This window comes from Panthera tigris, chromosome B4 (assembly GCF_018350195.1).
Source record: "Panthera tigris isolate Pti1 chromosome B4, P.tigris_Pti1_mat1.1, whole genome shotgun sequence".
NCBI classification, from domain to species: Eukaryota; Metazoa; Chordata; class Mammalia; order Carnivora; family Felidae; genus Panthera; species Panthera tigris.
Window position 1 is genome coordinate 124,533,312 of NC_056666.1, and position 60,948 is coordinate 124,594,259.

General features: G+C 45.5%; 1 long non-coding RNA gene across 3 annotated transcripts; it reads right to left on the reverse strand.

Annotated features, from left to right (window-relative positions):
* Positions 1–31,551: 31,551 nt before the first annotated feature.
* Positions 31,552–58,442, reverse strand: LOC122240145. 3 transcript variants are annotated; one of them, XR_006219502.1, is made up of 5 exons: positions 58,318–58,442; positions 53,439–53,538; positions 35,641–35,725; positions 32,357–32,493; positions 31,552–32,103 (listed from the first exon to the last, which is right to left on the reverse strand). It is a non-coding gene; the product is annotated as an uncharacterized LOC122240145 (long non-coding RNA). The 3 variants fall into 3 exon arrangements; XR_006219501.1 differs by lacking the exons at positions 53,439–53,538; positions 58,318–58,442 and adding an exon at positions 36,108–36,191; XR_006219503.1 differs by lacking the exons at positions 31,552–32,103; positions 32,357–32,493; positions 35,641–35,725 and adding exons at positions 40,187–40,318; positions 40,873–40,998.
* Positions 58,443–60,948: the final 2,506 nt, after the last annotated feature.

Consider the following 60,948-nt stretch of genomic DNA (forward strand, 5'->3'; position numbering starts at 1 on the left):
CCAAAGTTCTCTCATCTAGAAACATTCCTCCACCACCACGCCCATGTCGCCACCTTAATCACCAAAAATGCCATCTCCAGTAATGCTCAGGCTCTTTCCCTGGGGTTTGAGCTGCCGCAGCGTGTCCAGTCGTGAGGAGGGTCCCTGGGGCTTCAGGACCCAGGGGAGCCAGGTGGAGGGCAATGGGGCTTATAGAGAGACTGAGGTCTAGCTAATCAAAAAGCATAAGTAGTAAACACAGGATCAAAAGAGGAGAAACCACTGTGTTTCTCTAGGGCTAATCCTGCTAGAGAAGTTACTAGAACTCTGTTCCCCTATGGAGTCCCTCAACCATTTCTGGAGTCACTAGGGAATCTCGGGTGTGCCCATGAACAAGTCCCCCACCCCCCCCACCCCCACCCCACCCCCCCGCCGCATGCTTCAGCTTCTGCTCTCTCAGGAGTGTCCCCGTGCAAGCCTCAGCTGGTCATAAAGCCCCGTCCCCCTCCGGATACCCTGGCACCAGCGTGGCTGGCCTTGTCCCCCAGCACTGCCAGAGCCTCTTGAAATGACTCCTTCCACCTGTTCTCAGCATGTATTCTCTGAGGACACAATCAGGGGCCTCTTGGTACTGGGTGTGATGACAAGTCTCACATATGGGCTGTACTAAACATCAGCCACTGTCTTATGACGGCCCTGTGGCCTCCCAAACAGGCCTCTGCACCTGTACTCTTTACTGAAGGTGAATTTTCCCCATATGACCCACCCACTCTCCTTGCACATCTGATTGTTTTCCTGACCTAAAACAATCACTGTAGCAACCATCATGGTAGACTTTTCTCAGATTAAGCCATCCCTTGTGTCCCTGGTGTTTCTCCAAGACACAGCAGCCTTGGGGCAAACTGCGGCCGAGTTAATGGGAATAAATCGTATCTCTCTGATTCCAGCCCCGCCCCTGTTATGTAAGATCTCAGGTGTTCCTGAGAGTTCTCTCTTGCAAGGGGCCACCTCCTCGAGGCTCACAAACAAGCTTCGCCCTTTTCCAGTTGCCAATACCAGGGAGCATATGGGCTGATCACTTCTACCTCCAGCGACATCTTTAACTCCTGCTTTCTGCAGCCACGCGAGCTATTAATGCCCGTGATGGCCATCAGAGTTGCCACAAGTCACAATGTCAGCCATCAAGAAATCATGACCAACCTAGGGTTCACCTATAACAGACACCCAAGTCAATGTGAATAAGCACAAGAGGGGATTTGTTAGGTCCCATGACTGGAAAAAATCAAGATGGAACAGTATTCAGGAATCCTAGTGTCCCCTTCCCCCTCTCCTCCACTCACCCATGTGCTAGCTTCATTCCCAGACAGGCCCCCTTCTTGCAGTGGTAAAATTGGTCACTGTGACGCTTAGCTCCAAATTGATGGCCATGCACAGCAGGAAGAAGGAGAATACAAGTTTTTTCACTCAGTTCGTCCAGAGTAAAGGTCCTGGCAAGACCTCTGATTGCCCCAGCTGGGTAACTACTTTCTCTGAACCATGCACTGTGACCAAAGGAATATAAACTTCTGTTGACCAAGGTCATGGGCCCAATCCCGTGTGGGAGAGTATTGGCTTCAACTAAACTTTCCCCAGAGGAAAGAAAGATTTTTATCACCAAAATAAGGAGAAGAGTTCTGGGAAGGCTAAAGCAACAGAAACCCAAATAGACTTTATTCCGAGATCTTAACATCTCTCTTTGCTCTTTTATGTTTGCTCAAGAATGGGAGGGGTGGGGGGGGGTAAAACCAGATCCCCAAGCAGAGGAGTGAAAATCAAGGTGGCATTGAATCACTGGATCTCAGTGTGGAAATCTAGGATCTGGAAAGTCAAGGGCAACAAAGTAGAGACAGCTGTTGATTCCAGCTCAGACTGGCCTTGGCCAAGTCCCTTGCTCTGTGTGGGCTGCATGAGCAGATTGGCCTAAGTCACTGTCCGTAACCCAGGGTCCCTGAGCCCACAGAAGCTTCATTATTGCCCCAGGGTCTAACTTCAGCATAAGACATGAGAACCCTATTTCCATGCTGCTCTTTCCAAGTATGCTCAGATACAAACATTTTAGCAGTTAAAAAGCAGCTCCTTGCAACCACGAAGGTAGGAACAGCTTGGGAATAAAGGCAACACAGAGCTGAGAGATGGAAACAGACTTCTGGCTACGTATCATTTGAGGCCCGATTCCCACCCTGCCTGCAGCCACCGCCTTCCTCTGGACCATTCCCATTACAAAAGCTATCGAGTTCTCCTTTCTGCACACACCATAATGGGTTGAATCTTCTATCACTTACAACCAAAAGAATCCTAAGCAAAGGAAAGAGGGAGTTCCTTTCTGTAGCACTATCTTGAAAAATGTGATGACACATTTGTGGCTTTGTGAGAACCCTCAACAGACTAGCAATGTCTGTCCTTGGCACGAGTCCCTATTGGGACAGGGAAGTTTGGCACCTATGCCACATAGTTGAGGAAATAAATAAATCCAAATCTGTACGACAGTAAATATCCTGTCTTTAGTGCCACAGATTACCGATCATTGACCAGACCCCAATCTCCGTTCACACATCCAACTTTCATTGCCCAGCGAGATATAGTTGGCCAATTTTTTATCCCCCAGGATATCAGGGAAACCAGTGCAGTGAGATTTCATCTGATTTGCAAAGTAGCAGATCCCTGAACATTAATGTGCTGATCAGCTTTCAGAGAGCCAGCCAAGCGTCGAGCCAAAATAAAGAGTCTACCGTGGGCTTCTGTGAACCTGTTATCTTTCTGATTCGTACTCAGTTTCATCTTAAGGATTAATTCTCTCAGTACAAGTTGAGCACCGATAATGCATATGAATTTACATACCCTGTGAGCAGCTTTGTGTTAAACTAAATACCCAGAGCCTTCATGAATTCGTGAAATCCAAATCTCCCAAATGAAAAATTGAGGTCTTACTTGCAGCTTAGAAGATAAAGCACTTCAAAGACTTCCTTGGCGTTTTGAAGGCCTTGGACCTGTTCACCTTTGAGTTTGGGATTTGGCTCACCTTTGAAGTTTGAAGAATCTTAACCAAATTTGTCTAACTACAGAACAGAGCCTCTTCACCAGTGCTCTCTCCTGCCTAACACAATTCTTACAACAAGCTAGAAAGCCACAAAAATATTTTTAGTTTTTTTTCTTCCTCTCTAGAGGAAATCCTAAAGTTAAAAATGGCTATGCCCTGGCACTCAGGCTAATCCCATATAGTGGCCTTCAGAAAACTAAATTGAAGCAATAAAAGGGATTCATTAGTTCATGAAACTGAATGGCCCGGGGATGAGTGCAGCTGCAGGCAAAGCTTGATCCAGCACCCATAGTCTGAGATCAGACTTGGTTTCTTTCTGTCCATTTATTTTAGCTTAATATTTGTCTATTTTCTTTGATACTGGCTCCATTTTCAAGCAGTCTCTCCCCTCATTTTGTCAAGATGACTGGAGATAGCTTTTAGAGGTACGTGATTCTTTATTCACATCCAGCAGAAATAGAGTCTATGTCTTAGCATTTCCAGAAAAAGTCCCAAGGTTCTTCTAATTGTGCGGGCTTAGACTGTATGCCCATTTCTGAGCCAATCACAATGGGAAAAGTAGCTGCAACACACTGAGTGGCCCAAGCCAGAGTCCATCCTTAGAGCTAGGAAAAATGTCTGTCCTACCCAGACCACATGGCTAGAGAACTTGGGGTACAGTAGGTAGGAGAAATGGGGCAATCCCCAAACATCCATTACAGCCCTCATTTTACCCATGAAGCAACAGAAAACCAGAGACATTACTTTTACTCACTCAGAACCACACTGTGAGCTAAGTGGGGGAAGGAGAAACCAGACCTCAAACCTATTGCCCTAAAGAGCCTTATTCTCTTCTATGTTGAACTTGCTCCCAACCAAAACTGCACAAATGCCATTGTGTCTTTTCACACTTCTAAAGTTTCTGGGAAGAAAAATACAGAAACACTCTATAGGTATGTGGGGGAAAGTAAATCACTTGCAGGGGCCCTCCATTCCTCAGGAGCAGGATCACTGATTTTTAAGAACAAACAACAAAGAAAGAAAAGTCCCAAGAGCCCGATGCATAGACTAACTGGGTCATCCCAGCCAGACAGAGCAACCCAGGATTCTGGGCATGGGGAACAAAAGAGAAAGTCTTGGTTGGGCCTGGGGCAGCCTCCAGATTTGAGGGAGGAGGCTGGGGGCCAGGACTGCCTTTTCTCTGTTCCCAATCCTCTGCTAGGCTATTTGCATCTCATTGTGGTCCTGGATGATTTAGGGAGCCCAGTGAAAGCTCTTGGATGTGGTTAGGACGTTCATGCTCCAGTGATAAATAATGTGACCAATGTGTATGGCCTAGAGTCACTGCATTATCAAAGGGCTCCATGGAAACTGGGGACATGCCACGGCTTCTTTCCCTGCTTCTGCTTGCTGCCTTTCTCCATTTATTTCACCTACTTGATGAATCGATTTCTTGTCCCTTTCCAAGAGCTTAACACCAACCTAGGAACTGACACTCTTCCCATCGTTGGCATGCAATCTCTTCAATCCTGCTGTCCCACTAGAGCTTTGATCAGCAGTAGGAGTTGAAAGAAAAAGATGCAGGAGACCAGGCCCCTTGCCCATCCTTTGCCCTCTGCCACCCTCTCCAGATTCCTTTTTTGTGTTTTTCAAAAGAAATCACCCAGTTGACTTCAAAGGAACCCCTGCCTCCAGAGAGATAATACTGGTGGGGAGTAGGGGAGGAAGGGGGAGGGTTGGGAGGAAGCAATGGAGTCTCTAGGCAGGGAGGGATGGGGGGCAGATGGGAACCAGCCCCCTGTTTCAGCGCAGCTTGTCCTGTGTGGCCAGCCCTGGTTGGGAGGGCTAGGGTCTGCACTCAGCGAGGGACGTGACAGTGAGCACTCAAAAGTGTGGGCTTGTCTTTGTTGGCAGAGTGGTCAGGTTTGGAAAAGTCAGAAGGGAATGACGACTGGGTATTTCTGGAACAGCTTACATTTGCCCCTATTTCTGCCATGGGGGTAATAACTAGGGTTTGGAGTCTGGGTTCAGGTTCTAGCTCTGCACATTTCAGGTGTGTTCAGTGGGGCAAGCTTTTCATCTCTCTAAGCCCCTGACTTCCCAACTCGTCCCTGAGATGAGAGCACTTCCCTTTCCCTTCCACTGCAGTCAGGGCAAAGCCAGCAGGATTGGGAAGGGTGAACTGAGTATGCCCCGCCCAAAACCAGGGCCTGCCACCATTGGGACTGAGCACTTCACTCTCCCCTGGGCAGGCAGGGAAATGAGGTTAAGGCATGCCCAAAGGCCTGAAGTTTTCCAACTTCTATGTTGTTGCAGGGGGTGCACAGGAATCGGAAGGAAGCAATTTGCCAAGGGAAAGGAATATCACAAGGTACACTCACAGCTGGATGAGGACAGAGGCAGCCCAGAGATCAGAGCAGTGGCTTTTGGGTGCCACATTTGAATTGTCTCCAACTCTTCTCCATCACTATGAACCAAGATGAAAAGAATGCCCACCCAGCGATAGCGGAGAAATGGGCCACCAGCTCCCCAACTACTACCAGGAATCTGAGACACATCAGTGGAAGGAAGAGACTTCTTTATTGAGAACATATGCCAAGGTCTATTTCTCCGGGTGTCTTCCTGCCCACACCCCCCCCCCCAAAGAGCTAGAGATACTTCTGTGGCCAGAGAGAACATTACTAGCGTCCAGGATACAGAAATCATAATCTCCTTGTCTCTTACAGTTGCTAGGATCCAATAAATTAATGTATGTGTAGGGCTGTTAAACCATGCACAGCAAAGAGTACCTACTCCAGAGTTGGTAGCTGTTGTTAGCATTTCAAAAGCATGCTATTTGCTTCATTTAGATTGTGAGTTTATCAGCACTTCCTCTTTTCAAGGTGGAAAAACCAGAACGCAACTCAGATTTCAAATATTTTCCTCCCTCATTTGTGTGGTGGCTCTTTAGGCACTGAGGCTGATCATGTTTTCTTTTCCACTGTCCCATCATCATAGAACTTGACTTTCTGACATCATATGAGCCCTCTGCGCCAGGACAACCAATTAGGCATCAATGGATGGAGGAGTCTATAACACAAGGGCTCATTTTTTCCATTTGTCTTCCAAGGGCAGCGATGGTTGCTTTCCAGAGCCACACAGACCCCACCTGCATGGTGCCAACAGAATGGTTTACACACATCTCTTTAGGGGCACCTTGTCCACTTTGTGGACCCAGTATTGTCTCCATCATGTTCTGGTTTCTTTCTGCCATTTGTCACATACCTGGAGCCTTTGTGTCCTCCCTCTATGCTGTCATCATGTGGTTACTCAGCAATTGCCAACTGGTTTTTCATAGTAGCCCAAGAAAAACATCATCAGGAATGGGGAGTCTGTGGCCAAATCCATTGCTTAATGGTCTGCTAAGCCAAATAGGAATAAATTGGAGGTAGCTGACCGAAGTCCTCTCTATTAGCAAGGAACATGAAGTTGAGTCTTTCAACATAAAAAAATGGTTGTGCTGCCCTTGCTGCATTGCAGAGTTCTCCCTAAATTATGTCACTTATAGAAATGTATCATTGTCTTTAGGCCTTCCTACAAATATGCTCTAGAAAGGAAGACCATTTTTTCCTACAAGATAAAGTGATCGTATTGTCAGTCTTTACTAAAATGCCTGTCCCCCATAGAATGATTTCTTTGATAATTGGCTCTATTTCTTCTTAATGGGGCTGCAAATTATGGAGAAAGTGGTTCCATGTTCTCTTCCTTAGGGCTTTACTTTTTCCTCATCCTACTGTCCTACCTCTACCTCCCCAACTGACCACCTTCCCATCACCACCCACCCCTACCTCCACTGACCCCCACACATAGCTTTAGTCTCATGCAATCCCATGGATACATAAGCAGAAGAAACAAATTACCTACCAGGGTGAAATTCAGGCTGACATCAAACATCTCAACAGCATAAGACAAAAGATCATAAATGGCAAGGAAATAGTGATCCTAGAATTTTACCTGTGAGGAAGCTATCCTTCAAATTCAAAAGCAACAGCTAAGGAGCGCCTGGGTGGCTCTGTCAGTGGAGCATCCAACTCTGGATTTTGGCTCAGCTCATGATCTCACAGTTGTGGGAATGAGCCCCACATCGGGCTCTGTGCCCAGCGTGGAGCCTGCTTAAGATTCTCTCTCTCTCCCTCTGCCCCTTTCTCCTGCTTACTCTTTCTCTCTAGACAAAAAAAAAAAAAAAAAAAAAAAAAAGCAACAGCAAAGATAAAACATACCAAAAAAAGAAAAAAAACAGAAATAGCCTAATGTGCCCTTGGAAAAAAATTTTTTTTTAATTTGCCTATTAAATTCAGCCAATGAAAAAAATGAATCAAAATAACTCAGAAAAGAAAACATCCCATTTTAAAATGCTTTAAAAAGAGGGGCGCCTGGGTGGCTCAGTCGGTTAAGCGTCTGACTTTGGCTCAGGTCATGATCGTGCAGTTTGTGAGTTAGAGCACTACATCCAGCTCTGTGCTGACAGCTCAGAGCCTGGAACCTGCTTCAGATTCTGTGTCTCCCTCTCTCTCTGCCCCTCCCCTGCTCGCACCCTTTGTGTGTGTCTCTCTCTCAAAAACAAATAAACATTAAAAGAAAATTGTTAATGCTTTAAAAAGAATAGGTGGTGAATATTAACATATTGAAATACAAAGCTAATGCTATCAAGATATAACAATTGCAATTTAAACGCAAAATGTAGGGCACCTGGGTGGCTCAGTGGGTTAGGCGGCCGGCTTCAGCTCAGGTCATGATCTCACGGTCCTTGAGTTCGAGCCCCGCATCGGGCTCCGTGCTGACCGCTCGGAGCCTGGGGCCTGTTTTGGATTCTGTGTCTCCCTCTCTCTCTGCTCCTCCCCTGCTTGCACTCTGTCTCTGTCTCTCAAAAATGAATAAACATTAAAAAAAAAATTAAAAATAAAATAAACACAAAATGTATAAGATATAAAGATGAACAAGACATACAAATTATCAAGTTAACTAATAAAAAATGTGAGATAAGGATAGGTGAAGAATTCAAGTTCTAATTTTGAAGGGTGCCATGTTTGAGGTTTGTAGATTTGTCTACATTTAAAGCACATGTTCAAACAGTATAGCAACCCCAACTTGTTAGGTTTTAGGTGATCTTTATGCTTTTACCTTTGATAGTGTCTTTCAGGAACTTAATCACTAGTTGTAAATAAATGCTTACATGCAATTTTAGTCATTTCCTCAGTTCCCTTACTTGCATGAAATAACAGATCATGGAATTTACTAACTTTTGTTTTTAAAGACACATAGAATGTTTCTATTTTTTCTATTCTTTTATCTATATATGGAGAGAAAGAGAGGAGGAAATGATGGTCACAAACGTTGAAGGTAGTTATTTCCATGTAGTGAGACTGGATGCTATCCTTAGTTTTCTTCTTTGCATTTTCCTGTCTTGAGTGACTTATTTTAATCATTATCATGTATCATTTAAAATTTTATGGTTATTCATTTTTGAGAGAGACAGAGCACAAGCAGGGGTGGGGTAGAGAGAGAGGGGGACACAGAATCTGAAGCAGGCTCCAGGCTCTGAGCTGTCAGCACATAGCCCGATGCAGGCCTCGAACTCACGAACCGTGAGATCACGACCTGAGCCGAAGCCGGACGCTCAACCCACTGAGCCACCCAGGTGCCCCTCATGTATCATTTTATAAAAACAGTGTTGTCCAAGAACACTGAAGGGCTGTATTTGAACAAAAGGAGAATGGCTGGTGCCTTCCCCCAGGCTTCTCAGACCCTGACAGGCTGAAGGGGACACTAGGGAATGACCATGATTGTCAAGGTCCATCTGTGTGCTGTCTCTGGAACTATTTTCTGTCTGTACCAAAGATGGATTTCCTAACAACTCAACTCATCGACTCCCCCTGGAAGTACCAATAAGATCCAGAAAAATGAATGTGTAATGTAAATTGCAGGAATCTGGGATGAACACACACATCTAGTCGAAGATGGAGGAAGTTCAATGACTTCCATTTCCTCACCTGGAATCCCCACTTTCTGAGTCAACCATGCAGGGAACAAAGGAAAAATAGTCACAAATGCTTTTCAACCCTAAGGCCCCAATTCTTCATTCCTGAATCACCTGAGAACTTTAAGATAAAGTTTCTAGAGGAAGTCAACAAAAGTAAAAGAAAACCTGTTCCCACCAAAATCCAGTGACACCAAAGGCCTCACTGTATTGGGGGCTCAGCAGAATGGAGCAAGTGCAGAGGGCTTTGCACCTGCTGGGGGGTGACCACCTGCCTCGTGCCCAGGTGTTCTGGGAAATGGGCAAGACAGAGACTCGGGAGGGGCAATCGGAGCAGCCATCCAAGGAGATATTGCAAGTACCGCCCGCCCCCAGAGCCCCACATAGGAGAACAACTATTTGTATGTGCAGTCACAGAGCACTTTGTGTCATTAAATCCCTCTCTTCTTCACAACACCCTTAGGAGGTCAGCGTTATTATCTTCACTTTATGCACAAGGAAGCTGAAGCTTAGACAGTTTAAGTAACTAGACCAAGGTCACTTAGCTACTATCGGTGACCCCAGGATTTAAAAATAGGCTAGTGGTGAGCTGCTCAAACTTGACAGCATTCCTAAAAGAGTCAGAAGAATGAGCCCAGCAAAATCGGCTGAATCAGAGAGCAGAATAGTATCTCAGGTCCAATCAGGCAAGGGTTGAATCTGGGCAGCTAAGGTCCGGAGTCTGGAGTTCTAAGAGGCAGTCACAGCTGGCAGGGTTAGAGGCCCCATCTTCTCCAGAATATCCACTTACACAGCCTGATGGGCCAGGAGAGATGCCCTATTCTTCAGGATGGCACTGTAACTAAGGAGCGTGTCAGGGCCCAGCTCTGATGAGTCAGAGACCAAGATGCTCAGATGACCTAAAAGGCCTCTTAAATCTTCTGGAGTGGAATTCAAACCATACCTGCCATAAATCAAATTAAGCTTTATTCCAATATCATAAGACTAAGGTGGCTAGATGCTTGCATTAAGACAAGGCTGGGTCATAAATTCAAGGCTGGTGTGCCCAGGCCCCATGGTGAATTGCAGCCCTCAAAGTTATTATCCAAAGACAGTCTTGGGGCACCTGGGGGCTCAGTCAGTTGAGCATCCAACTTCGGCTCAGGTCATGGTCTGGCAGTTCAACTCTTAGGGCCTCACTGAACACAGCAAGGGCCCCACTTTAACACTGCTTTGGCCTAGCTCCTCCAGCTTATAGATGAAGAAATAGAGGGCCAGAGAGGAGAAGAGACTCACTCGGGTCACAGAGCACATGTGCTCCTTCCTTTTTGAATACCCCTCTTAGGAAACTGGCCCAGGAAGCTCAACTTTGATGTGTCTGTGCCCTGATTCCATCTGCCCAGCAATGGGGAAGGGCATGCTCTGATTCACCCACACTTCCCCTTGTGTCTTGGGAAACTTGTTTCTGAAGCATTCCAAAGGGTGGTGAGAATCTTGAATTTCCATTGTTCCCCAACACAAGCCCTGTATTTCATAGGCCTGCCATAACAAATCACCACAAAGCAAAAACAACAGAAGTTTATTCTCTCACAGTTCAGGAAGGTAGATGTCTGGGTCGAGATGTCAAGATGTCTGCAGGTTTGTTTCCTTCTGAAGGCACAGAGGGGAAGCAACCCCATGCCACTCTCCCAGCTTCTGGTGGTTGCCAGCAAAATCCTTGATGTTTGTTGGCTTTACACATATCACCCCGATCTCTGTCTCCATCTTTACCTGGCTCTCTCCGTGTGTCTTTCTGTGTCTGCTCCTTTTCTCACAAGGACACCAACCATCTTGATCCAGGATGATTTCATCTTGAGATCTTTAACAAGTTACATTTATAAATATATTACTTCCAAATAAGGTCACATTCTGAGGTTCTGGGTGGACATGAATTTTGGGGGAACACTATCAAACCCACGGTAAGCCTCAAGGAACTCGAATCCATGACCTCAGTTTCATTCACTAGCACAGGGCTTAGCCCCTCTAGCTGAGCCAGCACAGTCCTTACTAAAATCGTTCTTGACAACACAGGCCCTTCAACTCCTACATGTCCTGTTGACAGTCCCAGCAGGTCCCCACCTCCTGGGCCAGAAGAAATAATCCAGAGAGAAGAGCCTAGTGCTTCCAGATAATATAGGAGATTTTTCTTGGAAGAGCCTGGCCTGAGGTTCTTCCCCCAGTGCTCCCTTGCTCCTCGCTCAGCAACGAACTTGGGAAGGGGCTCTCTTGAGCTCTTCCTGAAGTCAACTCAAAAGTTGACTGTGACTATAAACCAAGAGACAGGGAGCCTATCGGCGACATTCCGAACTCTTGGAATCCTACTATGTTTTCAGATTTGGTTCTGAGAGCCAAAATTGATAGTATCCTGGAATATCCCTAGCTTATATCCAATTCACTTAAAAGAAAATGGAAAGATCACTTTCTCTGCAGAAAAATTTGCTGGCTGTGGTTGAAGAACTATAGTTGGTAGGTGATGCAATGAAGGTTTCAGAGAAGCCCCAAAAGAGGCTTCCAGAAACAAGATCTTGGCAAGAATTGTGCCTTGGAATGAAGCCAGTTGCCATGAGATAGCACCATGGCCCTAGATGGTGACAAGTCTGAACACACTGAAATCGAGATGACTCTTTGGTTTCTGGGTGTCTATTCACTACATTTTGGCTTTTTCACATCCAAGACTGGCTTCTTCTTGACACCAGCTTGGATCAGGAGTACATGTTTTCCCTCTTAGGTAGTCAGGTTTTGGAGAATACAAACCATTCAATCGCAATAAGATCTCAAGTTTTGGCATCAGATACACCTGAGTTTGTGTCCCAGCTCTGCCACTTGAGAACAATGTAACTTAACACAAGTTACACTGAGCTAAAATTAATACTACCTAATGGGATTTTATAAATTAAATAATTAACTCATGTAAGGTATTTAGCACAATGATGGCGCATAGCATGAACTCAATGGATGCTAGCCACCATTATCATTATCATTATTATTGCTATGATTACAATAGCATAAGGAAGAGAAATTTACACCCACCCTCCCCCCCGAAAATACACTCTGCATGTGACAACTGAAGAAGATTTGATAATATCTCTTGTTTCCAATTATTCTCGCCCTACGTTTCTGGTGACTGGATAGATAATAATATAAATTGCTAACACTTTCTGAGGGCTTACTGCATGTCAGGCACTATTCTAAGTTCTTCACTTCAACAAACCTAGGATGTAGGTACTATTATTGTGATCTTCACTTTACAGGGGGAAAAAGTGAGGCATAGAGCAATTACACACTGCCCGAGATCCTGTTTTGTCATGGTAGAACTAGAGCTGGAACCAAGGCCGTCTGGCTCAAGAATCTGCAAGCTTAACATTCCTGATGGAGGCTGGCCAATATAACTCCGTTTAGATGCACTTCTAGCAACTTCAAAGAACTGTCAGCAGGAATTTGTAACTGACAATTTAATGTGACAGATTCACCCCGATTCAAAGCTGATTGATGCGTTTGATTTACGTTCAGAAAGTGTGCATGGGTTGTCTGAAGTCCTACAGTGAGTGTCTGACAGATCTCCAGGCAGCCCAACTGAGACCAGTTTTCCTTGCAAATTCAAAAGAGAGAAGAAGCACAGATTGCAGGAGGCTCTTCCTGAATGCCCATGGTTCTGCCTCTTAATTGATTCCTGGGCTTAGATGCCAGGTCTGGGGTTGTCCTGCTTGCTCACCTTGGGAACTGAGGATTCTGTCTATAGTCCCAGGACAAAGCCCAGTCATAGGTACACGGGCTGAGGATCTGCTATACTCCCAGGAGACAGGATGGGAAGATATGGGGACTAAAGTTAGATCTCAGGACTCCAGGATGGAGATTCTTAGCCATGAAGGAGTGCAAAGACTCTTATTAGCCCCTGTGGGATATCCATGGCAGGCAAGACATTCATTCAAGCCACAGACCAGTTGAGATGGTGGATTCCACTCTGAGTTGGGAGAATGATGTTAAAGAGCACAAGGAGGGGGCACAGTGGTGGCACCACACAAACCTTCTCTAACCTTGGCTCATGAAGAATGTCTTAAAGTTTCCTTAGGAAAAGAGTGTATTATGGGAAGAAGGGGTAGACAACTCTCTTGGGATCTACTGATAGAGCTGAATGCCTGGGACCAGTCAGGGTGGGGACAGAGGACCTTTTCCATTTGGTGCCAGTTGCCAGTTAAACCTCAGAAGAAGAGTCACAGTCACTGAATGTGTCTGAGGCAATGGCAGCCAACAGTGGCAATAGCAAAAAGTTTTAATTCCTGCCAAGAGAAATATGAGCCATCCCACTCCACCCCAGGCCCTGCCAGGAGTAGAGGAAAGAATTGAAAGGCTCAGGACACCAGTGGTTCACCAGTTGTGACAGACAGCCCTAAGGCCCCTGGAAAAAGTCTATATAAAGAAGAATATTATCTCTTGTAATCCTCTCAACAATACCGAAAGACAGTTACCCCAGCTGATAGATGAAGAAACCAGGACAGAAAGATTGAGTGGGAACCCACTTTCTCCTTGGCTTTCTGCCTGTGCCTACTGGGGGAAACGTCAGGCCTCTTGGAAGGATTGGGAAGGAGTTTCTACCTGTATTTCCACCTTTCATTTCCTTCCCTCAAGATGATGTACCTAATTAAGGAGCCTGAGAAAGGCGTAGAGCACACGTCCTTCATTCACTTTCAGGTTCTTGACTTTTTAGGGTAACCTACTCCCACCCCCACTACCCCCACCCCAACACACACACACACACACACACACACACACATTCTCTCTCTCTCTCTTTCTCTCTCTGCCTCTCCATCTAGTAAGTCAACTACTACCATAGGAGGAAACCTGTGCTTCTTTACCTGCTTTGAACACCTGGCTAAGAGTCACCCGCAATGAATCCAGACGTCTAGACTTCAGAAGCCTGATTTTGCTGGCAGGTCCTATCAAGCTTTATTAGTAATAAAGCTGACAAATTAATGCCTACTACTCCATGCATACCAATTCCATGGGGGGAAGCGGGGACTTGGGGCACTTCAGAAACCCAAAGTCTATCTTGCTAATAATAACTTGCCAGGGGCGCCTGGGTGGCTCAGTTGGTTAACTGTCTGACTCGATTTTGGCTTGGGTCAGGATCTCATTGTTTTTGAGTTCAAGCCCTGCATCAGGCTCTGTGCTGTCTCTCTCTCTCAAAAATAAATAAATAAACTTTAAAAAAAAAAAAAACGTGCCAGACAGCTAGGAATTGTGTAGACACAAGATCTGAATCCAGAGGATGAGCTTTTAATTGTCACTCTACATTGGAGGAAACTGAGGTCCAAGGAGGTGAGGCAGGAGTCACATCACTAAGGGCCTTGTGGAATTAGAGGAAATTTGTATCTTACCACAAGGGCTGTAGGAAGCCACACACAGATTTCAAGCAAGGAGAGGAGACACTGCCATTTGCCATAACTCTGTACCAGACCCCCACATTGGAGAATTTGTGTTAGAATTTTCTCCCCAAAGAAAACGTATTTAAGAAAACAATATTGTTAACTGCCTTTGAAAACTATTCGTGACACGTGAGACTGAGGAACGGAAGGGTTTATTGTCGTCGTTGTTTGTTCTGAAAGGAAAAACATATCTGAGCAAGTGGGTTGTTTTGTCTTTGCTTGACTTCCTCATTCTTGAGCAGTCAGGCAGGTTGGTTGGCAACCCAGGGACATCGTATGAGGTCCTCCTTGGCCTCACGAATGAGCCCCACCGAGCCAGACTTGACTGGCACCTGCTAGTCTTCTGCCCACTAAGCTCAGTTTGATGTCCCTCATTGAATTCTTCATCATCATTAACAACTTCCTGTGCCACTTATATCAGCCTCAGGGTGTACTGGCCACTTGACATGGTCAACCTCAAACAATTTCAAAACAAACCTATGAGGTGGGTGCTATTATAATTTCCATCTTGCAGGCAAAGAGATTTAAGCAATTCGGTCAAGGTTAAACAAGTAGGGTTGGCAGAGCAGAAATGTGGACCCAGATATTTTTGATGCCAGCTTGCAAGCTCTTAACCACAAGGCTACCCTTTGCCACATAGCAGGTGCTCATAGTTGGTGGGGAGACTGCCAGAAGCAATCTTTTGTGCAATGTTGGGGTGGAGCTGGGGAGGGGAACAGCTTTGATGGGAGTAAAGATTAAATGCCCTGGAGCACAGGCATGTGGAAGACCAAATGCTCAGTACTACTGATAGACTCACACAGTGATACTTAAGATAGAAAATGTTCTTAATGAACTTCAAGTCCTGGCTCACTCAGAATAATGCGGAAATCTCGCCTCAGTGATCCAATATACAAAACAAATGAGTGAGCAAACAGAAACATTTGCACCTTTATTTTTAAGCATAGTATGCAGCACCGAAATAGGGGCAAATGGCTTCTGATTCATTCAATTCAGTGTTTGTGGGGTGCATATTATGTACTAGACACTGACATGGAAATGAATCGGCACAGCCATTGCCCTAATCAGGCCTACAGAGTTCTTGGAAGGGTAGAAATTTAGAACTAACTAGAACGCCAAGTCCAAATTCAATATATGCACTATGAACATGGTGTTCATTGGAGCACAGAAGCCTGATCACTTGTTTTTATTCAGAATTTAATGAAGATTTCACAGGGGCAGGGGTATTAGAATTGAGCCTGGAAGGATCAGAAGAGTCAGGATATAGGAAAGATATTCTGGAAAGAGGGATGGTTTGAAAACCAAAAGAATGAGCGGAGAAAAAAATGCAAAGTATATAACAAACTGTGAGAAATCTCATATTTCTGCAGTGAAGAGGACAAATGGAGACTTTGCCGGGAACCTAGGTAGGACTCAGATCACAGAGTGCCTTGCCTGCCCAAATAATGAGCTTGGACTTGACCCTGTGTGTTATACGGTTCCTTTGGAGGCAATGAGAACCACCAATTGGGGAGCATTTTTTGGAACACACACTGATGCCAGAGTGGAGGATGGACTGGCGGGTAGAGGCTAGAGATGAGGGTAAGAGAAGACTGAGGAGCCAACTTAACAGTCCAAATTATTGATGACAAGGGCCTAAACCCTGGCAATGGTAGGAGGAATGGAGAAGAGGGCTCGTACTGAACAGATACGTCTGGGGTTGAATAGACCAAGTTCGCTGACTAATTGGACATGGAGGGAAGAGAGCGGGAAGGGAAGACCCTAAGGTGGCCAGTGTTTGTGAAAGGGTAGAGGGCTAATGATGTCATGAGTCAAGGTAGGAAACCCAGGAGGAGGAGCATAATGGGGACTAGGGAAGATAATGGGTTCAGTTGGGGATATATCGTATTGGAAGTATTACTAGACAGACACAAAATTGGAAAGCAGTTGGATGCAGGGGGCTGAATCTCTGAAGAGAGAAATGTGTGAATCATCAGCATTTTGTGGTAGTTGAAGGTCCCAGAGAACACAGAAATTGCTAGAGGCGCAGAGAGGGCAGAACCCTAGGGAGGATTCCTATTTATAGTACTGTTAGAGAAAGAGGAGCAAGGAGGTTAAGAAGGAAGAGCCAAAGACCAGGTGGGATGACGGAGAGGAAGGTGTTCCGAGTCTTGTGTCAAATGCCTCAGAGAGACTGAGCATCTGAGCATTAATGTGCTATGGAGTCACTTGAGCGCTTGTTAAACAGAAGATTCTTGACTCAGCTGACCTATGTAGGGCCTCAGAGTCTGCATTTGTAACAAGTTGCCAGGTAATGTCCTTGATCCTGTCCACCCTTTGGATGGTGAGGAAGAGAGTGAGGATTGAGACAGAATCATAGAATATAGCACTTAGGAGACCACTGGGGACCTTTGAGGGATTTTAATAAAGCAGCAGAGGTCAAAGCTTTGGTTGACTAGTAACAGGGCACTGGGGGAAATCAAGGCAGGGATGGAGACAAGATCTTCCAGAGGTTCAGCAAGGAAGAGACACGTGGGACAGTGGCTACAGAAAAAGGCAAAGGCAGGAGCTGGGAAATGTGGGCATGTTTATAGGAAGGGGAGAGAGGCAGAAGAAAGGTGGTAGACGATTATTCTAGAGAAGGTGGGAGGCCATGGGCCATGTCCTCTCACCTGCTTCAAACTCCCTTCTTCTGAGACAAGAGGGAAGGAAGGAAGGCTGGACAAAGAAACAGGTAGAGTTTTGAGGAGGCAAGATAGTGAATTTTATCACTAATGTCCTTTATTTCCCAAAGAAGTGAGAACTAAAGTTCAAACTTTGTGAGAACAAAGAAGCTAATTGGTTTTGGAGGGCAGGAGAGAACAGCCGTGGAAAAGATACGATGCGGATAAGAAGATGTAAAATAAGGTAACGATCATAAAAATGAAATAAGTATGAGAAAAATAGACAATTCAAAATGATCCTGTTTATATAATAACCCATTACATATATAATATTCTACTTAGCGTACAAGAATCAATTGTAGAATTTCAGAGTCCAGAGAATTTGAGTTGGAAGCGATTTCATACTCATGAAACAGAACTGCCAAAGCCATAAAGTGAGCATGCATAGGACTTACGACGTGTCTACCTTCATTCTAGAGGAATCTTCAGCTGCTGTTGTCCCCAGCTCTGGGCTTAGACCTCCTGAACCCCACAGACAAGAATTTCCCTACACCTCCTCACTTCATCAAACTTAATTCAGATACCCAGCCACATCAATATCGCCCATTCTGCTCTTTTATAATAGGAAATCTTTCTTTGCAATATTCCCTTTGGAAAAGATCTACAAATAGTAGGGTGCTTCTGAGATGAAATTTTATAAGTGACATCATCTTCTGCTCCATCTGGGTGAAGAGAGCAGGTCACTTTGGAAGGGTTTATTATGAGGTTTGGGGACATGTTACTTAAGGGGCCTCCCTTTGCACATGTAACCCAAGTTTAGGGACATGCTGACATGGCCCTCACCAGGGAATGTTGGCAAGAAAGAATCACCAAGAACCCACAAAATCTCAAAGTTATCCGGAACCTGACCACTTCTCACCATTTCCCATGTCCCCCATGACCACCCTGGTCTGACACCAGCCTCTGTCTTTCTGATTACTGAAAGTGCCTTCGAGTTGGCCTCCCTGCTAACCCCTGAACACCAACACTATTTCCAAGAGGTCAGCAGATTGATGCTTTCCCAGCTTTAAAACTCAACTCCGCCCTGGTCACTCCCCAGTCCACATCACTCGGAGAAAAGACTGGAGTCCTTACAACAGCCTACGAGGCTCTTTAGGAGCTACATGCCACCAGATGTTTGATGTCATCTCCTACTACTCCGTCCCTGTTCATCTTGTTGGGGCTGCATTGTTCCCTTGCTATTCCTCAGACAGGCCAAGCACACTCCAGACTCAGGGCCTTGTCACTCTCTGTTCCCTCTGCCTGGAATGTTCCTCCCTCCAGTGTGAAAAGGGCTCATCTCCTCACCTTCAGTTTTTGCTCCAATGTCATCCTCCTCTTGACCCCTTTACTCACAACTTGCTGCACCTGCAACCCCATCTTGCCCTTCCTTTCCATCTCCCATGTCTGCTTTTATTTCCCCCCCCCAAATTTTCACATTCTCATGAACGCTGTAACTTACTTATGTGGCCTATTGGCTCTTCCCACCCCCCACCCCACCCCCCATGGAATGTAAGCTCTCGGAAGTCAGAATTACTGTCTGTTTTGTTCACTTTTGTATTCTTAGTGGACAGGGGCCGGTAATCAGCAGATACTTGGTAAGTATTACTTCAATGAAAATACAGGTGACCTAAGTCCCATGTTGAGGTCTAAAGCGTGAAATCTAAGCCCAAATGCACACAGGGGCTTGGCAGGCAGTGACCAAGAGCATTGTGAAAGATGGAAAGCGGGGTGCACTGGAGAGTCCCCATCAGCTCCGGCGGGTCATTGCTAGAGAACAATGCAGGCAAAAGAGAGCCAAATCTTCATATCTCTTTTTAAAAGAAACCGGACATACTATTTTTATACAAAATACCATGACTTTGTTATTAATGACTAGGTGCCTGGCCTAAAAGCTCAAGGAAAATGTCCTGGCCCCATAGAACATGTGGCTGAGGCCAGGTGGCCCTCCACACCTGGTTATCATGCCCAAGTGAGAGCCCTCAGAGTGACATGTGAGCCCATACAAGGGCCAAGGAGAAAAGAGGCAACAAGAGAGGTGTGCTTTGGCAAAGGTGGGTGTCAGGGGGGTTTAAATTCAGGAGTGTCCCAGGAAAGTTGCTTTCCTGAGTTAGAACAGTCTGTATGATTAATATGTCCATTCTCCCCAAGTTGATTCAACACAACACTGACTTCAATCCTCGCAGGATTTTTTCATATATCAACAAGATGTTTCTAAAAAAAAGTCTGTACAGAAAAGCAAAGGAGCCATACAAGCCAAAATAATTTTGACAAAGAAGAAGAAAGTAGGAGATCCCACACTACCTGATATCAAGACCTACTATAAAACTATAATACTCAGGACATGTGATATTGGTGAAAAATTAAACACATAAGTCAACGGGCTAGAGTGAAGAATCCAGAGATAGACCAAGAAAAACATGGTCACTTGATTTTTGGCAAAATTGCAAAAGCAGTTCAATTAAAAAACAAAAAGAATAGTCCTTTGAATAAATGAGCATGGAAAAATTAGATGTTTAAGCAAAAGAAAATGGACCTCAATCTATACCTCATATTTTATTTTTACAAATTCACTTAAAATGGATTATAGACTTAAACACAAACTATAAAACTATAAAACTTTTAGAAGAAAATCTTTGTGACCTTGAGTTAGCCAGAGTTCTTAGAAATGACACCACAAACATCATTTATAAAAGGAAAAATTGATAAAATGGACTTGATCAAAATAAAAATGTTTACTTCTGGAATACATTGTTTAAAGAGTGAGAAGAAATCCAAAGACTAGGAGAAAACAATGGGCTTGGATCCAGAACATATAAAGAACTCTCAAAACTCAACAATAAGAAAACAAACAGCTCAATAAAAAAAAAAAAAAAAATGGGCAAAAGATTTAAGCAGACCCTTTATCAAAGAAGATATACATGTGTAGATAAGAAATGCGTACATGAAAGGATGCTCAGCATCATTAGTCACTAGAGAAAAGGGAATTAGAACTGCGATGAGATACAAGTACATCTCTATTAAAATGGCCATTTATTTTAACAGCCAATAGCAAGTACTGGCAAGGAGCAGAGCAACTATAACTCTCAAGTATAACCTACTAGACAACCTACTTATTCCTAACATGGGTAGGAATGCACAATGATACAACCACTTTGGGAGATGGTTTGGCATGCACTTACCCTATGACACAATTCGACCCTCAGGCATTTACCCAAGAAAAGTGAAATATATCTAATAAAATATATCGACACACACACGCACAAAGCCTGTGTGTGAACGTTTACCGTAATTTTATTTATAACTGCCAGAAGCTGGAAGGACCCCAGATGTCTCTCAACTGGAGAATGGATAAACAAATCTGTGCATTGGATCACAACTAAGCGATTGAAAGGAAGGAACTAGGGACACATACACAACACGGATGACCCTCAAATGCATGAAGCTGAGTGAAGAAGGAAGCTAGACTCAGAGGGCAGTTGGTTCCATTTATGTGACTTTGCATAAAAGGTACGACTACAGGCATGGACCACAGAGCAGGGGTGGCCAGAGGCAGGGGTGGGGCATGGGCTGGTGGGGGGGGTTGACCACAAAGGGGGTGCAGAGGAGAATGTGGGGAGGTGCTGGAGCTCTTCTTTGCCTGCAGGTAGTGGTGGTTACATGACTCTATGTATTTGCCATAACTTATAGAACCATATACTCCCCCAAGTTTTATTATATGCAGTAATAGTATCTACTGTATACTCCATAATAATATACCTATTCCGTATCCTTGTTGTTTTTTTTTAATGTTTTTATTAATTTATTTTTGAGACAGAGAGAGACAGAGCATGAGCAGGGGAGGGACAGAAAGAGAGGGAGACCCAGAATCTGAAGCAGGTTCCAGGCTCTGAGCTGACAGCACAGAGCCCGACGCAGGGCTCGAACTCAGGGAGTGTGAGATCATGACCTGAGCTGAAGTCGGACACTCAACCGACTGAGCCACCCAGGCGCCCCCTGTATCCTTGTTTTATAATAGCACCTACTTCATACCTACTCCATACTCAGAAGAGGAAATCTAATGAAATAACACACATACCAGACCCACATTCTTTGGGTCTTCATTTTGGTTTCTTGGTTTTAGGCGAAGACAAATGCTTAGCATAGGCCTGGTGCATAGCAAGCGCTAGGAAAAGCTTTACTAACGCTATCAAGAAGCAGTATCGTGCTGTGGTTAAGAGTGTGACCACATTTGAACCGAGAGCACTGGTGTCTCAATCCCATTTTGTCACTAATTACCTGTTTGACCTTGGTAAATTACTTCATTCCTGTGCACCTGGATCTCTTCATTGGTAAAATGGGGATATTAATGGTACCCACTTTCAAGGCATGGTAGGTGGAATAATGGCCACCAAAGAGGACCACAAGCACATCCCCACACCTGTGAAGTTGTTACCTTACATGGCAAAGGGGGATTCAGTTTTCAGATGGAATTACATTTGTTCATCAGTTGACCTTAAGATAAGGACATGATGCTGACGTAACCAGTGGGCCCCATGTAAATCACAAGGGCTCTCAAACGCGGAGAAGGGAGACAGAGAAGGAAAGTCAGAGGGAGATGTGACTATAGAAGAATGGCCAGAGTGCGACATCAAGCTGGCTTTGAGCATGCAGGAGGGTCCATGAGCTAAGAAATGTGGGTGGCCCCGGGAAGCTGGAGACGGCAAAGGAATGGATTCTCCTCTAGAGCCTCTAGAAAGGAATGCAGCCTTGCCCACACCTAATTTTAATGAGACCTTTTTGGACTTCTGACCTACAGAACATTTGTGTTATTTTAAGGTACAGTTGTGATTAGCTACAGCAGCCAAAGAAAACAAAGGTTAATAAATATAAAGTACTTCAAATAGCGCTGGGCATTAGACAGGAGTTCAATAACCCATCCTCACTTGATCGCAATGACATTGCTGATTATCACTCCTTCTATTGTCAGTTCCAACATTTCTGTTTATGCTGCACCAAGACACATGGCTCAAAACTACATCTCTTTGACACCATGTTGGACCTTGGAGATACAAAATGAAAAATAAATACTCTCTGGCCCTGACTCTCAGGTCAGGAGTTCACCGTCTACAAAGAAACCCCCTGCAAATAAGTCACCTTTGGCTACAAAGTGGCAAGTGTAACAAAGAAAGAAATCTAAGCGCTTTGCTCTCTGGCATTCCCGCTTCCTCTCTCCCCAGCAGCGCTGTTAGAGGAGGTGCGCTGGCTGAGTGGAGATTAATCCTGCCTGGCTTTCCCAAAATGTGAAGCAAAAGAAACTCTCTATGGTCTTCTGATATGATGAATATTTGTGCTTCTCCTGGGGATTTGGCGCTGTGTGGGAGAGCTGGGGCAAGCAGAACTCATAGCTGAAATGGAAACTTCAAGGCAAGCTTGAAATTTGTTGCAACAAATGCTTTTAGGAAGGTCAGGAAGGTTAAGAATGGGCCAGGAGACCATCATGGGACACTTTGTTTCAATTATTTATTTTAAAGCTCCATTGTACCATCTCCTCTCCCAAATGAGGCATAATAAAGAAAGATAGGACATGCTCTGTGCCGACAGTGGTTCGGGCAGTAAATGTCCAGAAGGGAACTAGATCAAGTCTGGCTGGAGGGGCCACTCCATGCTTCATGGTATGTTGAGTTACCTTCGTAAGGCAGGACTGTCTAAGTGCGCACGTGCATCTCCACACCTAGGCACACTCACTCATACACACACATACACGCCACCACCACCCTTGGTCCCTCCCACATCTCTGACGTTTACAGCCTCGTGGGGAGAAAAGAAGGGACGAGAAGTGAAGGATGTCTTACAGCTATTTGCGGTCATTCATTCATTCAACCAACATTCATTCATTAAGCACCAGCTTTGTCATGCCAGGGACGATCGAGGTACTAGAGACAGACATGGAAACAAGACAGTGTCTGCCTGTGAGGGGCTCTCCATGTAGCAGGAAGGGCGAAGAAGAAAGCTGGTGATCGCAACGCCAAGCCGCCAAGGCGAAAACAGCAGTTACTACAGGAGCTCAGGATGAAGACACATAACAACCTGAAGAGGTCAGAGAAATGTCCCAAGGAAGTGCCCTTGGAGGACCAGAGCTGTTGGATAACCAGTCGTAGACCCAGCCACAAGGAAAGGAGCATGCGCTTTAAAGAAAGCCGAGGTAGAACTAGGGGCTCACCCCCCTCCCATCTCCAACATCCACCCAGAGCTCCGTCCAGGAGTTCACATCCTCCCATAATAACATGGCAGATCACATCACACACAACTGGCCCAGCTCATAGACGTAATGCCACGTGCAGCCTGTGGCCTGGCGAACACGCGGGCGGATAGAGCCCAACGCGCTGTGCCTACCATTTGCAGATGCATGAGGCTGGGAGACCCGGGGCCAGAGGACCATCTCAGGATGAACCCTCACTCTGCCACCTGATAGCGGGAGGGGCTCGCGTGGGTTGCTTCGCTTCCCAAGTCTCAGTTTCCTCGTGTCTAAAATGGGAAAGAGAGGACTATTGTGAAGACAAAGCAAGATGTACACAGACACAGATACGGCAGGAATTCCGTAGTAATACTCAGCAAACGTTAATGGAGAATATCCACGAGCCGCTCCGGTAAGATCCAGAGATGCAGCCGTGGACAGACAGACTAGGTTTCTCTTCTCATTCCTGCCCCATGACTGTCTTCCTTTGATGGAAGAGCTAAGGACTCCAGGCTCCATCTGCTTTCTAGAACTGCAGCAAGAAGCTGAGTGACCACTGGGTGCCAGCTACTTACTGCCTTTGTCACCCTGTGGTGAGTTCTGTGTGAAAGTCTGCCTCTAGTGCAAAGAGCATTGGGCAGGTGGCTCTGGTCTCAGCTCAGCCCCTGACCTGCCACCAAGGGTCGCCCAGCCTCTGGGCTGTGGTGTCCTCCTCTGTCAAGGAGGAAGTCAGACACAATGGTCTCTACAGCCCTTTCTTGTTCTTGGAGTACTGACAGAGAAGGCTCCGTGTGCCCATATCGGAAGAGGCAGAGACTGACCAGCCATGACCTCAGCCCTCAAGGGGCTCACAGTCTGATGGGGAAAGCTGGGAACACACAGCACAAGACAATATGTGCTCTGTGCAGAGTATAGGGGAGCCTTGGGAGCTAGGTGTCACCTTTGGGTTCAGAGAAGATCACCACATGATGGGTGGTCTGGGAGAGCTTCCCGTAAGAAGTGGACTTGAGATTCTATTTTGATCCTAGGTTTAGGGTCTAGGGTCAGGGCAGTGGGGCATTCGGCAAATTCCCAGCCACCAAACCATTTTCATTCATGTGACAAATGTGTGTTGAACACGTGCTTATGCTCCCCTTCTGGGAAAAGTGGAAAATTCTGTGGTCCCTCGGTCTTCTGGACAAATACAAATACTGAAATCCCAATTTCAGTCCTACTGTGTTCCCATTTGGGCCTCCATAACCTGGCCTCTCTTTCTGTATAAAAACTTTCCAGTGTGTTTGCCACTGGTTTACTTCGAAGGGGATCTGGCGTGCCATTCTGTCTGCTTCTTTGTGGGTCTCTCCCCCAGCACGAGCGTCTCTTTGCAAGCAGCGACATTTCTCACTCATGTTTTTATCCCCAGCATCTAGCAACATGCTCTGGAGTCAACACACTTGTGCTGCAGAGAGAGTTCCAGAAAATGCACCCAAATGCTCACATTCGCCCTCATCCCATGACCTCTTTTTCATTAAGAAAGGGGAAGAAAAAAAAGGGAAAAAAAGAAAAAAAAGTTACAGAGAGGGAGGAAGGCAAACCATAAGAGACTCTTAAATACTGAGACCAAACTGAGGGTTGATGGGGGGTGGGGAAGAGGGGAAAGTGGGTGATGGGCATAGAGGAGGGCACCTGTTGGGATGAGCACTGGGTGTTGTATGGAAACCAATTTGACAATAAATTATATTTAATATAAAAAAAAGAAAGATCTAACTTGGGTCGTCTATCATCTTCCCCTTCTTTTCTAAAAGACATTTTTGGCTCTTTAGTTGAGCTCCTGGAGGCTACTATACCGGCCAGGAAAATCAAAGTAAAAATTTAAGAAACTGGCTCAAATAGATGCTTACATTGGAGAAATAGCTATCAGGAAGACTGGCAAAGGGGAGGCCCCAGAAGATGGGAAGAAGGGGGACAGAGCCAAGACCCGCATGGTCTGGATTTCAGGAGGTTTTGGTGGAGAGCTGGGAACGAGTATTGAAGAAAATGGGGGCTTGGGGGCCACTGCAAAGTTCGGGAGATATTGGAAGTGATGGAAATAGTAAAAGAGGGTTTTAAAAAATATTGCCAAGATTTATGAATTGGATCTTCTGTAATATTCTTCAGGAGATGCCAGTAGAGGCTGAAATAGCTTTTTAAAAATGTTGGTTGTTATACAGGGTTTCATTGATGGTGATACTATGCAAAATCTTGGCCATGGGACCCACTGCCTGTCTCTGGGTAGCATGTATTTAGAGATTTGGTTCATGAATGAGCCATGCTAGGTTGTCTGATGCACAGAAGGATTAGGTTAAGCAGACCACTGAAGCTTATTCTATACTGTTAGGCGGTGTTTAAGAACTTGAGCTCTGGAGCCAATTTTCCTGGGATCCAGTGCTTACAAGCTGGGTAACTCAGACAAGTTGCTTAACTTTCCCGAGCCTCTGTGTCATCATTTATTTAGGGGCTAATACCAGTATCTACAGGACAGGGTTAGAATGCAGATTATAGGAGTTAATCCATGCAAAACTCTTTGGACAAGTCCTGAAATACAGTAAGCACTTAATAAATGTTAAGTTGTATTGTTTGTGTATGGTTGTCATTATGATTCCACTACAGTCTACATAAACACAAGGCCCTGTAAGTGTCTTGAGTTTCTTGCTCACCAGTCAAGCCACAGATTTGTCCCCTGTACCAATGTAGACCACCCTTCTGGGCCTAGGTCAGAACTCATTTACTTGTAAGTACCTTAGCAGGATTTTCTAAACCGTCATTGGGTATGGATGGTCCTATCTGTCTGGTATTGTTCATCTTGCTTCTCCGATGCAGCTGCAAGTTCCTTGAAGAATACAGGAACCATACTTTTTGGGTTTCCTCTCCCTGGCCTCAAGCAGCCCAGAGGAGCACATACTGAGCTTGGAATGTTCTTTGGTTGAGTGGAATGGGCAGGGGTTGGTGAATCATTTGGTGGACATTTAGCTTTTGCGTTAACATACTCTTCATTGACCTCCCGCTCACCCTCATCTATCCTATTGTCAAACCCAAGAAATGACTAGACTGTATCATCCAGAAAGTTCTAAAATGCATCAGAGACTCTTACGTACCAAGAAAAAACAGGGTTGCTGGAGGGGAGTTGGGTAGGGGAATGGGTTAGATGGGTGACGGGAATTTAAGGAGGGCACTTGTTGGGATGAGCGCTGGGTATCATACGTAAGTGATGAATCACTTGGTTCTGCTCCTGAAACCAGTACTACACTGTATGTTAACCGACTTGAATTTAAAGATATAAATTTGAAAAATGAAATAAAATGCAGTGACAAGTGTTATGTGCTTACGACTACAGCTGTGTTTCATCTCAAACGTCCTAGGCTTAGTAGATAGTACGCAGACTTTCCTGCGTCTCTCAGAGCACCACGGCCAGCATGGTGTCTGAGAACGAGCACAGGGTTGGGAGGTAGGAAGCATGTGCTCGAGTCCTCTTCTATCATCTTTTGGTTGCAATGATGGCACTTACCACCTCCTTCTCAGCTCGAAAATGGGAATAATAAAATACCTGCCCCATGGACGCGTAGGTCAGATGAGAAGATATGACGTAGGGGAAAGTTCTTTGAAACGGTAAATACACCAATGTAGTGATTGTTCCCATTATCAAATCTAAGAATCCACCAGAGAGAGGGTGTCTCACAGAAGAGGCACAGGCGGTTGACCTCCTAGTGTGTGTTCAGCCTAATTAACATTCACCCAGAGAGATTCTGAGACTGAGGAATGAAAAGAATGGGGGATGTGGGCATGTGGGTGGGGGAAGGACAGTTGGGGATGAAAAAAGAAAAATCTAATCTTCTGATAATACCGAGGGCCCCAGCTTAAGAACACACAAGTAAACAGTGAAGCGTGGTGACCCCAGGACCAGCTGGGGGACCTCCTGAACAAAAGCTGTTAACAATACTGCTTTCTTCTGAGCAGCTCACCAGGGCCTGCTCAGGCCTGGGGCTGCTGGAAGAAGGAGCGGGGTTCCTGCCTGGAGCCCCAGCCTCACGGTCAAATGTCAGCCCATCAATACCAAGTGAGCAGAAAGGAGCCTGATGCTCAAGGCCTTTGTTTCTTTGTTTTTAATTAATTAGTCTTTTGTTCGTCAGTCTGGGTCATAAAGAAATCTCTTTTGCAATCCTTTCAAAATCCAACTCCCCCACATGTACCCACATTAGTGAAAACAGAATAAAATCTGTGGTTTTGGCTCATTGCCTTGGCCATGTGGTCAAATAGGACTTTGAAGGGCTCCTTTTTTTTTTTTTTTTAAACAAGTGTTTATTGAGTGACTGCTATTCATTCAACAAACATGAAGCGAGTGCCCTACTACACTCCTGGCCCTGTGCTTGGTGTTAGGGGCACAAAGATGAATAAAACCCAAACTTGGAACTCAATAAGCTCTGTAGGGGAGGTCAGAGACTGACCCCAGTTAGCACAGTGCCTGGTAGAAAATGCTAGCTGCCATGAGACACAGCTGGATGGGATGCCCAGTGAGCTCCCAGGAGGAAGAGAACACTGCTCTTGGGCAGGAGTAGGGAAGGCCCTATTTCATGACGGCATGTGAGTGCCGAAGTACTCAGGCATGCATTCCCCCACGTGTTTACCACGTTAAAATAATAGCAAACTGGTGCAGAACATCCACTGGGTGTGCCAGGCTCTGTTCTCAGCACTTTCCCGCTAGAACTCACACAGTGATCTTTAACATGGGCCCTCTGGTTATCTCCACTTTGCAGATCTGAAGCCAGGCAGCCAGGCTCCAGAGCCCAGGCTCTTGACCTCAAAGCTCTGCAGACTCTGTGTTCCAGACCTACCATTTCTGGGAACCACCCGCCTCTTCCCCCAGCTCACCCTCCGACCCCCACCGCGGGCTGTCAAAAGCAGGGGACATATCTTACTGATCTTCATGTCCTCGGAGTCCAGCACTATTCCTGACACGAGGTGAGCCTTCGAAAGAGCTGCCTGGAACTGGTGGACTGAACCCTCTGCCGCCAGATACTGAGGTCCCAGCAGGCCCCCGCGGTAGGGACTGGCGGGTCAGAAAAGCAGGGAGGCCAGAGCTGGGCTTGGGCTGGGGTGGGGTGGGGAAGAAGGGAAGACACAACAACGCGTTTCATAAGGCCTTGCTTGTGGCTTTTTCCCAGCGCAGGAATGAGAGCAGAGCTAGAATTTGGGAAGTGGAGGCCCCAATCCTGCATGACCCCATGCACATGCCGCTCCTCCTCTGGGCACAGACCTGCCCTCGGGTGCACTTTTGTGGCTGTGAGGGCAGGGTTTGGGCTTTAGATAATAATTGCATAGATTTGCTTAGTAAACACAGGGCAACCGTAGGATAATGACATGTTCTTACAGAGATGGGGCTTGGTAACTACTTTCAGTGGCCCCAAAGTATTATTTAACACATATTCTGGTTTATAAGACAGAAATAATGATGAATTTGCTTGGTAATTACACAGCACTTACCCACTCCATATCCTGCCAATAGCTGATACTTAGCCCGTCATTAAGGGGCTAGCAGTCGCTTTGGTAAATAGTAACTTCTTCTTCTTATTGGTCTCTAGGCCCATAAAGCATTATTAAAACACCATTAGTGACATTTCTCCAAAGACTACATACACAAGTCTGTGTGAGAAGCCAACTTTCCTTGAGCTAAATGCTTTATTTTTATCTTTCTGACAGGAGCAATAGAAAAGAATTAATTCTAACCTGAGGCTGTGCTCGCTGTAGACATCCCCTCAATGAAACGGAGTTGAAGAGGCAAATGTGCCCTGGCTGAGGGAATGGGAGCCGAGTCACCACCGTCTTCAGTATGAAGGTTGCTCTTTAACTCACCCAAATCGTTGCTCCAGTTGAGAAGGAGCGCCAGGTCTGGCGCCACAACCCCGGTGGGGGGCTGGGTCAGCAAACTGAGAGCCAGGGCAAACCACAGCCTTTCGATGGGTCCCGTTGGTTGCATCCTCAAGGCTTCTCCTTGGATGGGGCCTGAGAGGCTCATGGGGATGTGGGGCTTGGGGGGGGGGGTGCTGGGACTCTGGGAGAGGGGGCACCTTGGTTCTCAGGCCATTTGGGGTACACGTGGAGAAGGAACATACACACACTGGATACCAAACAAGGGAGATGCAAGTCCAGGACCAGCCTCCTTGTCCTTGGAAAGGGCTCTTGGGAAGGCTGCCTGACATATTTTGTCCGGAAGGCAGTAATTTGGGGGGCTATGGCGCAGCTGTAACTGCCCTTGGCTTAGCCACTTGCATCAGAAGAAATCAACCCTCTGTAATCAATAGGGGGCTTAAACAGGGTGGTCAACCATGATGGCTGGTGGGCAGAATAGGGAGTGGGCCCTCTGGAGCAAACAGAGCCCTCATTACCATTCCATTCCAACCCATCTCGTTTCTGGAGGGTACGATTCAACACCAAATATGAACTCAATTCCAGATCCCAACTGCCAAGGCAAGTGGCCAGTTGCAATGGTCTGTTTCTGCTGTAATGAACTCCAGGACTCTGACTTTGGCTTTGGGAGTGACTTCAGTTACCATGGAAGCCAGTGGGGAGTAGTTGGGAAAAACTTAGGGTTAAAGCCAGAAGACCTGGGTTCAGATCCCAGCCCTGCTCCTTACTGGCCCGAGAAATCTTTGGCAGTCACCTCTCTGAGCTTCAGTTTCTTTGTGTGTGAAGCAATCTGCAAAGGCTATAAACTCCATTAGGCCAGAAACCATTTTATTCACCATTGACTTCCCTGGGCCCAGCCCAATGCCTAACACTTTCTAAATATATAATCAACATATTTCACCAAATAAGATTGGGGAAATGCATCACACAAAGAGAAGGAAATAAAAACAATTATTTAAATAGTCCAGAAGATTCTATTTGATAATCCACTGAATGCACACGTGTCCCAGGATGATCTTAAAAACAAAGATGTGAAACTATTCTTCTCTCCCTTTCTGGTTGTGAAAAACTTGCTGCATTAGATGCATAAATGGCTGTATTTTGATATTGCACTTTGGGAAATGTTCTCTCCCTAAATAATAGGCAATATGTTCGTTTATCCATTCCACATAATTCACAAGTATTCCTGTATTTGGTCACAATCACAAAACCTTTTAAACTGTACTTTATGGATGATTTATAGGAGTTTCCAGGGAAATTTTGATTACACCCAGTTTTTGCCTTAGACTTAACCTTGAAGCTTACCCCATAGCATTTGGATTATCTCACAGGGTCATTGTAAGTGAGCCAGCAATGTAAGTATTGTGAACCAGAAGCATTAGACAAAAATAGCTGTTATCCTGCTCTGTGCTCTCTTGGTATGGCTACTTAGCTCGGCAAAAGTCAAGAGACTTGATTACAACCCACACCTTTTGATTTCCAGGCTTGAGCACTGGCACCTACATCACAATTTCACAATAAAACCCGTCGGGTAATTGTTAGGTGCTCACCAAAGTACTAGATACATAGGGTGGTATAAGAAAAATAGAAGGCATACGGCACTGACCAGCAAAAGCTCAATGATTCACACAGACTCAACAAGTGTTTGGCTGGCCCCAAATCACAGCAAATCTTGGCATCCCATCTGAACCTGGAGGCAGCCACCGGGGGGCCTGAGATGGAGAAGCACTCATACATACAGGTAGAACTGGCCCCAGTCCTTGTCACTAAGGCCCGTTTCTTCCCTGCTCCAAACTAATAACTGCTGTAACTATTTCCCTCTGATTCAAAGCTGCCTCGTTTCCATTTGATTTCACAGGGTTTCAAACAAGGAAAGGAAATACAATGTGATTCCTGCCCCCCATGTACTACCTATCGCCCCGATTACAGTGATTACTTCATAGGCAAACACGAATGTGTCCCAAGTGGTCCAATCAGGCCTATCCCCAGGATCACTTTTTCCACGCGGGAGTTAACATGGTAACATGCAAGACTGGAGCCCATTCAGTGCCTACCTGAAACTCGGGCCAATGTAAAAGACAGAGTCTAGACCTGAAGAAATAGACTAAGACCAGGTCCTGGAAAACTCATTTGAATGCCTAGATCCACGTGTACCTATCTTTGAAGTCAAGTGGTCCTGGATTTTAAGTTACGTTATTCAATAAATGTAGTTTTTTGCTTCAAGCAAGTTGGATTGGGCTTCACTTAACCTCCATGGAAAGAGTCCTGACAAATTAGATGGTCATAAAGAAGGGGAGGCTGTACAGAAATGGAGAATGACATGAGCAAAGACTTAGAGGCAGGGTTATAGGTTTGGGGGCATCTCAAGCATATTCATCAAGACCATAGAAGATAAACGGGGAGGGGGGCACATATAATGAAAAACACTAAGTGATAGTGACTTGGGCTTCACCTGAACTTCTGAGAACCCAAATCCAGAGGCAAAAGGAGGAAAATACATGCCTGGACCCAAAGGCATCTCATAAGCTGGCTGGTCCAGTTACCGTTCTCATTCAGGGAAATCCCTATCGTATGCCAGATGCTGCACATCTGTGGTTCGCATCGTTCCTTTAAAGAATAGCATAGATTCTTCCCCGGGCAAGCCACACATTTTCATTAGCTGTGGTCAGGAGGGAAGCGTGCTCCTTCAGACAAGTTTCAGCTGACAGACTGCTCTGGGGCACGTCTTTCAGGGAAGCTGATTCATCTTCTCTGTCGGCTGGCTGGGGGGGGTGCACACCTGTGTCCTGGGATGACTTCAGAGAGAGGGGAGACAAAAGACCACTTTGGGCTCCAGCTGCCTCTGCAGACACTCCTGCAGCGGGGCGGACACAAGTGCAGCCATGCCTGGTGGGCAGTCAGCACCGGGGCTGTTTACGTTCAGCTCCTGGGAACCACCCCCCCCCCTCCCAATGGGGACTCTTCCCCTGAGTTCTGTCCCAGCCCTCAGCTTGGGTCGGGGGGAGACTGACTGACATCTGGGCTTGATTCGATCCCCCCCTTATCCACCTCTCAGCCATCCACACGCTACTCGTTCTTCAACTATTGCAGAAAGCAAGCTGTTCAGAGATGCTTTGATGGTGGAGTCCCAAACAGGGCTGGAGGTGAAGTCACAGCAGGCCCACGTTTAATCTAGAAGAATTCCGCTAGATGTGGTTGGCGAGAGGGAGAAAAGAGAGACCAAAAGAGAACAATATGTTATGGACGTGACTTGACCTTCCAACCCACTTAGACGGCACCTGCTCCAGAGTGACTTTGAGAAAGCGTGTCATCTGTGCTCTCTGTGTTCATACGCCTCTCATCACCCACAGCCTTGCTTTGCTGACCACAGTTGTCAGAGTAAGTAGAGCTGGCTGCTGTAACAAACAATACCAAATCCAACAGGCATAACACAATGGAAGTCACAGGGTGAAGTGTGTCTGGAGGTGCTCCTTAGTGACTGTCCTCTAAGCAGTGATGATCAGCACCTTCCATCTGTGACACTGCCATATTAAACACTCCAGAGGGAGATGACAGCTGCTGCTGGCTGGATTCCCCAGAAGCAGACTCTGAGGGTGAGATTAGAATGCACGATGTTTATCAGGGAGGGAGGGCTCCTGGGATCAACACTTGTGGAAGGGAGGCAAGATTGGGCAGAGGGAGAAGATGAGCTGCATTGCAGCCCCAAAATAGTCTCCGGGAGCCCAGTGGAGAATTCTGGAACTGGGTGGCCTCCCAGAGATGCCCTGCGTCGGGGCAAGGTGGTTATGCTGTGAAGCCTCGGTGTTACCAGTCGGTGAATGCAGATGAGACCACCCTTCCGCAGCACTCCCAGCAGCTGAGGAATTAAATTTTCACTGCTAAAGAGGGAAGCGGGTGGTGCGTCAGAGCAACCACTGCAGGGGGACTAGAGCAGATGTCCGTGAACTTGTGGTAAATATTTTTTTCCCCAGGTTTTCCCCCTTCTAGTGTTTTTAATTTTAATTCCAGTATAATGTACAGTGTTCTATTAGCTCCAGGTGTACATTAGTGATTCAACACTTCCAAACCACACCCGGTGCTCATCGCAAGTGCCCTCCTTAATCCCCATCACCTATTTCACCCATCCCCCCACCCCACCCCCTGTGTGGTAACAATCAGTTTGTTCTCTATGGTTAAGAGTCTGTTTCTTGGCTTGTCTCTCTCTCTCTCTCCTACTTGTTTTGTTTCTAAAATTCCACAGGTGAGTGAAATCGTATAGTATTTGTCTCTTTCTGACTTACTTCACTAGCATAATACCCTGTAGCTCCATCCACGTCATTGCAAATAGCAAGATTTCACTCTTTTTCTGGCTGAGTAATATTCCATTATATATATAATGGAATATATATATATATATATATATATATATATATATTTCTTTATTCAGCTATCGATGGACACTTGGGCTATTTCCATAATTTGGCTAGTGTAAATATCACTGCTAAACATAGGGGTGCATGTATTCCTTTGAATTAGTGTTTCTGAATTGGGGGGGGTGGTGGTAAATACCCAGTAGCATATTTACTGGATCATAGGGTAGTTTTATTTTTAACTTTTCAAGGGATCTCCATATGGAGATTCTGTTTTCCACAATGGCTGCACCAGTTTGCCTTCCCACCTACAGTGAAAAATGTTCCTTTTTCTCCACCTCCTTGCTAATGCTTGTTTCTTGTGTTGTTGATTTTAGCTATTCTGACAAGTGTGCCGTGATATCTCACTGTGGTTTTGATTTGCACTTCCCTGATGATGAGTGATGTGGAGCATCTTTTCATGTGTCTGTTGGCCACCTGTTTGTCTTCTTTGGAGAAATGTCTGTTCATTTCTTCCGCCCATTTTTTAATTGGGTTATTTCTTTTGGGGTGTTGATTTGTATAAGTTCTTTATATATTTTGGATACTAACCCTTTATCAAATATTTCATTAGCAAATATCTTCTTCCATTCAGTAGGTTGCCTTTTAGTTTTGTTGATTGTTTCCTTCACCGTGCAGAAGCTTTTGATGTGATGTAGTCCCAATAGTTTATTTTTGCTTTTGTTTCCCTTGCCTCAAGAGACACATCTAGAAAAATGTCGCTACAACCAATGTCAGAGATCTTTCTGCCTGTGCTCTTTTCTAGGATTTTTATGGTTCCAGGTGTTTAATCCATTTTGAATTTACTTTTGTATATGGTGTAGGAAAGTGGTCCAGTTTCATTCTTTTGCCTGTGGCTGACCAGTTTTCCCAACACCATTTGTTGAAGACAATTTTTCACATTGGATATTCTTCCTTTTGGTACATATTTTAGGTTTTGCAGGCCATGTGGTCTCTGTCACAACTACTTGTGTCTGCTCTTGTAGCATGAAAACAGCCAGAGGCAATGTGTAAACAAATGAGTGTGGCTGTGTTCCAATAAAACTTTATTTACAAAAACAGGCAGCAGGCCAGACTGGCTTGGGGCCATAATTTGTCAACTCCTGGGCTATCGAATGACAGAAGTATTTAAAATCCAACACTGACAATGACGTAGATCACTCCTGTCCATATTCCATTGGCCAGGACTCAGTCACATGGCCCAATTTCACTGCAAAAGGCTAGGAAATGCAGTCTTCCTGTGAGTCCCAGAAGAAAATCAATGAAATTTGTGAGCATCCAGCCAGACTCTGCCAGTGCGATTCTTGTGTTGAAAGCCATTTTTTAAACATGATACAGACCCGAAATATATTAAAGCGTTCTACATATCTATTACTAAGTAAAGTAGTATCCACTGTACTTCAAAGGAGACTTGGGAGATTTTCAAGAGTTCTTTTCATGGTGTGTGAATTTTGCTCCACGCACCCACTTGGGAACCTAATCCGCCTGTGAACTGTGATTCTACGTCAAGTGAAATGGTGAAGGGCCAAAGAGGCAGGATCTAGATAGACCCAGGTTTAGAGCTCAGTGCTGCCACTAACCAGCTCTGGGTAGCCGGTCTCATTTCCTTCTTGATCCTCAGAGTCTCTTGTTCTAAAACAAGATGCTAATAGGGCCCGCTCCATGTGGTTTTTGCAAGGACAAAAGTGCCACTTAGCAGCTGGCACATAGTAAGTACTCAACAAATGGGAAAGACCATCATCAGTTCTTCATTAAGAAAGGGGGCATATAATATAGGCGATCAAAGTCTGCTGGGTGACGAGAGGCAAGTTTGTGCGTCTCCCCAAACCTGTTATTACATTTGTAAAATAATCAGACAGTCCCCCTAGGTGTGAAGTTGGGATGAGTAGGAATTTCTGTGACTCTGACAATTAAAAATAAATACAAAATGGTAGTAATACTTACCTGACAGGGTTGTTGTTGGGAAGATAAAGCTTACGTCCATAAGAATGCCTTGAGGGCAGAAATATGCCAGGCAATATAGTAGGTTCTGGGGAAACAGGCATGAATAAGTTGTTTTATTGGTTATCTATTGCCACAGAACTCATTAATTTAAAACAACAGTTTAAGTGCCACAATTCTGTGGGTTGGCCAGGTGGTTCTTTGACTAGTTTCGCTTGGGCTCACTTACGCAGCTTCACTTAGCTGGTGGCTTGGTTGTGGATTGTGCTCAGCAGGGACATCTGGGAAGGCTGTGTTCCATGAGAGCAAGCACAAGCCTGGAACAAGCTTCTGATTACATCATGATTGCTGACATCGCATTGGCCACCACAAGTCACATGGCCATCATGTGAAAGGGAACCACATGAGGGCATGGATACCAGAGGAGGAATTCATCTGGGACCGTTATTGTAAAAATTTACCACAAGTACCTTATATGCTCTTAAGAAAGCTGCCATGAAATGTCCATCTTGCTCCAGTAGACTCATTATTTTCCACAGCCCATCCTCCCTGACATCTCTAAAGGAAGCATTGGTAAAAGAACCACCTAGTGAGCTTGCATAAAATTGCGTAAGTCAGAGAAAGACAAATACATGACTTCACTCATGTGAGGACTTTAAGAGACAAAACAGACGGACATAAGGGAAAGGCAATAAAAATAATATAAAAACAGGGAGGGGGACAAAACAGAAGAGACTCATAAATACGGAGAACAAACAGAGGGCTACTGAAGGGGGTGTGGGAGGGGGGATGGGCTAAATGGGAAGGGGCATTAAGGAATCTACTCCTGAAATCATTGTTGCACTATATGCTAATTTGATGTAAATTAAAAAAAAAAATTGCGTAAGTCAGACTCTCCACCTAGAACATCAGGCATCATAATGTCTATCTCACACCATCAGATCACTCCTATTCAGATCCCATTGGCCAGAACTCAGTCACATGACCCAATACAACTGCCAAGGAGGCTGGGAAATGTGGTCGTCCTGTAAGTCCCAGAACTGAGAAATGGCTCAGCTTTCACAGAGACTCTTACACTGATGTTACTTCTGCCTCCACAGGTTCCTTCACACTCTGGGAAGCTCATAGTAGGATCTTCCTTTACCTGTTGGCATGGCTTGGCTGACAGTGTAGCAACTAGGAGGACGTAGTAGGATCTATGGAGGTTGGACAGTTGCCCAGGCCTCAAGTAGGTTGGGTTCAGGAACATCCAGACATTATACCATGGCCCCAAAGTCCTGGACATGAGCCCCTCAAACAGACACTGGGTGGGACAGCCCTGGAGAGTGTGTCTCTCCTTACGTTCTGGGAAAACAGTGTAGGAAGATAATTGGCTTCACTGTTTTTCTATAAAGGTAGCATGTCATGGAGTCAACTAGGACTTGTCTCCTCTTACCATTACAAAGGACGAGGACCCTTGGTTCTTGGGGGTAACCCCTACGTCTCCAGGGAGTATCCCACATGGAGTTTCTCCTCCACTTATTCTCTACTTCTCTTGTCTCTCTGCGGACCTATAATTCTCTCTTTTTAAGCCATCCCCTGTATAGTATCTCTGCTCTGCTGTTTCCTAGACATGCCAACCCTCCTTAAAGATTAGGGGGGAGGGGTATCTCACAGAATGATGGAATTGAGGGATATGAAGGAAGGCAAGATAATGAAGAGATAGCCAAGCTAAGAAGACTCAAGGGACAGAGAGAAAAGATATTTAATTGGTAGTACCAACAAAATTCGGTGATGTGGGGCTCTTGGCCTATTTCCTACACAAGGCCAGCTTCATAATTTGCAGGCCTCAGTGTAAAATAAAAATGTGGGATCCTACTTAAAATGCAGGAAGAAAATTGCCATCAAAGGTACTAATTGTTGTTTTTTTCTCTTCTTCTACAGTCTCTCTTAGGATTTTTCATGGTACTTTTTATTTTCTATTTATTGTCATTCTAAGTAAAGAAAAATTAAAAATTATAAATTAGTAGCATGAATGTACCATTCACCTTTATACTGCTCACTGTCAATTTTAAAGTTTTTATTTATTTATCTATTTTTGAGAAAGATACAGAGAGCAAGGGGGGGGAGGGGCAGAGAGAGAAGGAGACAGAATCCTAAGTAGGCTCAATGCTGTCAGCCCAGAGCCAATGCAGGACTCAAACTCCCGAACCATAAGATCATGACCTGAGGTGAAATCAAGAGTTGATCACTTAACCAACTGAGCCACCCAGGTGCAATGCCAGGTTGTTGTTTTTTTAATTTTCAAAAATGTTTTATTTCTTTTTGAGAAAGAGACAGAGAGACAGAGTACAAGAGGGGGAGGGACAGAGAGACAGGGAGACACTGAATCTGAAGCAGGCTCCAGGCTCTGAGCTGCAGCACAGAGCCCAATGTGGGGCTAGAACTCATGAACCGTGAGACATGACCTGAGCCGAAGTTGGATGCTTAACCTACTGAGTCACCCAAGCGCCCCCAATGTCAATTTTAAATGCAAATAGAAGAGCATTTAACTCCTATGCATAACCATCAAAGGTGCACAATTCATGCCTCTTACTTGCATACGTACCTCGTACCTCGTTTTTACCACAACAGTAGAAATGCTGCACCAAACTAACTCAGTTACTTTCATTTCTTAAATCACCCATCCTCCACCCAGAATTATGAGTAAGGAAGGAACAGAAGGAAAAGGAATGATAGGTTGCCTATGTTTTCCTTTCCTTCTGTACCTTCATTTTCAGCTTAAGTAAGGATCTGATAGGGTTCCTTGGTTATTTGTGGTTCTTAGAATATCATTGTTTTCCTTCTGTGTTCTAAGAAAGTTGTTTTAAGTGGAAGGTATGGCTTCTGGGGGTTGTCGGTGCCCTCATTTGGCCAATCATAGATGTGCTCACCTTGTGCACCTACATTGTGCTCACTTTGAGAGTCTCACTGAACTCCTACTCACCATGAATCTACTAAAATTTGTGCTGGGGACATGACAACTACTATATGTGAATAGGGGGACAAGGAATGGCAGACATGCAAACTGGGTGTATTTCTTCTGCTCACACACGTGCTTCATTGTCCAATCCAACTTCACTTAATTATTGGGAATTTCAAAATGGCAATAGGAGAGCATTAAACCAAGCTCAGGAGGGCTCATCCTTCTAAGCAAAGAGCTCTGCACATGCCCACGAAGCTGAAATAGGCATTTGGAATTTTCACAGGCACCTCTATCTAAATGCATCCCAAACTGATGTCTTGATCTACCCACTACCACCGCCATCAAATATTCTCCTCATCTCCTCTTCCCATCTCAATGAATGGTTCCACTCTCCACTGTCTTGCTGAAGTCACGCACCTGGTAGACACCTTCCTCTCCCTCACCACCAGCCCCTCTCCTCTACCACATCCAATGCATTGCCAAATCCTATTGATTTTCACCTCCAAAATACACCCCCAATCTGTCCACTTGTATTTATCTCCACTACTCCTAGTGTAAGCCACCATCAACTCTTACTTGGACAACTGTAATTACCTCTTAGTTGGTGTCCCTGCTTCCATTCCTGGCCCTTACAATTCATTTTCCACATGGCTTTCAGAGTGATCAACATAAAATGTGAAAATGAAAGTGTGTCAACCCCTGCTGCTGAAATCCATTCCTTAACTGGCTCCTTCTGATCCTTGAGATCAGAAGTTCAAGTGTTCAAGTGTTCCTTCCTCAGAGAGGCCTTCTTGGGCCCCCAATATAAAGTAGGCCTGCCCTACACCTCCCCCATTCTTCTCTCTCAGAGAACCTGTTCTTTCCCTTTGCCATGCTTATCACCACTCGAAACTATATATTTGTGGGTGTTTCTCGAGCCAGCATATAAATTCAAAGAAGAAAATGCTCTGTTTCATTCACCACCTTATATACCCAGCAACTAGCACAGTACTTGGTCCTTGGTGGGAACTCAAACCTTTTTTTTAAGGAATGAATGAATGGACTCATGAGGTCAAGGAGAAGGAAGAGCCTAGGCTACCTCCCAGACCTCTGGCTAAAGAGGACAGGGAGCTAGTGGTGGCACACAGAGGAAGGAGCGGTTCTGAGGGGAAAATAATCAATTTGGCAAGAGAATGAGCTGATGTAGGTGAAATTGTCTTATAAGCTATAGATATCATAAATGCGCAGTAGGAAGTAACAGAAGGCAGTTCCTGTTGGTGTGAATTGAGGTGAACATATCATCAAAACCAGTGTACTTTAAGAGTAAATGGGACACTAGAAATAATTATGTTTGGGTAATAGGATAAGCCAAGACTAGCCAGGCAACAGGACGTATGGTCACCCTAGGAACAGATTATAAAGACAAAGACACAGGTCTATGTTATAGGGCCCAAGAGCAAGAGTGCCCTGCTTTGGCCAAGTGCCAATCCCCTAGTTCACTCTACTAGGAGCAGGGGGAAGAAGACCACTTCACAGACATGGTTTCCAGGTAGTACAAGAAGCCAGGTAGATTTGATCTAAAAGAAATCAGTCATAAGATGTTAAGGCATTCCAACTTAACTGGCAAGGCATGATGGCACATTAAATAGGTGGTAGTTGAATGTTTGCAGGCTCCAAGCTGGGAAAGGTAGTCAGGGAAGACTTCCTAGAAGAGTTGCTCCTTGAGAGATTGGTAGACTTTGGACGGAGGCAGACGAACTGGAAGAGTGTTTCAGGAGAAGGGAACACATGAGCAAAGGGCAGGAGGCAGGAAAAATGAAGTTAAGTTGGTCATTCTCATTCATCCTTTGATATTATCACCCCTCACCACCATGTAGCCCATAGTTCCTTATTGTGGAGTCTTTTCTCCAGTAACAATCTGTTCGAGGATTTGAAACCTTGATCCTCATCATCGTCCTGTCCCGTGTGGGTGAGCAACCAGAGCAGCTGACCGTAACTGGTGTCATCTACGGGGTCCGGGGGTCCGGACCTGGGACTGACTAATTAATGAAGCCATTTTAGGAGAAGCTGTTTTTTGACCAAGATGTCTATAACAGAGTTTTTCCAATCATGTGTGAGTGGGTCAACCAGTAACTTTTTTTTTTTTTTTTAGTAATATAAAATAGAGTGGAAGAGAACATTCCAGAATTTATTACAAAAGTAAGGGTAAATATTGCTTTGTAAAACTTTTGTTTCAGTCACATTCACATGGATGTATGGGTCATGCTCACAAATATTTAAGAACACTGCCTGAGTCAGAGCCTTTTTATTACCTCCTCCTCCCGAAGAAATGGCTCCTTGGGAGAAAGCGGGCTGGAGGTCTGTGATGGTAACTGGATGCTTTCCTAAGATTCAAAATGCAGACAGAAGAGAATGCTCCAGCTTTTGGATTTTGCATTCTAAAAAGGAGCCAGAAAAGCATGTCATGGTAAATTATAAAGTGCTTCTGTTACCTTCCTTTCCTTCTCCACCTCCTACCCTCCTTCTATCCATTAATAGGTTCATCAGTGTGGACCAGACAAAACAGAGATGACACAGGCTGCCATGTAATACTGACGCATGGAGTGGACACAGTGACTGATCATGACCCTTAACCGTCTCTCTAAGATACAAAATGACCAGACCTCCCTCCCGTCCATGAACAGATCAACGCTAATCCTCAGACAGCCATGCCAAGCCTTTGGGTTTCCCAGGTTGCTCAGGGTGAGCCAGAGACTGATAAGCAAGCTAAGCAAATTCCCAGGGTTCCAGCTACTAGGTCAAGTTCCTAAGAGCCAACGGATCCTGCTGTACTCTTCCCCACCCATGGAACATTGCAGCTCGGGTCACTGCACAGGCCGCTGAACAAATGCCCAGTTGGCCCGTGAGCCACGCCTTGATCGCTTCACTGTGGGAGGTCAGTTTCCTTTTCCCCCAAGAATCCAACATTGAACTTCCCAGTCCGTCTTTTCTCATTATATAAGCCAGCTGTTTCCTGCAGCCGCCTGCTGGGATGAGAACACTGGCCCCAGGACCGGTCTCTCCCGCAGGCCGTGGCTACGGCCTCTGTCCTCGTGGATCTCCATTTCCTCATCTGCAAAATGGGACAGCCCTCCCTTGCCTTCCCACAGGGCCGTGGGGAGGATCTGGTGGCCTGGTTGCCACTTCCTTCCCCTTCTGCGAGCGAGGTGGTGGTCGTATCATAAGCCACTGCTCCTGTCTGCCGTCTTGGGGGAGCCCGAGGGGTGGGGGTGAGAGAGAGGCTGGGGTTGGTGCTCACGCGAAACGCTGACCCAGGGATACCTCCATCGTACTTGGCCCCCGGCCCACCCACAACTTCCCCAGCAATCTTGCCGCTGCCGCACCTTAAAACCACCCAGCAAGAAAAGGGGGAAAGTATTTCTCTCAGTGAAGCCCTCAGGTCCTCCCTCTGAAACCAGAGCTTCGGGGAGAGCAGCGAGTGAGCGGTGACTCAGTGTTTAGTCTGTGGCATTTCGTGTGCGGACGGACTCCGGAGGGTCTAGCTAAGCTCCCAGCGGCTCTAGGAGGGGTCCATGTGGGAACGAAGCACACTCAGAGGGCGGCTGAGCCCGGCACAGCCGAGGCTGAGGGGAGACACCCGTCCAGAGTGAGTGAGGACAGAAAGGTTAAAAGGTAGCCCTGAGTGGGCGAGTTGGGGTCAGGCAGGGGATGGTCTGGGGCCAATCAAGATAGACATCCAGGCGGAAGCTTCTGGAGCCAACGTGAGGCAGCTTGGCAGCCAGAGAGTTTCTTCCCCCCCATGGATCCCTGGCAGGGAATGTCAACAGCGCGGGGTCTCGTCAGGGCCCCACGCGTGACCGAAGCAGGGGAAGAGCTGCCGGCCCACCTCAGGCTTCCGGTCAGACCCCCCACCTCGAGCCCAGTGAGCAGGCAGGGATGGTGCCCCCACATCGCAGCCGCTCCAGACGAGGAGAAACTCACATGAGAAACATCTGCTCCTCTTCATGGGAGTAAAATGGCCTCTGTGTGTGCTTGTCTGTTTCCTCCTCATGCCTCCCCTCTTCGATCTCTCTTTCCTCTTGACTTTTGTAAACATAAAGTGTGGTGCCAGGGCTCGCAAACCAAATCCCAGAGATATTGGGGTGGGTTTGACGTGTCATTTGCTACCGCGAAGGCCTGCTTGCCGGGGGAGACATGTCTGCGAGGAGAGGGAGGGAAGGAACGGGGGGCAGGGAGCACGTCGGAGGTGTGAAAGGAATCCAGGGAACGGGGACGAGCTAGGCTCACACCTTGGAGATGTCACCACCTTCTCAGCCCATGTGCTTAGTGACAGCTGTGGAAGCTTTGCTTGGTCCCGTCCTTATGTGGAAACCTCCTCAGCCCCAGGCCATGCCTTCCACCTGCACCTTATTTCATCCAAAGCCTACTGCCAGGACTCAGCAAGTCATAAATAACGGTAAAATAAAGAACATCCAGTGGACGTTAAATAGTTCAATAAATCAGGCTAACTAGACTTCTTCCTGCTCTCACTGGAGGGACTGGTCACAGCAAAAGCAGCTGTTCCCCACTGGCCACTAGCCACTCCCTGCATGGCCACGCCATGCATTTGGACTAATAACTCGATCAGTTTGGAGCACCCATAATTATTTCCTTCTAACGTTATTGCAAAGTCTAGCTACTCTCTCAGGCTCTGCCTTTTATCTCCTGGCTTCCCATTTCCCAGTTATAGGAGACCAGATATACTCCTGCTGATGGCCCGAATGTCTTCTGAGGAATGTCCTTCTGACTCAGAGACTGAAATGTGAAAAGAGAGTGGTGTCCTGAACACAGAGGTCACTCGCTTACTGGTCTGGATAGGGGGAGATATGACGAGGAACAAAATAGTCCTTGTGTCATAGCAAGAGAGAAGGTGCTTAATCCCCTTCCTTCAGAGCATATCATTTTATCACTGCCTGACATCATAGTTTATGTTTTATATGTATCTTCTTGCTGTTCCACTACAAGGTAAGCTCCGTGAGGGCAGAGACCTTGACTTTTAGGGTTGATTGCTCACTGCTGTATTCCAGTGCCCCAGACATTGCCTGACACATAGTAGGCATTTGGTAACTATTCATCCAATGGATGAATGGTTGAATGGACCTCTCTGATCAGATTGGATCATGCATGACAAGTAAAATGTCTAACCACACGCACACAATGAGCACAGATATGCACGTGCACCCACACACAGGGGGTAGTGAGGGTTTGTGAGTGAGTATGATAATGATTCTATTAATTCAGACAGTCATGGCAAAAAGCCAAGCTTTTCTGTGCCAGGGATTGTGCTAAGAGTTTATGAGCATTGACTCAGTCAATACTCCCAATGTCTTGTCCTATTTTAAAGCTGATAGAACTTTCAGAGAGATTAAATGACTTGGCAAAGTCAAGACTTAGTTAAGAGCAGACCTGGGACTTGAAATCAGGTCCATCTGCCTATAATGTCCCTACCTCTTAACAGTGATACTTCCTCAAAATCATCTTTTCAGTCAGACACTCATTGTGTTCAGCAAAACACTATTAGATGATTATTATTTGACTTCTCATGGTTGCCTTATCTCCACTACTAAATTAGAACTTCCTAGTGAGGGACTATATCTTATTTCTTTATTACATTCCAAACAAGACCTCGTACTCTGACCTGCACATAGCAGAAACACAATGCGTGTCTATTCCATTAGTTAATTAATATAACCATTGGGTACATAACAAAAGAGAAGTCAACCACAGATGACACCCAAAGAAAGAAAGAAATGATAAGATGAAAGTGTCAAAATGGCCCTACCCGGTGGGAAACCTCTGGTTGCTAGGGTCAAGTTTTATTCCTCTTTATATTTTCAATTGTTCACAAAAGTCTTGGCATCATCTTTGATGCATGAATTAAGAAAAACTGGTTCACAACCTGTGAATTTCAGAGTAGTGGAATTAAAGAGTCTTGAGGGGTGTTTTATCTAGATATTCAAAGGCTTTGATGGATAAGCACCTATTATGATGCCCAACATACAGAAAATACTCAAACACCTTGTTGAATGAATCAGAATGGTATCTGACATAGAGAGAGGATTCAATAACTGGTTGCCAAAATGTACGATTAAATGATTTTTGCTGGTCTAATAAAAATGTCTCCATTTATCTAGTCAGGCACATTTTTGCATTTATTATTTCAGTTAATCCTCATATCAACTCTATGGATCAATAATAATATAGGAAACTAAGGGAATGGCCTGGGAAAGAGGGCCTTCACAATTCCATCTAGGCCTTGTCTGATGTATCACCTGTATTTTACAGGTAAAGAAACTGAGCCTCAGAAAAGTTAAGTAATTTGCTTAAGGTCCCACAGATATAAGGGGTGGATATAGGAATTGAACTGCTTGACTCCGAAAGTTTAGCCATGATGCTTGGTCCTGTCCTGTCGGTTCCTTCTGGCAGAAGTGCTATGTCCTGGCATCATAATAGTCCTGGGAAACCCCTAAGCCAGCTACTGGAAAGAACTTCAGATACATGGCAGTGGCTTAAGGTGGCCCTCAGTCTTCTGACTTCCCCAGTATTCCACAGCCAGAGTCCTCCCTGCTCTCCCTCCTTGGCAGTAACAACTTCAAAGCATGGGAAAGAACACACAACAATTGAGGGCTCTTGGCCCAGTGAGGTGTCCAGTATCCAAGTTCTTTGCTTTTGTTATGTAATTTAGGTCTCTCGAAAACATATGAAGTGGATATTGATCTTATTCCCATTTTATGGAGGAAAATACTGAGGCTTAGGGAGGTTAAGATATATGTCTAAGTTCACACAGCTGGTAAGTGGCAGAGCTGAGTTCAAACTCAGGTCATCTGGCTTCCCAAACTCTTAAGCACCATGACTGCTTTATTTACATTTATGGTGTTTAGAAACTACCAGTTAAGACATTACTGTTGATATAATAATTATAATCATGGCAATCATGTAGTTACTTATTGTTTGCAAGGCATTTCAAAGTGTATTCTTCATCTGATCCCTCTGCTAGTGTTATGGAATGAGTAAAATGCCACATTTTACTGATAAGAACCTGAGGCTAATGCAGGGAAACAACTAAAGAACTGGGAATTTGAACCCAGGCCTGGATGATTCCAACAACTGGATAACACCAACACCCTCCTGGTATCCCTGTCCTTACCCTTAAATTTCCTGGCATTCTTATTTTGACGTTGCCCTTGCCCTTGAAGTTGTACTACACACCTCATCTGCTCTCCATGTCTTGTACTGTATATTTCTTGGGAACTACAGTCAGGAAGATTACAGGGAAATACAAAGACTTGATGTTGATGCCTCAACCCTCTACCTTCTACTGCACCGATCAGCCCTGGTTGTCTGCCCTGTCCCACAAAACTATTAGGGCTCTGCTCTCACAAGGACTTTAAAATAGATGGACGCTGGGGCGCCTGGGTGGCGCAGTCGGTTAAGCGTCCGACTTCAGCCAGGTCACGATCTCGCGGTCCGTGAGTTCGAGCCCCGCGTCAGGCTCTGGGCTGATGGCTCGGAGCCTGGAGCCTATTTCCGATTCTGTGTCTCCCTCTCTCTCTGCCCCTCCCCCGTTCATGCTCTGTCTCTCTCTGTCCCAAAAATAAATAAAAAACGTTGAAAAAAAAATGTTTAAAAATAAATAAATAAATAAATAAATAAATAGATGGACGTTGGAAGGATGCTCCTGTTCCACCAGAATGCATTTGGTTAGAAAAAATGTGATATGGGGTACCGTCTCATTAACGAGCAGAATGGCTTCATCAAGTAGGATCTGAAATCATCCCTTTAAGCAACTACTAACCAACAGAAATAGAGGTAAATATATGTGCAGAGTAAGAAGTGCAGATGTTAAGTGGAATGCCCTTTAGCATGTAGGTTTAGACCCTTTCAAATTATGTTACAAAATCTATAAAAACCTGTTGGAAAATGAGTAATTCAAAGAGATGCCTCTGGGTGTTTTCCAGGATAAGCAAGTTTTGTTGTTATCATTAGAATCAACATTGTCAGAGCGAGTCTTACACATTAATTGAACTAGCAAATGCTTCTGAGTATAATTTTAGCAATCAACGAATTATATTAATAACCCTTAATGTCTGTATGAATTTATGGCATGCAATATTTTTTCACATATAATGTACTGTTTTGTCCTTACCCCAACCATTGAGATCTTTCCATTTAGATAGAAGAAAACGAAGGTTCAGATCTGAGATCCCCTGAATTCAAATTCATTGTTTTTATTTTTCTATTACTCTTAAATATAATAATAATAATAATAATAATAATAATAATAGAAATTAAGGGAATGGCCCGGGAAAAGCGATATTCTTTCCCACCCTTACAGTTCTGCCTGGGTCTTGCCTGATGTATTGTTCTTCTTGTATTTGACTAAGGATGATGAAAAATGAGTTAAATAGATGTGATTCCTCCCTTCTGGATGATTACATTTCGATAAGGCAATAGTGATGCCCATCTAAAGAGTATGTATTTCTTCATTCATCAAATACAAGGACATGGGGCTTTGCTGGCACCTAAGGAGGTCTTGTGAAAATTACAAAAAGGCTCTTCACCTTCTGAGAGGATGTGACCCCAGATAAAGACACAACTACCAACCAGCAGAGCACTGGTCAAAATTTTAGCCCCCACTTGTCCCTCAAGCTAGATACCTTTGTCTAGTGTACAAATTTCACAACCAGAGGCAGAGACTCACATTCTAGAGGAGGAGGAGAATATATATATAAATAGATCATTACAGTGATGCAACAAATTTCATTTAAAAATTTTTGAAAAAGACACTACAAGAGAATAAACTAGGAGTTCCATTCAGAATTTTACTTTCATACTCTTGCTGAGGTTTGAGAAAGCCCAACTAGTGATGTCCTTTTTTCCCTTCCTCAGAACCAATTGGAAGATAAAATTTAGAAATAAGCTGTTATCAGAGACTTTAGGTTGATGGATAAGTAGACTTCTTCGTACTAAAACCCCAGAATCAGACTAATTTACCCATCTGGTCAGTTGCAAACAGTTTCAGATTTTCACTGCATACCACCCACCTGGACCCACCCTGGGGCCTAGCCATGCCAAACTCAATTTTTGGAGAAGGCCAGCAGAATGTGTGCTTCCTGCAAAGTGAATTATATGCCAGAGAAAGAGGGAAGAAAAGGTGGAGACTCTCATTCCCAGTCACCTATCCTAAATTCACAATTTCAAACATTTGAAAGGCTGGGAGCTCTAACAGAGCTTCTCCTCCATGGAAAGAAACACCAGACGTGAGGAAGAACTCCCAGTCTACCCACTTCCCATTTAATGAACAGAATGATGTATTCATTCCTATTCCCAGAACCGGACCACAAGCAGGGGCCATAGCTGTGCCACTTTCCATTTTATCTCTGTGGTACCTAGTAGGAACTCATTAAACATCCGTTGAAAAAAATGTGTTGACTGAAATGATCAGAAAGGCTTCCAGAAAGGAAATAACATCTGGGTTGAGCCTTAAAGAATCAGTAACCAAGAAACATCAGTGATTAAGGGGATTTGGAAGTCGTTCAATAGGGTCACAAGATTTTGTGAAAAGGGGAAGATTGGAGGCAGCACGGGAGAAAGCGGGTCATAAAATGCCTTGTGTGCCAATCAAGCAAGTATTGGAATACAAAGAAAAATAAACAAGGATGAACCATAGATGAATGTAGTAAGGTCTGGGTTCACATGATAGTAGATGTGACCTTATGGGTATGCCTTCTCCAGACCTCCTATTCAAATACCCATGGAGATGCTCCAAAAGGTAAAAACATCTTCAACAGGGTGAGCAAGATAAGGAAGCATAGTAAAGTGCATGGTTTCTGGAAGCGATACATATGGCAAAAATTTTGAGAAGAAACTAGAGCAAGGTAGGGAGTCAGAAGTGCTAAGTTGTTGGATGGTGGGGGTGGAGCAGGTCGTAACTCTTTCCAGAGTGTTTAGGGTAGGCCTGCCTGAGGAGGTGGCATTTGAGGAAAGATCTGAAGGAGCCGTGGGAATGAGTATCTAGGGGAAGTGTGCCAGGCAGAGGAACAGCCAGGGCCAAGGGCCTCCGGCAGGGTGCACCTAGACATTCCAGGAACAACACAAGGTCCAGGGTGGTTGGTGTGGAGAGGGCAAGGGGCGGGTGGGAGGAGATGAAGAAACGGGGCAAAAAGGGATGTCACCACAGAGGCCTTGAGGACACTTGAAAGACCTTTGACTCTTCCCGTGCAGGAAACTGGAGACTTTGGGGTTTTAGTAGATAAGGGTGTGATGTGACTAAGTCTCTAAAAGGGTCACTCGGATGCTGTATTGAGGCGAGACCATGGGGGGACCAAGGATGGGAGCAGGGAACCAGTGTAGGGAGCTATCACAGTAATCCAGCTCAGAGAAGGCGGTGGTTTGGACCACGGTGAAAGACGGGAGATGGGCTTATTCTGAACCTATTTTGAAGGGACAGTCAGCAGGATCTCCTGATGGATTGCTTAGAGGTGTGACCGCAGGGTCAAGGATGATAACACCATTTGTGGCCTGAAAAACCAGAGGGGTAGAATTGCTGTCAAATGACTAAGTTTGGGAAGACTTTGAGGGAACAGGTTTAGGGGATAAAAATGTAGTGAAGTTTTGACACGCTGAGTTTGAGACATCCATCAAACATACAAATGGAGATGTTGGGTCTGCAGCTGGACATTTGAGTAAGGAGTTCAGGTGAGAGATGCCTGGGATGGAAGTTTCAGTTTCAGAGTTTTCAGCATGTGAGTGGCATTGAGAACCATGAAGCTGGATGGGATTATCAGGGGAATGAGTGTAATCCAGAAGACCAAGTCCAATTCTCAGAGCTCTCCAACAGTAGCAGAGGAGGGAATAGCAGGGGAAACAGGGAGGGAGACGCCAGAGAAACAGTAAAACCAAGAAGGTGGTACTCTGGAAGCCAAGGGAGGAAGTAAATCGAGAAGGAGAAAGTGATCATCTGTGTAACATGCAGCTAATAGGCCAAGTAAGATAAGGACTAAGAAATGACCCTTGGATATGGTCTCAGGTTAGGCAATGGGGACCCCAACCACAGTACTTTCAGCGGAACAATGGGGCAGATCAGAATGGCCTTAAGAGAAAGTGGGAGAAGAGGAAGTGGACACAGAGTATAGACACCTCTTAGAAGGAATACAGCTGCAAAGGGAATCAAAGAGTAGAAAGGCTTTGGAAGAGCAGAATCATGGGAAGTTCATTTGTTTTTAAGACGTAAGGGATAACAGCACATGTGCATGTTTGCGGATTTGATCTAGCAAAGAGCAAAGATTGATAAAGTAGGGAAAGAGGGGAGAATCATTGGAGATACTGTCGAGTGATTGGTTTTAGATTAAAGCCTGCGTAGCACATTTAGTGTAAAGAAAGGGCTGGCAAAGAAGGTGGGACAGACACTTCTATGGCATGGACAGCAGGGCAGGTTGGTCATGGAGTAAAGGGCTGGGGGTGAATGGGGACACTAGCTAAATATATTACGGTATTTCTGAATAACCAGTGTACGTATTTAAATTGAAAGTCCAAAACTATAATAAAAACTAAGATGTATATGGCTTTACAAAAATATACAATATTGACGGTGATGACAAGAAGAAGCTGGCTCTATAACTCAAATTTAAACTTTAAAAAAACTAGGAAATACGTGGTAAAGGGAGGCAGAAGGTGAAAAGATAAACAAAACTCCTCATGGATTCAGGGATTAAAAGCAATGGACCCTCAACTCTGATAATTAGAGAAATATGGATTTCAAGCATATTTTATAATTTCAGAGATAACAAAATCTGTAGTAGAATGTAAAATAAGTATTTGAAATTTGGATGCCCTAAAATCCAAGAAGTCTGATCACTTTTCCCTATAAGCCACATGGGACAGGCCAAAGCCACGCCCAGAATGAGGCCCCAGGAGTTTGAAGGCTCTGCCGGAGAAGCAGGAAGTAAGTAGCTAAGCAGCTTACTTCACTTTTATGTTTCCTTCCAGGGGATTTGAATTATTTGTGAGATTTGCAAATTTGAAGGCAAGCAAAACCCCCCACATATCCATTGAGCAAACAAGGACAGGTTCTGTCACCTGTAGCCATCATCAGTGTCATATAGATTATAATCTTGGGGCATCTGCTGAGTTTGGCTGCAGGAAGGTCTCTGCTCCTTCTTAAAGACAGTAAGAAGCCCACATTCCTCTTCTCTGCATTCTCAGAGAGCCCTGCTCCACCCACCCTCCCTTCCTCTCCTTCTCCCCAACTGCTATCCTTCCCTACACACACACACACACACACACACACACACACACACACACACAGAGCCCCACTCCTTCCCAACACACAAGCAGCTGGGTTCTCAAGATTGGAATGATACGAGGTCTATTTATTTTGGGTTAAGAAGAAAATGTTTACAATTCACAAAGTCAATGAATGGTTTCCTAGCAACTTCTTGTACAACTATTGTGAAATAATATTCCCTTTCTTTCTTTCTCTCTCTCTCTCTCTCCTTTTCTCCCTCTCATATCCTCTTCCTGACCACCAAGGATTCTTTTTTTTTTCTGTTTTAAATAACAGAACACATTGAGGGTTTTATAAAAACTGGGAATCTTTCTGTAGGAAATACATGTAAATATGTACATATTCGCTCACAATTCAATTGTGATGTACTCAATTCCATTCACGATTCAAGGAGTTCATGGAATTCCTGAAACCTACCCGGTTAATAACCCTGTCCTACACACAGGTAGCATAACATTCATTTTCCATCCCTCTCATCCAGACAAGGAAAAAACAAAACAACAGCACGTGGTTATCCCTGCAAAAATATGATGGACTCCACTCACTTCGGAATATTTCTTCCACCCTTCCCCAACATTATTCGTTCAAACCCCAAAGCATCAGTGCTCCTGCCCAGAGGGATCTGATCTGCCTGCTTCTGCCTGCATTCCCCCCGCCAGCAAGCATTTGGGAAATGGGAACATACCTTATGATGGCCTGAGGAGAATGCCATTAACATAGGCAACTCGAAAGCCTTCCAAACCCAATAAAAATGGCATCAGTGGTCTCCTCACCCGGCTCCATTTCACAGGCTCATCACCACTGGGTGTTGACCATCTGTGAGTGCCCAAGAGCCAAGGCCAAGTGCAGAGGCTGTACTGCCCTGGACCCTTAACAGAGCCCAAAGTTGACTTCATTGCGTCATGAGGCCCCAGGGGCCTTTTAAATGTCAGCTTAGATCCTTGGTCACATCAGTGTCACCAAGTTGGAACATCTTGATCAAATCCTTTACAAAATGAAAAACACATTGAATAAAAGAAGATATTAACAATTGTCTTGCCCTGAATATTCTTCTTTAGTTCTCCTCAGAAACAACCTTCTGAAATATCACTTCAAGGAGCCAATATGGCATGAGGATTAAACAGGTAGCCTCTAGGGGCGCCTGGGTGGCGCAGTCGGTTAAGCGTCCGACTTCAGCCAGGTCACGATCTCGCGGTCCGTGAGTTCGAGCCCCGCGTCAGGCTCTGGGCTGATGGCTCGGAGCCTGGAGCCTGTTTCCGATTCTGTGTCTCCCTCTCTCTCTGCCCCTCCCCCGTTCATGCTCTGTCTCTCTCTGTCCCAAAAATAAATAAAAAACGTTGAAAAAAAAATTTAAAAAAAAAAAAACAGGTAGCCTCTAGAGTCAGAGTAACCTGGTTGGAAACCCATTGCCACCACATATCGGCTGTGTGACTTTGGACATGTTTTTTATCTCTCTGTGCCTCAGTTCCGTCTGTAAAAGGAGACCAATAATGTTGAAAAAAACCTCTGGTATAGGGTTGTCATGTGGATTAAATGAGTCACTATGTAGAAGACACTTGAAACAACATCTGGCGATAGGAAGTGCTCAATAAATATAAGCCACCACCACTCTTCCCATTTTACAGATTAGAAACTAAAGCTCAGAGGGCAAAGTGACTCTCTCAAGATCACACCCCTAAGCTACATCTCTAGCAAGTGATTCTAAGGACTGGGGTCACAGCCAATCTGTGATGCTTCCAATCTTCCTTGAACACCAAACCTTCAAAACGATTGCCTTTTTAAAATCAGTCTTTGTGACACTGCATCATTCCTGTGATAGTCCTGCCCAAAATGCAAACCTGCGTCTTACTATAAGGAAACATCACACAACCCAAATTGAGGGCCATTCTTTAAAAACAACTGGCCCATACTCTTGAAATATGTCAAGGTCATGAAAGACAAAACGTGAGGGCTATTCCATATGGAAGGAAACTAAAGAGACATAACAATCAAGTTTAACACACAGTCCTGGATTGGACCCAGAACCAGAAAAAAAATTTTTTTTTGCTACTAAGGATGTTATTAGGTCAATCGGCTAAATTTGAATAAGGTATGCAGGTTAGATACAGCATTATATCAACATAAATCGCCTGATTTTGGTCATTGTAAGAGAATGTCCTTGTCACTTAAGAAAATATACATTGAAGTATTTCAAGATAAAAGGACACCGTGTCCACAACTCCCTTTCAAGCAGTTCAGAAAAAAAAAAAAAAAAAAAAAATATATATATATATATATACACATATACATATATATACATACATACACACACGCACACACATGGGGCGTGGGGGGAGAATGACAAAATAAATGTGGCAAAACGGCAACATTTGGGGAATCTAGAAGAAGAATATGAGGGAATCTTTGTGCTATTCTTGCAACTTTTCTCTAGATCTGGAATTACTTCAAAATAAAAACATTTTGGAAAAAGAAACACAAAGAACCAATCTTCTCCCTGCCAGTGATTGCCCCTGAGCATACAAAGTGTGGGGTAGAATTTCTCTGCGGCCTCACCTACAGATACAGCTTCATTCCAGAGAAGACTTCCTTGTTGATGTTAACACAGTTGATTTGTTTTTCCAAGAGAAGATACTCCACCACCACCCATTGGACCCTTATAAAAAGAGAGACATTTCAAAATTAGAAGGCATTATTCTCTCTTGTCCAAGAGGATGTAGCAATTTCTCACTCCTTTTCCCCACTCCTGAAAACTGTCCATGGTTACACTCATCACTCGACACCCACTGACAAAACCCTTTTTTGTCTGCCAGATTTTCACAGGCTTCTAAAGAATGCGGCGAATTTGCCCTGCCTGACTGTGGTTCATTTGTGCAAAATTCCTCAACCCCCTTTTCCATTCACACTTTCATCGTCCGTGCCCTTTTGTCCCATAGGCCCCTTAAAAACAGCACCACAGAGTGAGTGGATGGTCAGGGCCAGGGGGGAGGCCGCAGGCCGCTGAGTCAGCAACGGTAAGCACCTACTGGCTACTGCCAACTGAGCCAGCCGGGAAGGAGGCAAGCCTGGCCCGCCCTCACAGAGCTTCCACTGGGCAAGGGAAGTGGAACCAAAGTTTGGGGGGTGTTGCCGAAGGGAGATGCAAGGTGCTGGGGGCGGGGGGGAGCTGTAGAAAGGGAGCCGACTTATCCTGCCCAGGTCAAGGGAAATCCTGTGCCATGGATCAGGGGGAGTTGGGTGGGGAGTGGGGAGCAAAAAGAGTGTTTTCCACTCATAAGAATAAACACCTGTACTTTTTTTGGAAACAAAACAGCACCAGGGGTAGAAAAAAGAGTGAGTGATTCTTCCTTATCTTTTCACCCACGGGGATACCTATTCTCAAACTCCGTGTGCACTTCCCCTCCTACCTCCCTGCCACCTGGGGTCACCTGGCCACACCCAAAGCTGGATGGCCAGTGGAAGGAGAGCACTTTGACTGGCACTCACCAATCATGATTCATCCCAGGGCTGGGTAAGGGCTCAGCCTCTCCAGAACAGCACAGCCACCATAACGCAAAGCCAAGCTGTTCTCCCGGTGGTGGGTAAGGTAGCCCTGGGGCTGCTGGGTAGGAAACCAAGGTATCTGCCTCGTCCTAAGCCAATGTCTCCAGCCTTCCCTCACAACTCAGACAATCCGGTTTTGCATACAGCCTCAGGGCAGTGGTCCTCCAACCTAAACACGCATCATTATCACTCGGAGACAGAAGCTTCTGTGCTTGGCATCCTTCCAGATTTTGCCCTACGTACCACTTTATCAGCTATTCATTTGTATCTTTTATAATGAAATGGTATCATAAGTATAGCCCTTTCTTAAGTTCTGTTAGGTCATTCTAGTGAACTATCAACTGGGAGAAGGCACAGGGGTCATGGGAACCCCCACTTGTGGCTGGCATTGAAGAAAGGGCAGCCTTGGTGGGGAGCTTGCCCTTTAACTAATGGATCTGATGCTAACTCTGGGTGGTTAGGGACAGAATTGAATTGAATTGTGGGACACACACTTGTCAGAGATCTGGTGTAGGAATGCACTCATTTAATCCTTATATATATCACATTATCATCATTGTCCCCAGTTTAGAGACGAGGAACAGACTGACAGGGTCCCACATTCCCATGGTCACATAGGAAGCAGTGGAGTCCAAACCGAAACTCAGATGGGGGTCTCTAGAACCTGAGCTCTAAATCCAGGTGACAGCTGAACACAAGGCCAGGGGTACCACGTACCTGTTGCATATGTGAACGTTGCTCCGGTGTTGCACCACGTGGAGCCCCGTAATCACCAACCCAGTCCGGGTTAGACTCGTTCGGTCATGAATCACCTGGGGCATTTGTTAAAAATAGGGATTCCCAAGGCCCTTCCCCTGAGGACTCTGATTCAGTACGTTTGGGGTGAGCCCTGGGAACTTTTATTTTTAACAGGCTCCCCAGACGGTTCTGACCACCTGGCAAGTTTGGCAAACGTGGTGCTGTGCCACTCTTAGCAGCCTCCTTCCCCAGCTGCACGGGAGGGCCAAAGAACCTGCCTTGCTGCCACCCAGTATTTGTCTGAGTACCTGACACGTCCCTATACAGAGATCCTAAGAGCTGGATATGGTCTCCTCCAGTCTCCACACGTGGCTCAGTCTTCCACGTGGAGGAATTTTAACCAATTAGGCAGTACGAAACCAACGCGACACGGCCAAAGCCAAGCCCATCCACAGCCCCACTCCTGCTTCCTGCTCTTCCTCCTGTGTTCTCCAAGTCAGCAAATGACCCGCCATCCACCTAGACGTCAGGGCCACGAATCCGTGGCACATCCTTCCTGCACTTTCTCCTTCACTCCTCCACTCCTGGTCACCGTTTTCTAGCCATTTCTTCCTCCTTTGTGATACAAACCAGCTCGTCCTCTTCTTCCTTCCGCTGGAGGACACCCCACTCTATTTTTCCCCCAGACCTGCTTACTCACCAGGCTTTCCGTCCTCGTCCTTCACACCCACCCCATACATGCACCCTCTGGAGGCAGACTGTATACTCCAAAGATGATTACGACAACATCTCCCATTTCACATGCTCTTCTAGAATCTTCTCACTATTCCAAAAGAGGTAGGGTCTAATGTCCCTTCTCTTGAGCATAGGTACATTTTTGTGACTATTTCAATCAAGAGAGTATGCAGAAGCGATGTTACCTGACTTCTGAGGCGACTTCCTGGTGGTGACTCAGATACCCCTTTGCCCACTGTGACTGACACTCACTCTTGAGACCTTCAGTCTCCACCTGTGCCTCCGTGTCGGCAATCAACTGCCCTGAGACTGCCGAGCCAGGAAAGAAGCCCAAATTTGCCCACACTCAGAGACCACATGGAACGGCCCCGAGGCTACGTGAAGAGAGATGCCTGACAGGCTCTCAGGGGCTCCAGCCCCTTCGGCCACCATTTGGCTGCAACCACGTGAAAGACCCCAAATCAGAATTGACCAGCTGAGCCCCTTCCCAAATTCCTGACCCAAAGGAATTATGAGAGATGACAAAATCATTGTGGTTTGAAGCCAGAAAGTTTCTGGAGTGGCTTTCGCATGCAGCAGCTGCTAACTGGAACCCTCTTTAATGGACACACAGTGGCCAGAACTATATGAAGCCAGAGAGCAAACTATTTGTTACCACTCAGCATGGATATTGAGAGGAAGTGCTTTTGACAGGGGGATTTCCTCCTCGTTGAATCCTGTCTTAAAAAAAAAAAACAAAAAAACAAAAAAACAACTTGGGCTTGTGCTTTGTCTGGATTTGGGCAGATCTGGGTTCAAAGAAACCACTTTGGCTGGGTTGGTTAGACACCACCCTTCTTGGAAACTGCACTGCATTGAAAGAATGAAGAGAGGCCATGGATGAGGAGGGAGAGGAAAAACACACCAGGCAGAGGCAGTAGTGGGGGGGGAGGGGTCCCTATCTAAGGCAAGAAAAAGAGCAATACGTACTCAGGACTGCAAGAAGGCGAGGGGCCCTTAGACAAGTGCCCACCTTGGAAAACCCTGTTCCAGGGGCTTAAACAATTCAAGGTTTATTTTTCTCATTATATTAGAATCGTGTCCATGAGACGCCCATATGATCTTGGCACTGGACAACATCTGTGCCCACCAGCCAGTCTTCAACTGCCCAAACTCGCAACTGTTTAGGGGCTTTTTCCCAAGTCAGAGCAGGTCACTCTGCCCTCGGGTAGGAGAACCGAAGTGTGCGTTCCACACTGGCTCCCACAGTCCCCTTGAAGGGTGAAGCTCCAGGTGCCCATGAGGGATTGTACTTCATGGCTCACCCTTTATTGCCTTTCTCCCCATCCTTGTCTCCTGTCGCCTCTCCCTTTTCAGCATTTCCTGGGATCACTTACCAAATAAATGACTTGCATTCTGTGAAGCTAATGCGGCAGAAGCAAGATGGGGAATGGCAGGTGCCGATGCTGGAAAAGTAGGCAGGGACCAGAGAGGCAGGGACTTGCTTGAGGACACACAGAAGTTAGAGGCAGCGCTGGAATCGGCCTCGGCCGATTGGGCAGCACATCTATCCATTTCAGGCTGCCCTAAGCTCACTAAGAAGCCAAGAAACAAAATCACAACTTATAATCTTGGTATTTCTTCCTGCAGATGACCTCACCTGAATTCTTACCTCTCATGGCTTCCTCCCACCAAGTAGCACCCACCACAGAGCATTTCTCTGATGCTGAAACCATCAGCAGACCAAAAAGCAACAAAAACAAAGACTCAGTAGGAGCTGGGAGCGCCTTACAAGTATACCCACATCAGTCAGCTCAACGTCAAAGAAACACCCCAAGTCAGACTCTGCCCAGTGTATGCCTCCTCCATGTGCTAGCTGTGTGGCCAAGGACAATTTTCATAACTTCTCTGTGCTTCCTCTGTAAGTACAGATACACTCATAATGCTACCTCGCTGGGTCATTTCACAATAAAATGTACAACATGAACAGGTGCCTAGGTCATGCCTGACCACCGTATATGCTTGAGTAATAGCCAGCCCCTCTCATTCCTCCTACACATTCGCTTTTTCCGAACAGAATGAAAGATCAAGTAGAGGTGTATTGGCCAAATAATGGACTCCATTTGCCTGGCGTTTCTTAGCCTACTAGCTTCACCTGATTATTTCTAGGAGGCTAATACCTCATTACAATAACACTGCACTCTAATACCAGTGGGCCCATAAACAGAGGCCCCACTAAAATAAAACCATTATAATCATGGCTCAGATTTAATCACTGGCTAGTGGGCTCCCCAGTGGTTTGACCAAGAGCCAGGCAATAGTCAAATAATCAAACTGCAGATGCCGGGATAGCAAATCAGCTCAAATTTAAACAGTGGCAGAGACCCAAACTACAGTGGGGAGAAAAGGGGGATGGGGAGGGGGGGAGACGCAGGCTTACACAACGTCGGAATTTCCCTTCCACGGCCTCCCAAGTTAATTGGCCCGTAAAATAACTGGGCTTGTTAATGAATAATAGGCTCGTTCCTGAGAGGCATCTAGGTCAGGCAGTCACTCTGGGCCCGCTGGCTGTTGAGGCTGCTCTTAGAGGTGAAAGGGAGCCCTCTTGAAGACAGAGGCATTATGATCTCCATCCTACTGGTTGCTCACGGGCACTCCGCTGCTTGGAAACAGGACCCTGAGCCATAGAACCAATAATGGGAGGGAAGGAGAGGCAGGTCAGTTTTAGCGGGCTGAAGCTTACACAGTTTGAGTGCCCACTAAAGAAAAATAAGACTGGGCACCTGGGCAGCTCAGTCAGTTAAGCGTCCAACTCTTGATTTCAGCTCGGGTCAGGATCTCACGGTTTGTGAGATCGAGCCCCGCATCAGGCTCTGTGCTGATGGTGTGGAACCTGCTTGGGATTCTCCCTCTCCCTCTCTCTCTCTCTCTCAAAATGAATGAACATTAAAAAAAAAAAGAAGAGACAAATAAGACAAACTATGCATATAAAACATGTTCGACCATTCAATACCACCTTGCATGAAAGAGTGGTCATGCCAACCAACCAACCCAAGGAGAAGTTTGAGGGAGGGGAACTGGAATGGGAAGAGTTAGCAGTCTTAGCCCACTGCAGCTCAAACACCTTACAAAAACGTAGGGCCATGTGGGCATCAAGCTAGAGCTGCTCCTCGGCGGGTGAGAGGTCTGAACCTTCATTAGCTTCATGGTATGCCCACTGCAGTAGGGAACTAAGACCACCAACTCCTGAGTGTTTCCCGTTTTGCTTCCCGCTGTCATCCCATCAGCCCATGAATGCTGATGCTACCTAACTTCAGAGATGGGCTGCCACTAAGAGCATGGCGAGTGGAGCCCATCCCGGGGTGAGTGTCTGAGGGCACACCAGACTCTTTCCAAACCCGAAATGCCAAGTGCTTTTGATTCCTCGGCGGGCAGTGCTCTCCGTGAGAAACTGTGTATTTAAACACTAGGTGCTTCGCGAAATAGGTAGACATATTGTTTCAAGGAACCCAGACGTTCAAAGAGAATTGCCATTCAGACCCTCCCCAGGCAGGCTGACCGTGGCAGGAAGCATTGTGGCTAAGAGGAAATTCAGCAGATTTGGGTTCAAGTTCTGGCTCGGTTACTTGCGAGCTCTGTGACCTTAGGTAACTTACTTAACTACCTTCAACATTGATTACTTCTTTTCTTAAATGTTTTATTTATTTATTTTAAGAGAAAGAGAGAGAGAATATCCCAAGCAGGCTCTGAGCGGTCAACACAGAGCCCAACATTGATTACCTCTTATGTAAAACTGAAGTAATGATAATATGTTTCACAGAAGTGGAAAAGGCTAATGAAGGTAAGTCACATAAGTCACTTGACCTCATTTCTGACACATAATCATAGGAGACCAAGATTCCCTGGGATTAAGAATAAATCTACTGTCCCTTCCCATTATAGAAGGAATGTCTATTCACCCCCGCCCCCACCCAAATCCATACCTTGAAGTCCCAACTGCCAGTGGGACTGTATTTGGAGACAGGACTTCTACGAAGGTAATTAAGGTTCCATGAGGTCATGAGGGTGGGTCCCTGCTCCAATGTGATCAGTTCCCTTATAAGAAGAGACACCAGAGAGCTCTCCAGCATGTAAGGACACAGGAAGGAGGCAGTCATCCATAAGCCAGGAAGAGGACCCTCGTCAGACACAGATACTGCCAGACTTTGGCCTAGGACTTCCAGCCTTCAGAACTGCAAGGAAAGAAATGTCCGCTGTGAAACCACCCAGACTGTGGTGTTTTACAGCCTGAGCACATTAACACACTTTCACATCAGTCCTCTGCAGCCAACATTGAACTTTCTTTTTGCAAATGTGATCAGTCCAGAAGGAAAGCACCATCCAGAAACATTGAGGCTGGTCCTTCCAGACTGGGTTCTCAGGGGCTCAAGAAGGAAACAGACATGCATGAATAACTTCAAGTGATGGCCTTCTTGCCAGGATCCTTGGAAATGTGAGAAATGGAGGGAGAAATCGACACACTGTACATCAAGAGTACAATAACCTCATCTTGTTCTCCTTTGAGATGGCTTCAGGGTGATGGCAAATGTTGCCCACTGAGGCTCAGAAAGCAACTTAAGTGAGGGGACCCATCCTCCCTAAACTGAGCCTTCATTTGTTCTTCCTATAGTGAACACAGATTTTTATTGTTCAGGATCCCTTCCATCCTGCCCACTCCAACTCCTAGCTCTGGGGACTGCCAGTCCCCTGCTCCAGCTCCAGGATGACCAGTCAGAACACCTTATTTACCTCTCCAGCCACAGTGATTGCACAAGAGGGGGGCATTTGGCCTGAGCCGAGCGAGTCAGTCTTCATCGAGACTTTTCAGCTAAAGCAATCTGGGAAGATGGCTTCCTATTACGGGATTGCTTGAGAGGATGTGAAGTCAGGGTTTTTGGTGGTCGTCTTCCTCCATCACAAGGAGTTAACCTGTCTGTAGGAGAGAATAGGAACAATGCAGAGAGGGAGGAAAAAGCGTAAAGCGATGAAAAAATAGAGTACACTCTGAAGATGCCTGAGGCCTGGATCCAGC